At 49.2% G+C, this 69,616-nt stretch overlaps 2 protein-coding genes and 2 non-coding genes across 9 annotated transcripts in view; 3 read left to right on the top strand and 1 right to left on the bottom strand.

Annotated features, from left to right (window-relative positions):
- The first annotated feature begins 209 nt into the window (after positions 1 to 209).
- LOC138391132 (U7 small nuclear RNA) lies at positions 210 to 271 on the top strand. Its single transcript, XR_011234752.1, has one exon. It is a non-coding gene; the product is annotated as a U7 small nuclear RNA (small nuclear RNA).
- Positions 272 to 7,753: 7,482 nt separating this feature from the next.
- Positions 7,754 to 55,359, top strand: MROH7 (maestro heat like repeat family member 7). 4 transcript variants are annotated; one of them, XM_069477978.1, is made up of 24 exons: positions 7,754 to 7,781; positions 9,412 to 9,446; positions 10,306 to 11,587; positions 19,598 to 19,671; positions 22,291 to 22,389; positions 23,615 to 23,694; positions 23,977 to 24,106; positions 25,926 to 26,021; positions 26,530 to 26,634; positions 26,845 to 26,980; positions 30,108 to 30,220; positions 30,599 to 30,775; positions 31,178 to 31,332; positions 33,622 to 33,760; positions 36,585 to 36,769; positions 40,888 to 41,025; positions 43,971 to 44,085; positions 46,211 to 46,351; positions 47,726 to 47,905; positions 48,194 to 48,349; positions 48,656 to 48,778; positions 52,075 to 52,177; positions 54,298 to 54,360; positions 54,906 to 55,359. In XM_069477978.1, the coding sequence occupies exons 3-24, from the start codon at positions 10,381 to 10,383 to the stop codon at positions 55,148 to 55,150; spliced, it is 3,960 nt and encodes a 1,319-aa protein (XP_069334079.1). In that variant the 5' UTR covers positions 7,754 to 7,781; positions 9,412 to 9,446; positions 10,306 to 10,380; the 3' UTR covers positions 55,151 to 55,359. The 4 variants fall into 4 exon arrangements, with proteins under 4 accessions (XP_069334079.1, XP_069334078.1, XP_069334080.1 ...); XM_069477977.1 differs by lacking the exon at positions 7,754 to 7,781 and having other exon boundaries at positions 9,405 to 9,446; XM_069477979.1 differs by lacking the exon at positions 7,754 to 7,781 and having other exon boundaries at positions 9,405 to 9,446; positions 22,291 to 22,374.
- Positions 15,849 to 15,955, bottom strand: LOC138391056 (U6 spliceosomal RNA). Its single transcript, XR_011234697.1, has one exon. It is a non-coding gene; the product is annotated as a U6 spliceosomal RNA (small nuclear RNA).
- A 4,466-nt stretch (positions 55,360 to 59,825) lies between the features above and the next one.
- The window catches only part of TTC4 (tetratricopeptide repeat domain 4), a 21,228-nt gene continuing 11,437 nt past the window's right edge, over positions 59,826 to 69,616 (top strand). For 2 of the 3 annotated variants that reach the window (XM_069477981.1, XM_069477983.1), the window contains exons 1-5: positions 59,826 to 59,989; positions 60,598 to 60,715; positions 62,111 to 62,272; positions 65,630 to 65,707; positions 67,740 to 67,864. In XM_069477981.1, the coding sequence (XP_069334082.1) occupies positions 59,879 to 59,989; positions 60,598 to 60,715; positions 62,111 to 62,272; positions 65,630 to 65,707; positions 67,740 to 67,864 (594 nt within the window). In that variant the 5' untranslated portion in view covers positions 59,826 to 59,878. Of the gene's footprint in view, positions 59,990 to 60,016; positions 60,113 to 60,597; positions 60,716 to 62,110; positions 62,273 to 65,629; positions 65,708 to 67,739; positions 67,865 to 69,616 lie in introns of those variants that run through there. The other variant, XM_069477982.1, reaches the window with a different exon arrangement.

The raw sequence follows: 69,616 nt of genomic DNA on the forward strand, positions 1-69,616 counted from the left end.
AATAGCAGCTGGGTGGGGTAGGGAAAAGACCAAGGACACGGGTGTCCTCGTGGGCCTGGGCCAATATTTGCCCTCTCTGGGTGTCAGTTTCCTCATCACAAGCCACCTGATTTCAAAGCCCTTGTTACCCTGAGACAAAGAGAGGTATGAGGTCACATGGTGAGGGCTTTTATGGGGAGACTTGAGTGCCAGGCAAGGAACTCAGTCTTTACTGTCACAGCTCTTGTGGAATTTGTCTAGCAGGTTTTCCAGTCCTCACCGGAAGACCCCCCAAAATAATCTAAAAAAAACAAAACAAAAAGGAACTCAGTCTTCATTCGCAGTGAGGTCCTTTCCAGGTGGTTGTGGAGGGTCTGAAGATAGGTCCTTCCTTGAAGGGACACCACCCCTGCTTCTCCCCACTGTGTGGGCAGGAGCTGGGGCCCCATTGGCTGGGGGACTTCTGGGTCACGGTGACCTCACAAAGGCTACAGCCCCGCCCTGGGCTTGGGGGTGCCTAGGTAAGCTGAGGGCTGGCTCTGGGGAAGTCCCAGGGGTGGGGGCAGCCTCCACAAGGCAATTACCACCTTGACCCCCCCCCCATAAAAGTCTGCCCCTCTGGCTGTAATTCCACAGCTAGACTTCACACCTTTGGCTTAAAGTTGAATTTTCTGTTACCATGTGGATGCCCCAGGTGGAGGTAACACACTGAACTTTACATCAGCAGCTCAGGCTCACAGAGAAAGAATTTAAGCTCTCAGGTCCTGAGAGAGTGGTGGGCAGGAGTTGGGGGGAGGGGAGGGAAGAGGAGGGGCGAGGAAATACCATCGCCCTGGGGAAGAGAAGGCCAAGAACCCGGAAACCAGGCTTTGTCTTTTTCTCAGGTCCTGCCAGCCTGCCGGCACCCAGGAGGAGGAAGGGCTGGGGGATGAACATTAACTGAGGGCCTACTGTGGGCCAGGCACTGTGGTCATCACTTTCTGTGCATGATCCTATTTGGAGAGGGACGTTTAGAGTAGTGAGGTCACCTGTCCAGGTTCTCACAGCTGGTAGAGACAGAGCAGGTTTGGAATTAAAATCTGTCTGACTCCAAAGCCTTGGGTTTTGGCATTATAGCTGGACATCATGAGGGTTGCCTTGTTTTCATTGGGCTTTTTATTTAGGGTAGGGGACTATCAGTGATGGAGGGAATGAGGAATGAGAAACAGAAAGATGTGGTTCCACTGAGTGATTTGTGCCTTGGGAACCTCTATGGTATGTGAGGAAAATTGTGGGTTGAGAGAACCTGAGTTTGAATCCTGCCTCTACCACTTGCCTGGGACTTTACAAAATCACTTTAGACTCCTGAACGGTCTGAACTAATATGCCAGCAAATGAGGATAATGGTATCTATCTTGAAGTGTTGTCATTCATTCATCCCTTATTCCATGAATGTGTTCTGAACCTCTCCTGTATGCCAGGCACTGTGCTATGTGGTAGAGAAGTAGCAGTAACAAGACAGCCAGACATTCACCAAGCTCATTTTCTTGAGTTGAAACATGCAAGTAAATAGAGGGTCCTCTGATAGAGAGTGATCACATGAGGAGAGTGCCTCAACCACATTTGGGGATCCCAGGAAGACTTCCTAGAGGAAGGGACATCAAAGCTGATGTCTGAAATGTGACTAGATGTTAGCCAGAGGAAGCAACTGAAGTTTAGGTGAGTAGTCCTGGGGAAGATTACAGGAAGAGGAAAGAGTGTCTGCAAAGGCCCCACAGCAAGAGGAGGCCAACACATTTGAGCCACTGGGAGAAGTTGAGAGTGGTACAGGTATGGGGTGCAAGGTCAGGGAAGGGGATGGACGTAGCTGGTGAAAAGTTTTAATTAGTTAATTAATTAATTAATTGTTATTTATAAAAAATTACTTATTTTTAAATAATTTTAATCTTTTTTCTTCTTTTCCTCAGACATAAGGAAACAATATCTTTTTTTTTTTGTATTTTTTTTTTAATTTTTATTTATTTATTTATTTATTTTTGAGACAGAGTCTCACTTTGTTGCCCGGGCTAGAGTGAGTGCCATGGCGTCAGCCTAGCTCACAGCAACCTCAAACTCCTGGGCTCAAGCGATCCTACTGCCTCAGCCTCCCGAGTAGCTGGGACTACAGGCACGCGCCACCATGCCCGGCTAATTTTTTCTATATATATATTTTAGTTGTCCATATAATTTCTTTCTATTTTTAGTAGAGACAGGGTCTCACTCTTGCTCAGGCTGGTCTCGAACTCCTGACCTTGAGCGATCCACCCACCTCGGCCTCCCAGAGTGCTAGGATTACAGGCGTGAGCCACCGTGCCCGGCCAGGAAACAATATCTTTTTAAAAATATAAGCTCCACCTACACAACACAGTCTGAAAACCCATGAGAAGTCACAGAGAAAGTAGATAGAAAAAAATGAACAGAACCCTGAGGATCTGTGGAGAATAACAAAATATTTAACATTCCTTCATTTGAAAGAGGGGAATATCTTGGTTGGATTTGCATGCATTTTCCCATCATCTGAGAATGTCTTTATTTCTCCTTCATTCTTGATGGATAGTTTTGCCAAATAAAGAATGTGCAGTTGACAGTTCTTTTCTTTCAGCACTTGAAAAATGTGTGCCACTTCCTTTTGGCTTCCATGGTTTCAAATGAGAAATCTGCTGTAATTCAAATTGGTGTTTCCCTGTAGCTGATGCTCTCTAGTTGCTTTTAATTTTTTTTTTTTTTTTCCTGGCTAGTCTGACGGTAGTGGGTTAGCAGAACGTATTAACCTTAGTGTCACTAAAGTTGATAGACAACCTCCCACTGCTAAATTTGACTGGCTTAAAAAAAAAAGTAATTTTTTTTCCATTGTCTTTATTTTTCAGAAGTTTAATCATGATATGTTTTGGCATGGATTTCTTTAGGTTTATCCCATTTGGAGTTTGGTCAGTTTCCTGAATTCGTATGTTTATGTATTTCATTAAATTTGGGAAGTTTTCAACCATGGCTTCTTCAAATGCTTTTTTAGCATTCTTTCCCTATTCCTTCTGGAACTCTGATGACACGAATGTTAAATATTTTGTTATTCTCCCACAGATCCCTGGGGTTCTGTTCATTTTTTTCTATCTACTTTCACTTTAGATTAAGTAAATTTTATTGATCTGTTCTTGTGTACATCTTTGTCATCTCCACTCTACTATTCAGCCCATCCAGCAAGTTTTTAAAAATTCAGTTACTGGGAGGAGGGGGAAATGAGGAGTAGTTGCTCAGTGGGTATAAAGTTCCAGTTATGCAAGATGATTAAGTTCTGGAGCTCTGTACAATACAGTGCCTATAGTTAACATATGGTATTGTGCACTTTAAAATACATTAAGAGGATAGATCTCATGTTAAGTGTTCTTTTTTTTTTTTTTTCAAAATTTGAGACAGAGTCTTACTCTGTTGCCCAGGCTAGAGTGCCGTGGCGTCAGCCTAGCTCACAGCAACCTCAAACTCCTGGGCTCAAGCAATCCTCCTGCCTCAGCCTCCTGAGTAGCTGGGATTACAGGCATGCGCCACCATGCCTGGCTAATTTTTTCTATATATATTTTTAGATGTCCATATAATTTCTTTCTATTTTCAGTAGAGACAGGGTCTGGCTCTTGCTCAGGCTGGTCTCGAACTCCTGAGCTCAAACCATCCGCCCGCCTTGGCCTCCCAGAGTGCTAGGATTACAGGCGTGAGCCACCGCGCCTGGCCACGTTAAGTGTTCTTAACACACACACACACACACACACACACGCACACACACATCACAAAAGAACATGAGCAAATTTTTAGAAGTGATATGTTTAGTACCTTGGTTGTGGTGATGGTATCATGGGTGTACGCATATGTACAAACTCATCAAAATATACATTAAATGTGAATTTTTTTATATATCAATTATACCGCAATAAAGCTAAAAATTTCAGTTATATTTTAAATGACTTATATTTTAATTTCAGTTATTACCTTTTAAAATATCTTTGTTAAGATTTTCTATTTTTTCATTTTTTTCAAGTGGATTTGTAATTGCTTGTTGAAGCATTTTTATGATGACTACTGTAAAATCCTTGTCACAAATTCCAACATCTGATTCATCTCAGTATTGATAGTAGTTGCTTGTCTTTTCTCAAAGTAAGAGTCCTAGGTTTTTTTTTTTTTTTTTTTTTTTTGAGACAGAGTCTCACTCTGTTGCCCAGGCTAGAGTGAGTGCCGTGGCGTCAGCCTAGCTCACAGCAACCTCAAACTCCTGAGCTCAAGGGATCCTCCTGTCTCAGCCTCCCGAGTAGCTAGGACTACAGGCATGCACCACCATGCCCGGCTAATTTTTTCTATATATATTTTTAGCTGTCCATATAATTTCTTTCTATTTTTAGTAGAGATGGGGTCTCGCTCTTGCTCAGGCTGGTCTCGAACTCCTGAGCTCAAACGATCCGCCCACCTCGGCCTCCCAGAGTGCTAGGATTATAGGCGTGAGCCACCGCGCCCGGCCGAGTCCTAGTTTTTGATATGATGAGCAATTTTTATTGCATTCTTGATATTTTAGATATTATACTAAGATATTCTTGATCTTACTTAAATCTTCTATTTTAGCAGGTAGTCAGCCTGTTAAGGTTTAGTGTGAACTTTCTGGTCTACTTTTGTGGACTGTAGTTCCAATGAAAATTTTCAGAGCCCTTGTCTGCTTCATTTTTCTGGCATTACTGGGGTTCCTGTTCCTGCTAATACTGCCTACTGGGGCAGAAGGGGGTGGGGGCAGGAGCTGTGGGGTCTGATAAGATCTCTGATACTGGGTGGAGGGCCCAGAGATGCAGCGCTCTGCTGACATTGCCACTGCAGGTGGGTTGGCCTGCCACTGCCCCAGGTAAGAAGTAGGGATTGGGTTTACCTTTGGGGGTCCCTCTCTGTTGGCCTTCCCCTTTTCTGGTCCTTTGGCTGGAGAGAGCAAGCTTTTCGTCTTTCTGTTTTTGAATGTATGTTTATTGCTGTTGAACATCTGTGTTGCAGGCCTCCCTGGTGCCCAGTTTTGAATATTTGGGAGATAAAAAGAAAACCCCAGAGAACTCACCATAGTGTCATCCCTCAAGTCCTAAGATGCCTAGCCAGTCTTCTGCCTTCTTTCCAGATTTAGAGTTCTTTTATGATTGTCTCTGTTGAACTATTTCCGGAATATTTAGTTTTTTTTTTTTTAGAAGGGAGGAGGAGAGAAAAGTGAATGCACACCCTCTTTTTTATAGCATGCATTTAAAAAAATTATAGTACAAGACACATAGCATAATATTTACTATTAAGGACATGTAGCATGTTCATAAAGTTGTGAAACCATTGTTACTATGTAGTTCAGAACATTTTTGCTACTCCAAATGGAAATCCTGTAACCATTACGCCATCACTTCCTATTTCCACCTTCCTCCTGCCCCTGGAAACCTTTTTGTATTTGCTTTAATATCCTGTTTCCATAGATTTTACTATTATGGATATTTCATATAAATGGAGTCATATAATATGTGGTCTTTTGTGACTGGCTTCTTTTACTTAGCATAATATTTTCCAAGTTTTTCCACATTTAGCATGTATTGTTAATAGTACTTCATTCCTTTTTAAGGCTGAATAATCCATTGTAAGGTTATACCATATTTTGCTTATCCATTCATGTGTTGGTGGATATTTGGGTTGTTTCCACCTTTGGCTCTTGTGAATACTGCTGCAATGGACATTTATATACAATTTTTGTTGGAACACCAATTTTCAATTCTTTTGAGTATATACCTCAGAGTGGAGGTGCTGTGTCATATGTTAGTTCTATGTTTAACTTTTGAGGAACCACCACTTTTTTTTTCCAGAGGCTGAGAGAACCATTTTACATTCCCAACAACGTCTGAAGGTTCCAATTTCTATGCATCCTTATCAATACTTGTTATTTTCCATTAAAAAAAATTATAGCCTAGTGGGTGTGAAGTGATATCTCATTGTGGTTTTGATTTGCATTTCTCTAATGACTAATGACCTTGAGCATATTTTCATGTGTTTATCAGCCACTTGTATATTTTCTTTGGAGAAGTGTCTACTTGAGTTGTTTGCCTAGTTTTTAATTGGGTTGCCTTTTTGTTGTTGCATTGGAATTCTTCATATATTCTGGATACTAGAGCCTTTCAGATATATGATTGGCAAATATTTTCTCTCATTCTGTAGGCTATCTTTTCACTTTTTGATAGTGTCTTTTGTTGCACAAAACTTTTAAATTTTGATGATGTCCAATTTATCTATTTTTTTCTTTTTTGCTTATGTTTTTGGTATCATACCTAAGAAACCATCGCCAAATCCAAGGTCATGAAGATTTACTCCTGTGTTTTCTTCCAAGAGTTTTATAGTTTTACCTCTTACACATTGGTCTTTAATCCATTTTGAGTTCCTGTTCGTGTGTAAACTTCATTCTTTTGCATGTCAGTATCCAGCTGTGCCACTACCATTTGTTGAAGAGACTATTGAATGGAGTTCTCAACCTTGTCAAAAATCAACTGACTATATACGTCTGGGTTTAATTCTGGACTCTCAATTCTATTCTATTACTCTATATTATATGTCTGTCTTTATGCCAGTATCACACTGTTTCATGCAATTTTTTTCTTTTTTGAGACAGGGTCTCATTTTGTTGCCCTGGCTAGAGTGCAGTGGTGTTATCACAGCTCACTGCAACCTCAAACTCCCAGACTTAAGTGATCCTCTTGGCTCAGCCTCCCAAGTAGCTGGGACTACAGGTGTGCACTACCATGCCTGGCTAATTTTTCTATTTTTTTGTAGAGACTGAGTCTCGCTATGTTGTCAGGCTGGTCTTGAACTCCTGGCCTCAAGTGATCCTCCTGCCTTGGCCTCCCAAAATGCTAGGATTACAGGGGTGAGCCACCACGCCCAGCCTCATGCAATTTTAAAGGAAGATCTTTATGGCTTACTTCGAAAAATCTTTTTTGGGGAGCTGGGCTAGATACAAGGACCCATGTTGAGCCGGCAATTCCAAGATCCAACCCTGAGGCAACGGGAAGTGGACTAGGCTCTGGTGGTGGTGGTGGAGAGATGGGGAGAGATTTGAGAGCCGTTCGGAGGCCAGAATTAGAAGTACTTGGCCCAAATTGGGTGCACACTAGTCAAGGATAAACGCTGTTTCTGGCTTGGATGGTGGTGCCAGTTCCTTGCAATGGAAGAGAATAGAAGGGTCTCATTTGGGGGGAAATGGAGAGTTCTGTTTTGGATTCTCTGGGTCCGAGGTGCCCCAATGTCAGATGTTGTGTGTGTGTTTATGTGTGTGTGCACACTTACACAAGTGCCTAACACATTCTTGGCTCATACATCGGATAAATGTATTCTTAATGAGGAACTGGACGATCTATTGTCAATTCCACACTCTGAAGGCTTTAGCAACCCTTGTCCAGGGCCTGGAAGGGTTCATTGAGGTGAGGGAGAGAGGGTGGCAATCGGTCAATGATTCTCTCTGCCTTGGACTAGACTAGCTGTTTTATGGCCATGCTCCGCCCTCTTTTGGGGCTCCAAGACTTGGGGGCAAAGGCCACTAGGCAGTCTGTGGCTATCCGTTGTAAGCAGTGAGCTCTTTAGCTTCCTCGGGTCCCACCCAAGCCCCTCAGCAGCCACTGCTCCTCCCACGGCACAATGTCCATTTGGTGGAGGGAGACCCACGGGCTGCCCGGTATTGCCAGGCACTTCTGAACCCTTGACTGGCTGTCGTAGGATGGAGCAAGCGGACTGAGGTGGCAGGAGAACATGCGGTGATCCGATCTTTCCCCACGGAAGAGGGAGGGTCAGCCCGGGGTTGAGATCTGTGGCCTTCTGCCCCACAACCTGGTATTGTGCATCTGTTGGGCTGGGGGACAGAGATTATTACTTTCTTCCTCAGCCCAAACAAGTTAGGTCTTTCAAAACCCTACTCACCGCCTCGTAGGCTGCACCAACCCTTATTTTTCCAGGTTGAAAAGGCCTCCCTTTGGTAGCTGCGGCCTGTGCGCATGCGCGCGTGCGTGCGTGCGCATGCGTGTGCTCGTGCATGGGCGCCCGTGCACAGGTGGGAGGGATGATAAAGGGAAGATCCAGGGACCTCCTTAAGTGGAAAAAGGCAAAATTATGAACATAAAGTTAAGTACAGGGCTTTATAAAGGGACTGTGAAGTCAAGGAGCCCCCACATTTTAAATCCATTAGCTTCAGGGTAAAATGGCCTCTGGTGCTGACGGTAAGGACACTTCCTGCTTCTGAGGCCGCGCAAAGCTGTGCGGGAACCACTCGCTTGGGATGAAGTTGGCTCCCTGTGGGTGCTGAGCGCTTCAGTCCTCTGCCTGCAGTGCCTGGCAGTCGGTAATAAAACAGGTAGCCATAAATACCATTTAGGGAAGGCCTTCGGTGGGCCACGTGCTCTGTGCCAGGCACTGTAGCTACCCCCGCCCCCAGGCTTTATGAGGGGAAAAGTCTCTTGCCCAGGTTCACTCAGACTAGCAAGAGGATGAGCTGGGAATTGAACTCAGGACTATGTGACTCCAAATCTGTGGTCTCTTCAAAGCTCAGCTATTAATATAAAGGTACACAGCCAAATTTGTGGAGTAAATGATTTAGTGAATGAGTGAGCACATGAATGAATAATAAATGAACAAGTGATGAAATGAGTTAGTGAAAGGATCAAATGAAGAAGAGAGAAAAGTCAATAATGAAATAACGAACTCAAACAGGTACTGAACAGTCACTGTGTGCCAGGTGCTATGCTGGACGTTAGAAACCAGCAGAGAGCATGGCAGATGCAGTCTCTGCCATTTTGGGGCTTGTTGGCTAGTGCGGGAGCCAGATACTGTGTGCCAAGAAAGGGGAAGTGAATAAGGTGCCCTGAGAACTTATAGGTGGCCCTCGCCTGTCTAGGGGGCCCCGAAGGCTCTTAACATTTGAGCTGATCCCTGAAAGGTTGGAGCTGTAGGCACAAGCTGGGGAAGGGGAGTGGGGAAGGGGTGCCCAGCTTGTGGAAGGCCCACCCCCAACTGGGAGAGCCTGGTTCTCTGAAGTAAGTCAATGGAGTCGAGCAAGGGTGGAATGGAGGTGGGAAGGGGACAGATGGAGGGGCAAGAGGGTGAAAAGGGGACTGGGACCAGATACAGAAGGGCCTTTTAGGTTTGCTAACAACTGGGGACTCTGTCCTAAAGACACCAGGAAGCCATGGAGGGGTTTAGGCAGGGGGCTGGTGTAGAGACAATCTTGGCTGCCTGGAGGGCCAGTGGGGTGAGTGACCTTCTTCTCCTTGACCTTCACTTCTTCACGTATACAATGGGGCAATAATATTTAACTTCCAGGAGTAGGCTGCGCAGTAGGTGTTGAAAAGGCACTCTTCCCCTGACTTGGTTTCCTTCTGCATCTCCTCCCAGGGACCCACTCCTGCTTAAGAACACCATGCATGCAGGTGAGTTGTCCCTACAATTCCCAGAGGGAGAGTGGCCCGGGGTGGGGGTAGGAGAGGATTGGTGGTTTCATCCAGCAGTTCTGAGTTGTGGCAGGCCCTGCTTTGGATAACTGCCCCCTGCTCTCCTCCACGTAGACTGCCTCACCCAGAACATGCGAACTGTTAAGGGCTGTAGGCAGCTCTCCCAGTGTTGCTCTGAGAATCTAGTGCCATGGCCACTTGCAGAGTAGTTCTAGCAACTTAGAGGTTTGCCTCTGGCTTGGAGCAACCCGATTTCCCAAGGCTCAGGGGTCCTTGCTGCTGAACTTAGGTCACCAAGTCACATGTGGCCAGCTGTAAGTAGGGTAACCCATAAGACACTCTTTCTTCCCTTTTTCTACCTTACAGTGGAAGAAGTTTGCTATTTGTCTGTAGACTTCCAGCTGTGTACCTCTCACTGTGCTAGGAGCTGGGGACGCCCTGGGGACAAAGATATACACAGTCCTTGCCATCACAGAGCTTGTCTCTAGCAAGGGCTAGGCCACTAAATGGGTCATTGGAACAAAGTGTGATGAGCATTTTTCTAGAAGGAGTGGGATTGGCCAAGGATGATGGGAGGAGGTTCCCAAGCCAAGGCAATTGCCTTTGTTCAGGACCTTGGGCTGAGAGGGAGCAGGTTGTGGCCAAAGAAGGGAAACTCATGGGGTGTGGCTGGAACCGAGAGAGTAAGGAGGGAAGCAACAAGTGATGGGCTGGAAAGGGGGGCTGGGCATGGCCACCAAGGTCCTTGTAAGTCACAGCAAAGGGCTAAATATAGTGGGAACCCTAGAAAGGCTTTAACGGGTATGGCTTGGCCGCATGTGTCTTTTCTCTCTCCCAGGAGTACTGCGGGGAACACGACAGCTGGCTGTTGAAGAGAAGGGGGAAGTGGTGTTGAGAGACCTCCAGACTGGACATGGCCCTGAGTCCAGGGGCTAACCTTGTCCTTCCTGAAGACCCAGAAATAATGCCAAGTCTCAATGCCTCTGGGGCTCCAGTTTCAGGCCTTGGTACCATTCCTGAGCCCAACCCAGATATGACTCTTGTTCCTACGTTGAACCCACCCCTAAGTCCTGGCGTGGCTCTCATTCCAGATCTTAATCCAACTCTGAGTCCTGTCTCAGGGACCAGTAACACCCCCAGGCCTGATGACAGCAGGGCCACGGCTCCTGCCTCCCTCCAGGTCACCAGTTCTTGCTCTGGTGAAGCCTTAGACTGGGGTTTGAGTCACATCTTGAGGCCTGACACACAGGGGACTCTCTGTCCAGCCTCAAACCCCATTCTGAGCTCTGGCTCTACTGAGCCCGCCAGTCAGAGCTCAGAGAACCACCCTGGGTCAAATTCTGAACAGGCCTTCAAGTGCCTGCCAAGCAAGACTTTTGATTTGGGTCAGAGTAACTCCAATCCTTCCAGGCCTGAATTAAACCTGTTCATAAGGCCCCGTTCTAGAGAATCCCTGGTTCTGGGCAGCTGTATCTCCAGGCCAGGCTCAAAAGCACTGCTTATTCCAGCCTCAAACTCTTCTCTGGATCTTGACTCCAGTCAGCTGCTCAGTGCGGGCGCAAGAAACATCTCCAACCCGAACCTGAATGTAGCTCCAGATTCTTGTGGGACCCTAATCCCGGACACAAACAAGACCTTCCCTTTGGCTTCACATAACATCTCTGGGTCAGTTTCAAAAGGAGCCTTTGGTGCAACCTGGAGCACAAGTTCCAAGGGATCCGTCAATGTGGCTTCAAACAGATATCCCAGATCTGATTTGAACATGACTGTCACTCAAGCCTCGTGCGTGACCCTGATTCCCGGCTCCAGCGAGGGTATCAGCTTGCACGCCAACACCCCTGGACCCAACTCCACCATCTCTCCACCCTCGTGCGTGACCCTGCTCCTGGGCTCCAATGAGACTCTGAGCTTGGGCTCCAGCCTCATGTTCAGCGACACCTCCACTTTGACACTGAGCAGCCAGCAGGAGTATTCTGAGGACAACAGCATCCGCACTGTGCCCCTGGAGGGGACCCTGGAGAGTTGGGGCGAGATGGCCAGCCTCAAGGTGGGCCAGTTCTCGCTGGGGCTCCCCACCTCCAACACTGCCAAGGACATGGCCTTCCAGTGCATCCCTGTGGGTGAGTAAGGCCAGGGCCACCGCCCTGGAGAGGGCACTGATGTATTCTGACTCACAGGGCAGGGAGGGAGTGTGGAGGAGAGAGGAAAGGGATAGCAGGAAACAGATAACGTACAGTCTGTTCAATCTACAAGACATCTGGTTCTTGGTCTTTGCTGGCTGCGTGACTTGGGACAAGCTGCTTAATCTCCGTGAGCTTCAGTTTCCTTAACTGTAATATCACTATATAGTAATACTTCTACTCTGCCCAAATTATAAGTCTGTTAACTAACTATACCTTCCATTCAAAATGTATGCCTCCTTCTCCCTTGATAAATTTCAGACCTGGCTTCTCAAGCCAAAGTATGACCAGTGGTGCAGGCAGGCTCTAGGCTCAGCTCCCCTCTGTTAAGACTTTGTGGTCCCCACCTGGATGAAACCTTGGCATCCTGTTTGGGTGGAGCCTGTGCCTCAGGCCTGATGTGCAGGAGTTCTGCAAATTAATCCTCTGGCAGTTTCTGATACTGTCAATATCTTCTCCCAATCAATTTTTATTTGTTCATGTTCCAATACCACATAATATATTTTTTTTGAGACAGAGTCTCACTCTCTCACCCTGGGTAGAGTGCAGTGGCCTCATCACAGCTCACTGCAACCTCTACAAGTTTGAGGCACCGCGCCCAGCCACAATGCCATATTAATATTTTAAAAATTACCATGCATTCCAGGACTGGATGTATTTTTTCTTTTCTTTTCTTTTCTTTTCTTTTCTTTTGTTTTCTTTTCTTTTCTTTTCTTTTTTTTTTTTTTGAGACAGAGTCTCGCTCTGTTGCCTAGGCTAGAGTGCTGTGGAGTCAACCTAGCTCACAGCAACCTCAAACTCCTGAGCTCAAGTGATCCTCCTGCCTCAGCCTCCCAAGCAGCGAGGACTACAGGCATGTACCACCATGCCTAGCTAATTTTTTCTATGTTTAGTAGAGATGGGATCTTGCTCTGGCTCAGGCTGGTCTCAAACTCCTGACCTCAAGTGATCCTCCCACCTCGGCCTCCCAGAGTGCTAGGATTATAGGCGTGAGCCACCGCGCCTGGCCCAGGACTGTATGTATTGCCAAAAAAAAAAAAAAAAATTGCCATGGCTTTGTGAATATGTGTTCATATTGGCTAGGTTGAGAATCCCTCTTTAAAATTCTCCTTAAAATTGGCTTAGCTGTGAGTAGATCTTCATTCTCCCTTACACATTTTAGAATACATTTTTCTAGGTCCTCAAAAGAATCTTGGTGGCATTTTTATTAGAATGTTATTTAATTTACGCACCTATTCATGTTTTCTTTTATATAGGATATATGCTTTACTAGAATTTAAAAAATTCTTCATAGGGGTCTGTTGCATTCTTTGATGGGTTGGTCCTAGATACTTTATAGATTTTATTGCTATTGTGAGTCATATCTTATTTTCGAATACAATTCCTGTTTGGTATTGATGTTGCTGATGACGTAGAAGAACTTTGTTTTTCCAAGTTTATCTCTTTTTTAAACAACTTTGTGGAGATATAATTCACTGTATAAATACAATTCACCTTCTGAAGTATACAATTTAATAGCTTTATTGTATACACAGAGTTGTGCAACCATTGCCACAATCAATTTTAGAACATTTTTATAATCCCAAAAATAAACCCTATACCCCTTAGACATCACCCCAACCCATGCTCCCCAGCCCTAGCCAATCACTAATCTATAATACTTTCTCTCTCTATAGTTTGCCTATTTTGGACATTTTTTTAATAAATGGAATCATGTAATATGTGGTCTGTTGTGATTGGCTTCTTTCTCTTAGCAGAATGTGTTCAAGGTTCATTCACGTCGTAGCATGTATCAATCCTTCATCCCTTTTTTTGGCTGAATAATATTTCACTCCATGGACATACCACATTTTGTTTATGTCAGTTGATTGCCACTTGGGTTATTTCTGTCTTTTGGCTATTTTAAATAATTCTGTGAATGTTCCCGTACAAGTTTTTGTGTAGTTATGTTTTCATTTCTCTGTGGTATGAACCTAGGAGTGGAATTGCTGGGTCATATGGTAATTCTATGTTTAATTGTTTGAGGCACTGCCAGACTGTTTGCCCCCGCTGCGCCATTGTTCACGTCCACCAGCAGCTTGGGGACTGCAGTCCTAAAGGTCCTACCTCTTGATACTATTGCATTGGAAAGTAAATTTCAGCATGAATTTTGGAGTGGACACAAATATTCAAACCATGTCGGTGATTGAATTAATTTACCCTTTCACAAACAGTGTGAGAATTTCAGTGGTTCTACATTCTCATCAATATTTGGTACTGTCAGTTTAAAAAAGCTTAAGCCCAGTACAGTGGCACCTGCTTGTGGTCCCAGCTACTTGGGAGGCTGAGGTAGTAGGATCACTTGAGCCCAAGAGTTTGAGACCAGCCTGGGCAACATAGTAAGACCCTATTATTACTGAAAGTTCAGTACTTGTCCCTGAAGCTGAATCAGTGAGAACAAAGAATGAGGACGAGTGGTTTGAGGAAAAGGTAAGGGTTTATTAATTTGCCGGCAAATGAGGAGGATGGTGAATTAGCATCTCAAAGACCATCCTGTCTTCAAGCAGAAATACAGGGATTTTTAAAAGGGGTTTTCTGCAGTAGGGCTCAGGCCTGCTTGACCAGAGTCCCATGTTGCAACCTCAGGCTATTGTTGCTGAACTACAATCGGTGTTTTCAGTCTTGGACCATTATGACCTTATCTCCAGTGTCTATGACCTTGTGAGGACAATCCTTTTTTAAAATAATAGAGACAAACAGCAAAGAACATTTGCCTTCCCCTGTGATCAGTGGCCTCAGATGGAATGCAAGTTTTAATTCCCAAAAAGGGTGGGAGGTTTCAAAAAGACAACTCATAAAACATTTTGTTGCCCTTTTTCATAACTTTACCTCTGTTACACCATCTCCAATAAAAAACTAAAAAATAAAAATTTTAGTTATTCTGGAGGATGTCTAGTGATATAGCTCATTGTGATTTTAATTTGCATGTCTTGATGACTACTGATGTTAAGCATCTTTTTATATGATTATTAGCAATTTGTATATCTTTTTTTATAGTGTCTGTTCTTGTTAATTTTTAAAAATTGGGGTGGTCTCTTTTTCTTATTGACTTGTGGGAGTTCTTTATGTCATCCAGATGTGATTTCTTTGTTAGTGAAGGAAATTAGAAATATTTTACCCCAAAATATGGCATTTTGACATACTGGATTGACTAAAAAATCATCAAGTCTTTCTGACTCACCCCCCCACAAACTGTTGAAATTAATTTCTTTCTTTCTTTCTTTCTTTCTTTCTTTCTTTATTTTTTTGAGACAAGGTCTTGCTTGTTCCAAGGTCCGGGCCAGAGTGCAGTGGTATCATCATAGCTCACTGCAACCTCAAACTCCTGGGCTCAAACAATCCTCCTGCCTCAGCCTCCCAAGTAGCAGGGACTATAGGCTCACACCACCAAGCCCAGCTAATTTTTCTATTTTTTGTAGAGACAGGGTCTCGCTTTTGCTCAGGCTAGTCTCAAACTCCTGAACTCAAGGAATCCTCCCACCCTGGCCTCCCAAAGTGCTAGGATTACAAGTGGGAGCCACTACCTGCTGAAGTTTTTTTTTTTTTTTATCTGTCTGAGATCCAGAATCACCTAGGAAAACAAGTGTTCTTTTCGTAAGCTCCCTGTAAGACCAGGAATGTGACCACACCCGAACAGACTCTTTAAGAAGATAATGTCCCCTCTCTCAGGGTCATTTAAATTCCAAAGAGAACTATGTACCAGTTAATCTTCCTTCTGTATCTATTCAACCTCCCTAGTAACCCATGATTGCCCCAAAGAGAAGTATAAACTTCTGAACCCCACTGGGGAGTTGAGTCTTCATTATCAGGGGTCCTGTGTGTACACATTAAAATAAACCTGTAAGTTTTTCCTCCTGTTAACAAATCTGCCTCATGTCAGTGGTTTTTCAGCAAATGTTAGCGGGGCAAGAGCCTTTGCTCTCGACATCAGATGTATGTACTTTGTTCTTTCCAAGTCTGTGGCTTGATGGAGGCTTTTGATAAACAGAAGTTGTTAATTTTAAAGGAACTCAATTTGTCCTTTTTTTTTTGGCTATTGCTTTTTTTCCTACTGCTTAAGAAATCTTTGCAGTGATTTTGAAAAATAGTTCCTTGTACTTTCTTCTAAAAGCTTTATTGTTTTGTCTTTCATATGAAGTTTATGATGCATCTTGTATTTTTTTAAAGTATGGAGCACTTCACAAATTTGCATGTCATCCTTGTGCAGGGCCCATGCTAATCTTACCTGTATTGTTCCAATTTTAGTATATGTGCTGTCGAAGTGAGCATATCTTGTATTAATTTTGGAAAACAGTGTGAGAGAGGGGCTTAAGATTCATATTTTTCCCCTATATAGATGTCTAATTGGTCCAGACCATTTATAGAAAAGACCATGCTTTCCCCACTGAACTGCAGTGTCAACTTTGTAAATCAAGTGACTATATATGTGTAGGTTTATGTCTGAACTCTTTCTGTTCCTTTAGTTATTTGTCTACAGATGCCTTAATTACTGAGTTTTGGAGTAATCCTCTTTTTTTTTTTTTTTTTTAAGGGAGGGGGTCTTGCTGTGTTGCCCAGGCTGGTCTTAAACTCCTGGGCTCAAGCGATCCTCTGGCCTCCACCTCTCCAAGTGCTGAGGTTACAGGCATGAGCCACTGTGCCCAACTATAGTAACACTTGACATTTAGTAGTGTAAGTCCTCCAACTTTGTTCGTCCTCAAGATTGTCTATTCTAGGTGCTTTCCTTTTCCACATAGATTCTAGAAACAGCTTGTCAGTTTCCACAAACTAAAATTAAATGAAAACCTGCTGGGATTTCCATTGGGATATTATTGAATCTACAGATCAATTTGGGTGAGCAGGCCGGGTGCGGTGGCTCACACCTGTAATCCTAGCACTCTGGGAGGCCGAGGCAGGAGGATCTCTTGAGGTCAGGAGTTTGAGATCAGCCTGAGTGAGAGTGAGACCCCATCTCTACTAAAAATAGAAAAATTAGCTGGGTATGGTGGCACACTTCTATAGTCTCAGCTACTCAGGAGGATTGCTTGAGCCCAGGAGTTTGAGGTTGCTGTGAGCTAGGCTGACGCCACGGCACTCTAACCTGGGTGACAGAGCGAGACTCTGTCTCAAAAAAAAAACTGGGTAAGTTTTTTGTCTTTAAAATACTGTGTTTTCCAAGTCATTGTCCACTTACACTTGTGATTGTGGATGATTTGGGTATCTATGTACTATCTTATGTTTGTGTCCTCTGTTCTGCTTGTTTGGTTTCTTTTTCTCCCTGTTTTTGGTTTTCGGGGGTTTTTTTTTTTTTCCTCTCCCTTTCTTTCCTTTTTTCTCTACTTGTGTGGAAGTTATATACCGTATTAAGTCTTTTAGTGGTTCTCCAGAAGCTATAATGTGCATATTTAACTAATCAAAGTCCAAATTAATCAATGAAAATAGCCTCTTCCCAGACAGTTTAAAACTTAGGGACACTTTAATCCTCTTTGACCTCCTTCCCCCAATTTATATGCTATTGTGGTAATGTATTTTAATTCTGTCTTTTTTTCCAACCTCATAAACATTTTATATAGTCAATGGTCATATAGTTACCCAAATATTAACCTCTTTCCTTCACTTCATTGTTTATTGCATCTCAAACCTTCCAATTAGGATTAACTTCCTTTTGCCTGACGCACATCCGTTAGTGAATTCTGCTGATGGCAAACTCTTTTCAATTTTTGTCTGAAAACGCCCCTATTTCTCCTGCATTCTTTTTTAAATTTTAAAACAATAAGGCTGGGTGAGGTGGCTCATGCCTGTAATCCCAGCACTTTGGGAGGCTGAAGCAAGAGGATTGTTTGAGCCAGGAGTTTGAGACCAGCCTAGGTAACATAGGGAGACCCTGTCTCTAAAAAAAAAAAAAAAAAATTTAGGCAAGTGTGGTGGTGTGTGCCTGTAGTCCCAGCTGGGGTGGGAAGATCACTTCAGCCCAGGAGTTCAAGGCTGCAGTGAACTATGACTATGCCACTGCACTGCAGCCTGAGCAACAAAGCAAGATCCCATACGTAAAATAAATAAATAAAAACTTACAGTAATGTGCATCATTATCTAGATCTTACCGTAGTCTTTGTTGTATTTCTCCTCACCTGGCACATTGCATATTTTTTAGTTATTATTTTCTGTCTTTCCAATTCTGTTAGAATGTGAGTTCCATAAAAGTAAGAATTTTGTTCATTTTTATTAACTGCACCTAGAACAGTGCTGGTCATATAGTAGGTACTTCATAAATATTTTTTAAATGATTAAAATAACTTACAGAGAAGTTGAAAATATAGTATTGATTTTTTTCCCTCAATTGTTTGAGAATAAGTTACCAAATGATACCCCATAACCCCTGAATTTCGGAGTGTATTTTCTTACAAAAAAGGACAAAATATAACCATGATAACCATGAAATTAATACTGGTACACAGCTGACATCCAACCCTCAGGCCCCATTCAAAGGTCACCAATTTTCCTAGTTCACTATAGCAAACTAGGTCAAAATCACTCATTGTACTTTTCTGTGTAGTCTGTTCTGTCTCCTGCCGTCTTCAGCCTTTCCTCGGCTTCCATGTCCTTGATGCATTTAAACATTATGGGCCGTGGCCAGGTGCGGTGGCTCACGCCTGTAATCCTAGCACTCTGGGAGGCTGAGGAGGGGTGGGGAGTGCTTGAGGTCAGGACTTCAAGACTAGCCTGAGCAAGAGCAAGACCGTTTCTAAAAAAAAAAAAAAAATTATTTAAAAAATAAAATAAAGAACATAATGGGCCAGCCGTTTTTGTAGGATGTGGCTGAGTTTGGGTCCGAGGTTGCCTCGTGATGAGATTCAGGTCACTGCGTCCTATCTGGAGGCTGCTGACTCTGGTTTGCTCCACACTGATGACGTCCACTTCCACCACTTGAGTAGGATGGTGCTGCCAAGCTTCCCCACTCTGAAGCCACCATTTACCCCTGTGTCATAATATCTTGTGGCAGAGTACCTTGGAACTAAGTAATTATGCCATTCCTCATCAGACTTTCCATTTATTCATCTATTTATTTATATTAGTATGGGCTCATGGTTTCTTAGTTTACTCTCCTTTGGTGTTCCCCTCCACCCCCTTAAATAAAGGGCTTCAATGGCCCTGTTCAGCCAGTTTTCCATCCCCGGGCCAATCACTGTGGTGGGGCGTGGGACACTCGTTAGCTAAGCTTGGGTTCCAGGTCCACCCCTATTTGAAGAGGGGGTGGTGGGTTGGTACTGCAGAATTCTGCCTCACCGAGCTGCATGGGAAGGGTAGCCTACAGGAAAGATGGGGCTCTTTCACCAAAAGAAAGGTGCAGAGATTTGGGGGTGATGAAACAGCAGATAACCGCTGTAATGAATAGGTGTTTAGTTATAAATTGCAAGAACTGGCAAAAGAAGAGAACAGGATGGCGGCACAAGAGCACCATGGGGGGGCGGGGGAGGGGGTGGGGGAGGCCCCTGTGAGCAGGGTAGGGGAGCAGAGGCCGGAGCAGGGGAGCCCAGCTGGGCAAGGGCAAGGAGGTATGGCAGGGAGCGCCAGGTAGAGGAAACCACCTGTGCGTAGCCCCTGAGGGGAAGCTTGCCCAAGGTTGGAAGGAGGCCAGCATGGCCAGAGTGTCATGAGCGAGGGGACAGCAGTGGGACATAAGGCTGAGCATTGAAGGTCCTGGGCCCCAGCAAGCATGCCAGCTTCATGCTCAAGGATAAATGGGGCACCACTGAAGGGTTTTAGGGAGGGGAGGTGACATGGGCTGATTTACACTTTTAAAAGCTCAGTGTGGCTGCTGGGGGTGGCGGGTAAGGATTGGAGGGCTCAGAGGGGGAGGGGAGATGGGACTATGGCACCCCAGGTACACCATATCTTCACCCACTTCTCTCCTATTGAAACTGTGACATGCAGGAGCCTCCAGTGAAGTGACCTCACGCCTGGTGAACATGCCAGAGAGGAGAGAGGACAGCAACAAAATGGCTCCGGTATGTCTCCTGCCCAACCCCCCACTGACTGTCCTGGACACCCCTGCTCCGCCCGCCCTGCAGCCCAGCGCCTCGGCAGTCCTTGTCTCTGCCCGGCTCTTCCTTTCACAGCACTTGTCACCATCTATCCACCACGAGCTTCACTTACTCATCTGGTTTCCTGTTGGTCCCCCCGGCCCCGTGAGAACACATCCTCCATTAACTGGGGGTTTTGGTTTGTTATTCACAGCTGTATCCTCAGCATCTAGGCAGTGCCTGGCCAGTAGTAGATGCTCAAAGAAGTTTTTTATCCAACTGAATTGTAGGAGGGGCTCTGAAAGGGGCAGAAGGGCTAGAAATGGCCTTTTCCAGGACACAGTTAGGCCTGACCCAGGGCCAGGCGGCAGGCTCGGGAGGCCAGGGAAGGCCAGTGCAGCAGGTGGAGGACGGCATCTGCGGGATTCAGTGAGGGCCAGCGGGGGCAGCCCGGACAAGGCAGCGGACATGAGTGTGACACGCGGAGCGTGGGCAAGCCTGGTTGGGGGCAGGGTCTGGGGGCAGGGGCTCCACCTCGGCCAGGACAGCCTGCCCCCAGCTGTGTCAGAGACAAGCCCCAGGTCCTGGGCAGTGCAGGGTGCGGTATGGGGAGAGGGTGACAGGACTATGAAGAGGCCCAGCACTTTGGGACCTTTGTCCTCATCCCATGGCTTTCTTCTAGTTGTCCACTGTGCTCTTGGCACACTGGCCGTTTTCTGTCTCTCACACATAAAAAACTCATTCCTGCCTCAGCCTTTGGCACTTGCTTCCTCTGCCAGGAAGGTTCTTCTCGACGATAACATGGGCACGATGAAGTTGAAGTGAGGCCTGTGTTAGGTAATATATGCACAGCACTGAGCATGGCGCCTGCACAAAGAAGGTTTTTTATTGCTGTTGTAGAGGCCAAGCAAAAACTTCCCCTTCGCCTGCTAAAAAATCAACTCACAAAAGGCAGATTAATTAAAGAAAAGGCACACAAACTTATTAATAGGTACACAGAGAGAAACACAGAGTGGCTACCCACCCCTCAGCAGGGCTCAGAAGCTTGAATACCATCTTGAGGTCACAGACAGGGTGGGGCTTGGATCCTGGCAAAGCAGGTTGAGGGAGGGGGGAGAAGAAGAATTCTGTTTAGGGGCAACAAAGGATTGCTAGGGAGAATGCATGGATCTTGGAACAGATATTATTTTGTAAATAGTTTTCTTTGACAGTGAAAGGGTCCGTCCAGGTGTGGTTACTTTCTTGGTCTTACAGGGAGGGGAAGAAAAAACAGTTGTTCTCCTTGGTAGGCCTGGATCTTAGACAGATAAAGGAGCTTGACTTCATCCTGCGCTTTGGGAGAGACAGTGGTTATGGTGGGGTCTGAGAGACCTTGAGGCTTCTTCCGTTCAGCACATTAAGGCACCATATTTTGGGGTGTTGGTTTCTGAGCCCCAGCACTGTCATTCAGCAAATGTTATTGAGCCCCTACTCTGTGCTAGGCACTGTTTCAGGCTCTGGGGATACTTAGTGACCTTATATTCTAGTTTGGGGAGACAGACAGTTCTCCACATGGCCAGCTCTTGTCATTTAAGGCTCAGTCCAAATGTTAACTCCTCTGAGAGGCCCTCTCTGACCATTTGGTCTAAATTAGCCATCCATCCACCATCACTCTTGCAGTTTAAGCTACCAATTGCTGTTTAACAAACCAGCCTGAACATAGTGGTTTAAAAGTTCACTCTGGCTGCTGGGGGAGTAAGGATCAGAAGGGCCCAGTTTCTCATGATTCTGAGTTTGACTGGGCTTAGCTGGGTGGCTCTTCTGCTCCACATGGTATAGACAGAGATTTCTCAGGGGCAGGGGGACTGGAACATTCAAGATGACCCTTTATCTTCCAAGACCTCTCTCCACGTGGTCTCTCATCATTCCATAGCTAGCACAGTGGCTGGGTTCCAGGGGGGAAACTGGAGCTGCCAGTTCCCTTAAGGACTAAGCGGGAACGGGCATAGCATCCCTTCCACAGCATTCTGTTTGTCAAAGCAAGTTGTCAGACGAGCCAATATCCAAGGAGAATCTGTCCTTTTGATAGGAAGAGTAGAAACCTGTGGCCATCTCCATCCCACCACATTCTCCATCAGGTCAACTTGTTTTTCCTTCTTTATTATATGAAGTTAATTTACTCATTTTGTAGTTTATTTTTTATTTTATTTTATTTTTTTTTGCCTTCTTCTGCCTAAGATAATGGGAACCGAGATATTAACGGGACATTGGTAACTGTGTTCCTTCCCTCAGGCAGCAGAATGCTTCCATCCGACTTGTGTGTACTAGTGGGCCCTCAGGTTGAGGTGTTGAGGCCCTTTCTGCTCCCTTAGCTGACTGGACAGGCAGTCCCTCATATCGGGTCCTCCTCCAAACGCTGGCCTTCAGGATTGTCCGCGCCCCACCCCCCAATTTTCCCCAGTCTTTCCCCTATCCCGGATTCCCCTGGTGGGAACTTCGCATTTCTCTTGAGCGTATGCTGGCTTGCCTGCAGGTGTCGGGTGGCCTGCAGGTGTGGGCGGCCCCCGAGGGCCAGGTTCAGCGGGGCTCTCACCCTGAGCTTTTGCCCTCCACTACTGCCCTAAGGTCGGGAGCATCATCGCCCTCCAGAGGAGCCAGGACCTGCTGGAAGTAGAAGGGGAGAAGAAGACCACGATGAAGAAGATGATGGTGCGGGATCCACATGTGGGTCTGTGGCAGTGGGGTGGGAGGGGGCAGAATTCCTGAGTCCACTCACTGATGAGATGGGGGTGGGGAGTTGAGGTGGGAAGAGGGCAGGATGAGGAGCCGGTGTGCCTGGACTTGAGTCTGAGCTTCACCTCTAACTGCCCTCCACCTACCCCGAGGGAGTTCGGGCAACTTATTTCCCTTCTAGCCTCACTCTTCTTATCTCACAAATGGGTATGATAATACCTGTGCTTTGGTTTGTTGGGAGGACCCAACCCAATGGTTAGTCTACGTAAGGCCATGAGCACCTAGCAGCAGTTATTGTCACTCAATGCATTCTTTCCCAGAAATTCCTCCTGGTGGGCAGTATCAGAGGGTTTCCTTATGATTTTGCTAAATACCATTACCTCTCAGTTACCCACCACCGGAATGGATTGGGCAGGGATAACCACTGAAGTTTCTAAAATTATATTTGGCTTTGCATCCCTTAAAGAAACAAACAACAAAAAAAATCCTTCATCCACTGGGCATTGTACTAGATCAAAAGTGAGAAGTAGGCCAGGCATGGTGGCTCACGCCTGTAATCCTAGCACTCTGGGAGGCCGAGGTGGGAGGATCACTTGAGCTCAGGAGTTCGAGACCAGCCTAAGCCCTGAGCAAGAACGAGACCCCCTTTCTACTAAAAGTACAAAAATTTAGCCAGGTACGGTAGCATGCACCTGTAGTTCCAGCTACTTGGGAGGCTGAGACAGGAAGATTGCTTCAGCCCAGGCATTTGGGGTTACAGTGAACTATGACGATGCCACTGCACTCTAGCTGAGGTGACAGAGCGAAACTCTGTCTCAAAAAAAAAAAAAGTGAGAAGCAATTAGAAGAACATTTTAAAGAATTTAACCAGGCAGCTTTCAAGGGCCACACAGGTGTTTTTTGTTTTGGGCCGGTTGCATGGTTCAGATATGCCTCCTGCCATGAGGTTGCTGTGGAAACAATTCTTGTGGAGCCCTGCGTATGGGCTGCAGCTGGTTAGGGTGTGGGGTGTTTTTGGTGGCCTTGAACCTAGGGCTCAGGATGGGGTTTGAGCAGTGAGCGGGCTCTCCGGCCCCTGGAGGCCAGGTGGGACGTGGCGCTGATGAGGGAGCTCTGCCTAGGCCGAGGCCTGCTCCCTGCGAGGAGGGGTGGCCTCGGCCCTGGTGGTCTGCCGTGGCCCTGCCCCTGATTGGCCCCTCTGTGGTCCTCTGTCCAGAGGCAGATCCAGGAGGAGCCGCTGGATTCCCTCTCAAGCTCTGTCCGCCGGCGGGCCATGGAGACCCTGACCCAGCTGAGGTGTCTATGGTCCTCTCTCTGCTCCCCAACCCTGCAGCCCCTCTCCCCGTCTCCCTCTGCCCCCACCTCTCTCTCCTGCTCCCAGGCCTTCTCCCCACCCTTGCGCAGTCCCAACTGGGGACATCTGACCCCCACACCCCTTCCCGGCCCCCACCTCATCTCGTCCTTCTGAGGATCTGAATGTCAGGCCCATGAGCCTGAGCCAGGCGCCCCATCCCAGCCCTGCGTCCTTAGCCGCACGCCGCCCCCCACTCATGCCTCTGCCTCCCGCCTCTCCTGCAGTCACATGCAGCCCACGCTGGGCCTGCGGGAGAGGTCAGAGCTGGTGAGCACGTGCGTGCGGAGTGTGTTCTCCCTGCCCTCTGTGCAGGCCATGCAGGAGAAAGACGAGGCCAAGGCCGAGGTCATCCAGGTGAGGTGGGGGCCCCGCTGGGGGTCCTCAGGACAGATGTTCTGGGGGCAGATACGAATCTTCACCTTTCTGCTCATTAGTTGCATGGCCTTGGACAATGTAAGTCACCTCTCCTGGCCTGAGTAGGCACTCAGTAAATATTTGGTGAATGAAGGAATCTTTGGAATAAAGGCCCCCCTCTCTGGAGGGTCCTGCCCACTTGTGGACCCTGCTCTATGAGAGGGATGTGGGCCGATGTTGGCATGCAGAGGCCTCGGCCAGGATTGGGAGGGGACCGGCAGTGGCCTGAGGCACAACGAAGACAGACTGGAGGGAACTGGAGCCCAGGCCGGGAGAAGGGGAGCCTCAAGGGCCTCTTCACACCTCTGCAGGTGTTCCTGGGAGGGGCAGAGGTGACCCTTAGTGCAGGATGAGGGGAGAGCCAGGGTCAGTGCAGAAGGTTTAGGTGGAGGGGTTTCAGCTCAGGGCGAGGCACATTCATTTATCCTTTCATTCAGCAAACATTAACCGAGTACCTACTCCATGCCGATGTCAGTACAGGAGCCTTACAGCAGGGGCATGGGTGGGGGAGATGGATGCTATCGAAGAATCATACAATTAATGCAAAATCACACCAGTGGTAAATGCTGCAAGCAAGAAGTACTCGTGCTATAAAGAGCCTGGAATGGGGGGATATGGCCTAGGTGGGGGTCAGGTCGTGATTCTGGAGCTGAGAGGTTAAAGAAGAGCTAATTAGCTGAGGGGGGTGGCAGAAGGAAAAGCATTCCAGGCAGGGGGAGCAGCCTGAGCACAGGCCTGTGGACAGAGACAGCATGGTGACTGCAAGGATGACAAGGAGGCACATGGCTGCAGCCAGGTGGCAAGGCAAGAGTCCTGGGAAGTGAGGCTGGAGGGTGGGAGGGGGTCAGACCATGCCACATGGGCGGCATGAGTGTTTGGGTCCAGAGGTGGTGCCGGGAGAGAAGAGCCAGAGGAAAGGCGGGGCATCGCTGCTTGGTGGGAAGAGCAGGCAGCCCTCGTGTACTACCAGGCCTGGCCGGCAGAGGGCAGTGCTGCACAGTAATCAGCAGCTGGCAGGAAGGAGGAGGCAGTTGGTGAGTGAGGCTTGCTTGGTGGTTGTGGTGTAACCCCAAGGACCACTGGCTCCAGGGTGTGTGCAGATTCAGGAAGCCCGGACAATGAAGACCTGGGAGGAAGACTTGGGGAGCTGGCAGGAGGAGGGGAGGCAAGGGAGAGAGGGTCTTCCCAGAGTAGCTCAAAGCCCCTGCTCAGCCTTGAATATGTTTAATGCCCGCACCTGGAAGACAATTCTAGGACTTAAGGAACAGGAGTAGCAATTCAAAAAAGAATCAGAGTACTTCCCCAGAGATAATAAAAGTAAGAGCGACCCTCTTGTTTATCTAGCTCTTATAGTTCTAGAGCATTTTTCCATCCATCCCCTCATTTGCCCCTCATGGCTTGAAACTTCAGTGTTATGTGACCTTGGACAAGTGTTCTCTCTTTTGTAAAATGAGGAAAAACAATCTGAGGGCATAGCGATTAGGTTGTGCAAGTCACCAGGTACTCATCTGGCGTGTGGTGGATTCTGAGTAAATGCTGGGTCTCTGCCTCCTCCCCCTTTAAGGCAGGAAGTACAGGGATAATAATTACCAATTTGTCCATAAGAAAACTGTAGCCGATGGAGGGGAAGTACCACCAAGTTAGTCTCAGAGGTGGGACCAGAAAGCAGCGCTTCCCCACCCGACCCACAGCAGGGGTTCACGGGGGCTGGTGTCTGCTCCGGAGGTCCCCTGGTGACTTGCTCCTCCTCTGTGCACAGACGCTTTACCACCAGACCCTGGATGCCCTGCAGACACTGCTCAAGGCCCTCTTTCTTGAGGACCCCACTCCTGCTGGGCTGAAGAGCATCCTGGAGGTGTGGAGGCGGCGGGTGGGGCGGGAGAGAGGGGAAGGGTGGAGGGGAAGAGACATTGGCTCAGGAGCAGTAGACGCTGGACCCAGGAGTGATTTGACTTCAGGATGTCATCATGTGCCAGGGTTCTGCCTCCCTGTCCCTCTTGCAGGCCCTGTCCCAGCCTCCTGCCTCTTCCCTCTCTCGCTCTCCCCTGCTCTATACAGAGCTGCCCCATGTGGCTATAGCTGCCCCTATATCTTTGCTCTCTGCATTCTTGTCACTGTGTCTCTCTTCTAGCCTTTCATCTCTCTCCTTATTGACTTCCTTCTTCCCTCTAGTCTGTCAGTCCTAATCTCAGCTCCTGGACCCCGTCTCTCCCTAAGCCCCAAGAAGAGGAGGAGGGCTGTGGTGCATGGCCTTTATGCCCTCTCTGGAAGCTTCCTGCTGGTTGGTGAAGGCTCGCTTGCCCACCTGGCAGCAGGGGCTGGCATCTAACCTGGAGTGCTGAGTCTTGCCCTTGTCCCTGCAGCCCCTGGGGCCCTGGATGAACTCTGGGAAGGCCCACGAGCGAGCGCGGGCTGTGAACAGCAATGTTTCTGTGTTGAACCACACGCTTCTGACTCTGCCTTTCCTTGTGAGTGGCCCCTGGGAGGGGTGGACACTCTCAGGGAGACTCTGCCCAGCTCTGAAGGAGCCTGTGCATCTGTTGAGGGATTCCTAGGTGGCCCTTGCTATCCTCAGAGGGCTCTGTTATCAGGGCCAGACCACCCAGCTCTGTCCACCGTTTACTGTATAGCGTTATTAACCCTGTAAGACTCAGTCCCTAAGATTATGACACAAACAGATGTCCTCGGGGTTCCCGGCACTGGGGCTCCTGCTGGGGAGGCTCATCCTCCGCGTCGGGGATCCTGATGAGGAGATCGGCCGGGAGGCTCTGGACGGCATCATCATCCTCTACACTATCCTGGAGCTGCAGAAACGTAAGCCCGCGGGCGTGCCTCTGAAGCAAGGCTTCTGAGCAGCTGCTCAGCCTAGAAATCAGGCGGAGCCTTGGCCACAAGGCACGGGTGCGAGGTGGGGGAAACGTCACGGGGTCGGATGGGGACCGTGGAAACGGCTGTGAAGCCTAAGTCCCCACAGGGGGTACCAACAAACCTATTTTGACTTAAGCAATCCTTCTTCTACTGGAGATTCTCCTCATCCTTCCAAGCTTAACTTGTGACTGTCATTTTCACATTCCCATAAACCTAGTCGTGATAGCCCTGATGTCTTGTTCCCCCCTAGACTATAATCCCATGAGGGCAGCAGGTCTGTGTGTGGGCACTGCTGCATTCCCAGGGTCTAGCCTGGGGCTGGCACATGGTGGGTGCTCAGTGACTATCTGTTGAATTAATGAACAAGCAACAGGTCCTACCTTGGAATCTGGAGCAGCTAAAGCCTGTAGGTGGGAGAACATTCCTAGATTCAGCTTCAGCGGGCCAGTGATGTGGTGTGGGCTGACACAGTATCCAGCTGGCACTGTACCTAGAGGGGCGCAGTATCAGCTGTCACTTGCCTCCTTCCTTTCTCCATAGTCCCAACTCTGCCCCAAACCCGGGGAGCCTGGGATGTGCTTTAAACCCCCCTGGCTCTGGAGGCAGAGTGATCTGGGTGTAAGACCTGGCTATAGCCCTTCTTAGCAGTGTGACCTCAGGTGAGTGCTTTGCTTGTGTAGGCCTGGATTTCCTCATCTATAAAAAGGGTACACTTAGATGCAATTCACAAGCTTCCTGAAAGATTAAATGAGACATTTTATAAGAGTATATGTAAAGAGACCAGCTCAGTGCCACACATTATAGGCACTTGTCAAATAGAGTTTCCTTTTCCTCGTCCCTCCATGCTTTTGGGATCTGTGGTGTCCACATTCTTCTCGATCTCTGGCATTTGGGACTAAGATTTGGTCTCTGGGAGATTTCCCCCGCTGCTCGTGGCCACTCACGCCCCCTGAGTGATGGGAGAAGGTGGTATAAGCCATGTTAATGATCAGCGTTAGGGGCAGGAATAGTATAGAACAAATTAGGGTGGCCAGATTTAGCAAATAAAAAATATACAGCACCCAGTCAAATTCAAATTTCAGATAAACAATGAATACTTTTTAATATAATTGAGATATATACTTTCACTAAAAATTATTTGTTTATCTAAAATTTGGCTGGGCGCGGTGACTCACACCTGTAATCGTAGCACTCTGGGAGGCCTGGATGGGAGGAATGCTTGAGGTCAGGAGTTTGAGACCCACCTGAGCAAGAGGAAGACCCTGTCTCTCCTAAAAATAGAAAAATTAGCCGGACGTGGTGGCGCACACCTGCAGTCAGTCCCAGCTACTCAGGAAGCTAAGGCAGGTGAGTCACTTGAGCCCAGAGTTTGAGGTTGCCGTGAGCTGGGCTGATACCACGGCACTCTAGCCCGGATGACAAAGACTCCATCTCAAAAAAATAAAAAGTAAATAAGTAAAATAAAATTTGAATTTAATTGGGTATCCTGCATCTTGCCTGGTGACCCGAGGCTGAACCCGCAGTCTCAGATTCCAGTCTCAAGGAGCCAAGCGGTTTGTGCGGGCCCCGCAACTGCGGGAAGCAGCAGAGCTAGGGTGCAAACCCGGGTCTGCCTGACTGCAGGTCTCAAGCTCCTCCTTTCACAGCAGCACACACGCTCGGTCCGTGGGATCACTCTGCCTCATTGACCCCCCTCTCGAGCCCATGTCTTGCGTATCTTGAGGAGATCCAGGTAGGACCCAGGCCAGGCCCCAGGAAGGGCTCAGGAAGTGTGCCTGAAGTGCGTTTCCTTCAACAGAAAGCACGGAGCCACTATGCGCCAGGCCCCATTCTAGGCTGGGGGGACCTGGCAGTGGAGAAAAGAGATTAGGTAAATAATCCTCCCTTGGTGAGACTCCCTTCTTGTTGTCAGGAGGCAGACGATGAACAAAAACAAACGAGTGATACGTATAGCAAGTCAGATGATGATAGTACTTAGGAAAATAAGTAGGAGAGGATTGGGACTGCCAGGGTAGGAGGATTGCAATTTAAAAGAGGTATTGCCACACACCCACCAGAATGGCCAAAGTGAAACAGACAGACAGTGCCACGTGCTGGCGCGAGCTGGCGTGGAGCAGCGGGAGTGCTCATGCACGGCTGGTGGGGGCATAACTGGCTCTGCATCGTGGAATCCGCTTGGTGGTATCTCCTGAAGCTGAACCGCTCTGACCCTATGACCCAGCAATTCCCTTCCTGGGTAAAAACCTAGCAACTGTGTGGTTATAATCACCAAAAGACGTGCCAGAATGTTCATAGCAGCATGATGCTTTTTGAGACAGAGTCACTCCCTTACTCTAAGTAGAGTGCCGTGGCGTCAGCCTAGCTCACGGCAACCTCAAACTCCTGGGCTCAAGTGATCTTCCTGCCTCAGCCTCCCGAGTAGCTGGGACTACAGGCGCACACCACGACGCCCAGCTAATTTTTCTATTTTTAGTAGAGACGGGATCTTGCTCTTGCTCAGGCTGGTCTCAAACTCCTGAGCTCAAGGAATCCTGCCTCAGACTCCTAAAGTGCTAGGATTACAGGCGTGAGCCACGGCGCCCGGCCGGCACGATGCGTAATAGCTGGCAACAACCCAAATGTCCATGAAAAGTAAACAAATCATTGTATATTCATACCATGGAAAATTACACAGCGTTGAGAATGAATGAGAGAACTAATGCTATGTGCAGCTGTGTGGGTGACCCTCATCCACCTCATGTTAAAGGCACCAGATACAAAGGGTAACACAGTGTATGTGTCCATTTATATAAAGCTCAAAAGCAAGGAAATCTCTCCAGGGGGTTAGAAATCAGAATAGTGGCTACCCGGGGTTGGGGAGCAGTGGTGCCTGAAAGGGGCACATGGAGGGGTTCCTGGGGTGCTGATCAGGCTCCGCTTCTTGATCTGGTGCTGGCTACATGGGTATGTTCACCATGTGAACATTTATCAAGCTGGTTACTTATGATTTGGCTACTTCCTACATCTACGTTTAACAAAAAGTTTTCTAAAAATAGGGTGGTCAGGCCTCCCTGGGAATGTTCTCTCCTTGCAGGAGCCAGAGATCAGGAAGAGACCAACAAGAAGGAGCTGTATGAGAGCAACAAGCGTTTCCTGGGGCCCTACAACCCCGTCAGCCCGTGCCAGAACATCCTGCGCGTCATTGCGGTGACTGCTGCCCCGCAGCCCAGGGCCTTCCAGGGACGGGGAGGGGACGAGGGGCAGTGCCATCTACCCCCCAAAGCCTTCTCCTCCTCCCTTCTAGCTTTCCAAGCTGGCTCAAGGCCCCTTTGCAGGAAGGTTCCCCGCTCACACCAGCCCATCCTGAGTGCCCCTCCTCCTCTGGTTTGTGCCAGAGTGCTGGCCATGACTTCCTTCTCGCTGATGCATGTCACCCAGTTCTGGGTGTAGGGACCGTGTTGCCCCAACTTGGCCCCCCTGCCAACCTCTGCATGTGGGAGTCAGGCAGTGTGTGTGCCTCTGTGTGAGGCTCCCGCTGGCTCCTGGTGGCCCGTCGGTGTCATGGTCTCTGCCCCTTTGTTTCAGGAATTTGGAGACTTCCTGGGGCCCCAGCAGGTAAAAGACCTGCTGCTGGCAGCCCTGGAAGGGCTGAAAGGCGGCTCAGAGGCTCCAGGAAAGGATTCCAGGGAGATGATACAGCTGGCCTCGGAGGTCACTCTCAGCTCGGTGCTAGAGTGGTACCGCCACAGGGCACTGGAGGTGGTAAGGCCTCTTGGGGGGCAGGGCTGAGCTGTCACTGGGGCCCGGGGCGCCCCCCAGGGCTGTTCATCACTGGGTACAGCTTGCCAGAACCCCCCAAGCCCTGGGGCAGGGCAGAGGTGGTGGTGGCTGAGTTCTAGGTGTGCCCACCTTGCGGGCTTCCTATCTTGCCACCCCTGAGAGAGCTCACCTGACCTGGTGGGGGGTGGGGGTGGGGAGTGGCAAAGAGAAGCTGACTCCCTCCCAGGGAGGAGCAGGCAATCTGCTGGCCTCTCCCTCTCTCCCCTTTGCTCTCCTGCACTCCCTCCCTTCCTCTCCCCTGTGCTCCAATCTTCCCGCTCCCCCATGCCTCCCTTGGCTTCACTGGGCCATCACCTGCTCACGGCTGCCCCGGCTGTGTCCCAGATCCCCGAGATCTTGCAGGGCATCTACATACAGCTGAGCCACATCCAGGAGCCACGGGCCCGAGAGGTGGCCCTGCTGCCCATCTCCTTCCTGGCCAGCTCCTTCATGACCGAGGTCGTGGTGGCCCTGCTCATGTGCCCCCTCCCGCTGGACAGGTACCGAGTGAGGGGGGTTCCCAGCCACTACACCTCAGAGGGTTGAAGCTCAGGTCCCATCCTGAGCTGGGACCCCACCCCCACTTCTGCCCAGAGAAGCTCTTGCCCTCCCAGATGGCCCCTCTTCCGTGACCTGTGTGATCTGTGGCACTTATGATGACCACTAAGCACTTTCTGAGCACTGCTGGGTGTCAGTGCTGAGCAACAATGTATTCTCTCATTCTCACAAAAGTCCATTCTACAGATGAGGAAACTGAGGCTCAGTGAAAGTTTCTTGCTCAAAGTACTGACTGAGTAAGCAACAGAACAAGGACCTAAACTCAGGTCTGACTGACTCCAAGCCCAGAGCTCTTTAGTGATGCCATATAAAGGGGGCCTGAGTATCAGTCCTGTCTCTGCCTCCGGCTGCTGTGTGGTCTTGGGTAGCCCCCTTGCCCTCTCTGGGCTTTGGTTTTCCCTCATAGGCAGAAGGAGGAAATGAGCCGGGCAATGCCACCCCAGATAAGTGGTGGTGACACAGTAACACAGCTAGCCGTGCTGAGTGCCTGCTCGGGCCTGGCCCGTGCAGAAGGATGCTCCCCGCTCACTGCCTGCAGGGAGCTGGTGGTCTGATGGGCAGAGGGGACTGTGGCCAGATGGTGAGCCCGTGGGCAAGAGAGGTCAGTCTGGCTGGCCTCAGCCTCCCAGCCCAGGAAATGCTCCCACGCCTGCTTTGAATGCATGAAACAAGGCAGTGGGCGATGCACACCTTAGGAGGGTTGTCTGAGTGAACATGTGAAAGAATTGTGTAGAGCTGTGCAGAGCGGGTGTGCTCTAATAAGGACAGCTGGTGTCATCCATAGAAACTGACATCAGACGGGATGGTGAGGGCCCAGCTGACAACATCCCATCCTCCCAGCTGCAAGAATTAAGCCCTTTCTGTCTGCACTGCCCACCAGAGGGGTTTCTTCTTGGGTCCACTAAGCAGTCAGACTCATGAGACTGCCAGGGGCCACACTTGCCATCACAGTCACTCAGGATCCAGGACAGGGCGGTGTCCGGAGCTCCTCTTTGCAGGAGTCCTTGCTGCAGCCCCTGCTGCAGGCCAGACAGGCACGACGTTTAAGGAGATGCCCTCAGGTGTCGAGTTGGCACTCACATGAGCCCGAGAGTGAGGGCCTCCTTAAATCCTGCGCCCTGGGTGCTTCACTTTCCTTACCCTGATCTTGGCCCTGAGTCTAGGAGCTGGTCTCTTGGGCCTCCCAGGTAAAAGCTCAGGTGAGAGGAGAAGAGACCCACATGGTCAGGGCAGGAGCTGCCCTGACTTAAATGGCGCAGGGATCAGCATTTCTTGCAGTCTCTCTATCAGCTTCACTTCCAGGGTTCCCACAGGGACAAGCCCAGTTACAAGGGTCACTACAGCCTGGGAAGCTGAATGCTACAGCGTCCCCATCGGTTCTCATAGTTAATTTATAGTTCTTCCCAGTCCACATGCAATTTACCCATCAGGTCATTTTTCCCATAAGCAATGTTGCCTAGAAACATAGTTAACATACTGTCTTTATCAGGTTTCCAGGGGAACAGAGCTAGAAAGTGAATGGAAGGTCCAAAAGCTCCCAAAGAAAGGGGAAAGGTTTTGTTAACCCTTTAGCATACTGCCAGTGCTCTCAACGCCCCACGGTAGAAGTGGCTGCGGGCTGGCGTTTGGCCCAGCACGGCTGCTTTTCCCTGCCTGGTGTACTGTTTTCTAAGGGACAGGAGCGGTGGCCCCTGACAGTAGGTGCCAAGTGCGAGATCCTAGCCCCCAAGGGCTCAACTGTCTCAATTCTTGCTTCTTGGCTAGAGGAATGAGAACGGGATCTGGATACATCAGACCTGGCCACGTCAGCTCATTAGCTGTGTCATCTTGGACTGTTGATTTCACTTCTCTGGGCCTAGTTCTGCATCTGTAAAAAGGGAATAACACCGTCCACCTCGAGAGTCATTGTGAGAATTCGGTGATCTTAAATGTGTCGAATTCTTGTTCGCATCTGTATCCCAGAGATTTACCTAGTCCAGATGTACAGCAGATGCTCAGTTGATATTTGCGGAAGTAATGTATTGTATGTAAAGCACCTGGCAGGATACCTGGGAAAGAGGGTTTTAATCCCTGCTAGCCCCCTGCCTCTTGGGGAGTGTTTTTGGACTATTCCTTGCTGGCGTGCCCATGGATGCCACTGCATTGGCGTCTTACCTTCCCCCTCCGGCAAGCATCTGGGGTGGACCCCTCTGCCCTGGCCACCACCAATCCTCCCCGCCCCCGACCTCCAGCAACGGAGCAGAGATGTGGAGGGAGCTGATACTGCGTAAGCCCAGCTGTGATGTCCGAGACCTCCTGGACCTGCTCCTGACCAGCCTGAAGGAGAAGCCTGTCACCAAGAAAGGCCGGGCCTCCATTGTGCCCCTAGCGGTGAGGACCCAGCCCGCCCGCCCCCGTCACCATCCGTCCTGCCCTTCCTCCCATGCCCTGGGCTGCCCACAAGCTGTGGGGCCTCGGTGAGTCTCCGGCTCTGTGCCGCGCTGGACAGTGACAGCAGGGCTACCTGTGGCGAGTGCACAGCCTGGGACAGTGGAAACAGAGCGACTTGGACTCACGGAACTTAGTGTAAATCCTAGATTAACGGTTTGGCTGCGTTACTATGTTGTGACCCGGGCAAGTCCCTGCACCTGTGTGGGGCTCAGTCTCTGCATATGTAAATGGAAATAATAATACCTGCCTCATATGGCAGCTGTGACAGATGAATGAGATGACAGTATTCATTCAGGTGACACAAAATGTTTAAGTGCTTCTCGCTCCCAGACTCAGAGCTTGGCCCTGGGAAGGAAAAGGCAGCTTTGACTCGGGGAGCCGGCTCTGCGGGGGACCTGGATTTCTCTCTGCCTCTGTCACCCCCAGCCTGGTCCACACCAGCTGGATAACACACCTGCTCGCCTCCCTGTGTCCTCTTGCCCCTCCTATCTGTACTGCAGCCAAAACAATCTCTGAGACATGCACGGCTCCTCTTCTCGGCCTCCTCAATGGCCTCCCATTGCCCGCAGGGGTGACACAGTGCTCCTGCCTGTGCTGCGGGGCCCTGCTCCCCTTGCCGGCCTCACCACACTCACTCCATCATCTGCTTGCCTGCTGTGTTCCAGCCTCTCAGGTCTTTGTCAGAACTTCACACATCCGTGCTATCTTGTCACGGGGCCTTTGCACATGCTGTTGCCTCTACCTAAAATGCTTTCCACTAAGCTAACTTCTCTCCATCCCTCAGCTTTCAACTCAAGCGTCACCTCCTCAGGGAAGCCCTCCCTGATTTCCCTGACCAGGTCAAATCTGGGCATAGTATACTTTGCTTCACATAACTTTGTCTTGGAAGAGTTTACCCCAGTTATGGTTTGCCAGTAGTGTGGGGGATCGTTTGGTTCATCTGTGAGATGCATGCAGACTGTCCTGTTTTCGTTCACCATATCTCCAACATCTAGCGCACACCTGGCATACAGTAGGCACTCAAAAATTTTTGTTAGACTGATATATTTATTCAACAAATATTTATTGAGCACCTACTATGTGGGAGCATACTCACACGTTCTGGGGATTCGGCAACAAGGCATTCTGATGGAGGGAGGTAAATAAAGATACAGTGGCTGGAGGAATGAGTGGTGTGATGTTATCCCATGTGCAGAGGAGGATGCTGTTGCTTAGAGACATTCCACGTCTTACCCCAGGTCACACAGCGAGTGGCGGTGCCACGACTCAAACCCAGATCTTCTGCCTCCAAACCCTGTGCTGCCCTACTGTGCCTCTCTGTCTCTGTCCTCCAGCATAAGCCATTAGCACTCATGCCTCCCCCGACGTGGGCATTCATCCACTTCCTGAATCCTGCGTGTGAGTGTGTTCTTCGGTCGCTCGTTGGTGCTCCTTGTCCAGCATGCATAGTTTAGCATGGACGCAGCCTGGACTCATTTTTCTCTCATGTGCTGATGATCAGTTTCAGCAGGTCAGGGCCAAGAGCAGAGCCTATAGCACATCACCGGAGGCTTTTCTCCACACCACAGACTGTGTTCTTCGAATGCAATCACTAGGTTTGGGCTACGGGAAAGTACGAGGGCTTTGCGTCCAAGAGGCTTGTCTTAGCCCTGCCACTGCCTCACTACGTAACAATGGTCAATCACTTCCCCTCTCTCCCTTGGTATTTAGATCTGTAAAATGGGCAGTAGTAACTCCCGCTTTGTTTATCCCGCCTGCTGAGAAGAGGGAGATGGTGTATGTGGAAGGGCTTCCTAAGCTGTAAAGTACGAGTTAACTGCTCTTTGTTCTTCTCATCCAGCCCACGTTAGGGCACTTACCTCCAAGGGAAGGTGCCAGGGTTCCTTTCACTTTGCAGTCAAAGGCTTTCCTCCTGGCCAGCTGCGTGCGGTCTTAGTGGCACAGCTTGTGACCGTTTATTTATAAAGCATTCTCCCTCCACGCTCTCAATCTCTGCACTCCTGTGGGGCTGGCTGGGCCAGGATCAGTAACCCCACTTTTCAGAGGAGGAATTGGAGGCCCAAAGAGAGACCAGGGAGTGGTGGAGCCAGATGAGTCACCGGGTCCTGTGAGCCCCCTCACCCCCCATCGCCCACTTGCTGGTTAGAGACAGAGGACTTGGTGGGCCAAGTGTGAGGGCCAGGGCCAGAGCTGGATGGGCAGGCGGAGACGGTGCCCCAGGACACCCAGCCCCTTGGGGCAGAGCTGGGACTTGAGCCAGGCTCCTGCTTAAGGCTGGCCACATGGGGAGGGGAGTGGTTTAATGGCCCAGGGTGAAGAGGCCAGCCTGGTGCCCCCTCCCGTTCCGTGTGCCTACGCTGTGAATGAGGAAGACGCAGAACACGTGATGGTTGGCATCTGAAAGCCTGGATTCAAGGTCCAGTGTTGCCCCCAAGGGGCAGGGTGACTTTGGGCAAGTGGCTTCACCCCTCTCGGTCTGTCTCTTCACTTGCAAAATGAGATCAAGACTCTTTCCCTCTCAGGAGGTGGGAAGGGATCCTTCCGCTTGATTCTTCCCGGATTGCGTAAACCTCAGTGTGCTGGGCCAAACCCACAGGGCGGACTGTTGTCATTGTTCTGGGGCAGGGCCTCCCCAGGGAGCCAGGGGCCTGGGGTGGGGAGTGAGGATCTGGGCCAGAGAACAGCAAAGGAGCAGTCCGGGGGCCCATCCCGAGTGCTGGGGGAGACGGGCGGGACATCTCACAGTCTGCCCTCTGCCCCCCAGGCAGCCAGCGGCCTGTGCGAGCTCCTGTCCGTCAACAGCTGCGTGGGCCGTGTGAGGCGCATCTACCCGCAGCTGCTCCTGGCCCTGCTCATTCAGGTCCATTACCACATCGGCCTCAACCTGCCTGGCCGCGTGGCTCCTTGCAAGGACGCCAAGAAGGACGAAGAGCCCTTCGTACCTGTGCGGTATGTTCTGTCCCTCTTGGCCCTGCCGTCCCTGGCAGGGAGGGGTGGGGGGATCCAGCAAGGGCCCTTCCAATAGTCTTTATGGCGATCAATCAGCAGGAATTAGCTTTGGGACTAGAGGAGAAAGGCACACTTTTATCAGAGCCAACAATTTGCCCAGCAGCTGCTTTGGAGCCTCTGCTCTGTGTGTCAGGCTCTGCGTAGCACTGGACCACAGGAAAGAATCAGCCCTCCCCCAGGATCTCACTATTTAATTTTTCTCCCTCCCTCCCTAGAGACATTATTTGTATTAGGTGTGTATCCAAGGCCCAGCCATTTTTTAAAATTGTTAATTATTAACATGGAATCTGCTTTCCTGCCCTGCTCTGTTACCTTCCCCAAAGACAGCCAGACCCTGCCACGCCCTTCCAGAGGTGGCCACAAACATGCAAGGATAAGCACATTTGCTCATATTCTCTATTTTCACTCCAATGGAAGCAGACCTCACACACTCTTTTTTTTGCTTTTATCACATACTCTATCTTGGAGATCGTTACGTAGACAGCTGTCTCATTATTTTTAACAGCCGGGTAGTATCCCTGTGTATAGAATTCTGGTGTTCCATAATTTATTTAACCATGCTCTTCCTGATTTAGGTTCATCCCAGCCCTTTGCAATTACAAACAATGCTGCAGTGAGTTTGTTTATATGTCTTTGTGCACACATGTGATTTATGTATAGGATGAGTTCTTGCAAGTAGGATTGGTATAGCAAAGGGCTTCTGCATTTAAATGTTAAGGTGGCACAGGACTATGTGGTGGGAAAGTACTTGACCGCTGAGTGATGGAAGGTAAAAGGGAGTGGCTCCTACAGCGTCCAGTTTGCCAGACTGCCTCCTGCAGAGGGCACTGCCACCAGTAGTGTGTGAGAGCATCTATTTCCCCACATCCTTGCCAACACAATGTATTATAAAACATTTTTGTCTTTGCCAGCCTGGGAGTTGAAAAATGGAATTTTCTTGTAGTTTTAGTTTGCATTTCTCTTACCATACAGTTGAAGTTTAAGTGCCATTTGTGTTTCCATTTCTGTGGGCAACTTGTTCTTGTCCTTTGCCCAATTTTATATACAACTGCCAGGGATTTTGCTTATTAATTTGCAAGAGCTCTTTATATATTAAGGAAATGGACTCTGTCATTTGTATTCCAGTTTGTTGCTTAACAGGTAATTATTTTATGGTGTTTTGCCATTAGAAACTTTTAATTTTTACGTAATCAAATTTATCAGTCTTTTTCTTTGACTCCTATTGTATGTTATACTCAGAAAAGTGCATTCAGAGAGGCAGAGGGCAAGCAGTTATGTAGTTGGGCTTGAAGTCAGAAGGTCTTGGACCCACATCCCAGGTCCATACCTTGGCCTTTTGTACTCGGGGTAAACTGATTTAACCTTTTGGTGGTTGGTTTCCTTACCTGGGAAGTGGGTGATTCCTGCCCCATAGGGGTGTCGTGAGGACCAGAGAGGATAGCATCCCAGCACGACACCACATGCCAACAGTGCCGCCCAGCCCGGTTCCCTCATGCTTGTGGGTTCTGCCCTGAGAGCATCACCTGTGACCCAGAAAGCGGATGGGCTCTAGGGACAACACAAGAGGAAAGGAAAGCAGTGCTGGGGGAGGAGAAATAGCAAAGTGTACATAGTGGGAAAGTTCTCGACTGTGGAGTGATGAAGGGCGTGGCCTGCCAACGAGGAGAGCCTGGCCCGGCTGAGGGCCACGAGGAGGGCCTGGAGGAGAGCCTGGGTGTCCGCCCTCACCTCCACATCAGAAGCAGCCTGAGAGGCAGGCAAATGCCAAACCGAAGGAGACTGGAAAAGCCACGACGTGGTGCCTGGGCGTAGTGGGCTGAATGGTGGCCCCCAAAATATGTGTCCACCCAGAATCTATGACTATGACTCTATTTGGAAAAAGGATCTTTGCAGATGTAAATAGGATCTCCAGATGAGACCATCCTGGGTTAACCAGATGGGCCCTGAATCCAATGCCTAGTGGCCGCATAAGAAGAGGAGAAGTGCAGACACGGGGGGCGGGGGGCAGGCTGATGAGACACAGGCAGAGGGTGAGTGACATGGCCACAAGCCAACCAGCACCAGGAGACTCGGGAAGCTGGAAGAGGCAAGGAAGTGTCCTCCTCTAGGACCTTCAGAGGGACCGTGGCCCACTGACACTTTGATTTCTGACATCTGTGAGAGAACCCATTTCTGTGAGAGAATCCATTTCTGTTGTCCTAAGCCGCCTGGTTTGTGGTAAGTTGCTCCAGCAGCCACTGGAAATGAATGCCCAGGGACGTGGTGTGGAGGGACTGTCGGTGCTCCAGGCCCCAGCGATGGACGGAAGAGCTCGTCGAGGCCCTCAGTGCACCCAGTGGTCACGTCCTCCCACGAGGCGATGAGTGCAGCAGTTAGCTCTGTGGACACCAGCGCTGTCCCGCGGGCTAGGATTGGGAGGGGTGCGGGAGATCCTGCTGAAATGACAGGCAGACGTGGCCTGAGAGCTGTCCTGTGAAGTCCGGGTTCTGTGCCCGGCAGCTCCGCGTCAGACGTCATTGGCTCCCTGGGCCCAGGGCGGGGACAGAATGAGCACCTCAAGACATCCCTTGCTCCTCTTTGCTGAGAAAACCCTCCAGGAGGTTGAGACTTGCAGAGTGGGTGTTTGGGGACCCAAAGAGCCACCCCACCATGCCCAGTCTTCTTCCCGAGAGCGCTGTTTGGGCCTGTCACAGGTATATTTTTGAGAGTGGGGTGGGGTCGTTTTTGTTAAAATGTAGAGCCTGACGGAGACGTGAAGTAAAAGGACAGACAGGACAAACTACAAATGACGTGGTTCTGTGCTGAGAAGCTTCAACCTAAATATATTGATGTATTCATTCCGGTTGCACAGACGAGAGCTGGGAGGGTCTGGCCAGGCTGTGGCTCTCTGGAACCTCGTACAAGTCGTTCCCTTCTGAGCTCCCGAGCTTGATGCTGTCCCCAACCCAGTTCATGAAAAGGTGACCAAAAAAATGACCTTGGAGAAAGGGACGCGCAGGGAGGAGAGGGTGGTCAGGTGTAACTGTGAGCTGCAGTGGGACTGTCAGTGACCACACGCGTTTCAGAGAATCCGCACAAAGGCTGGATGCATGATTCCGGACGCTCTGGCCTCGGGAGAAGCTTTAATGCGCACACTGGATCAGTATTATTACAAAAGCAAAAACATGACAAGGAAGAGCGATTTCCTGAGGATCACCCGATTTCTGAAACGCTTTGTTTTCACTCCTGAGAACCACCCACTCTCAGTACCACCTGAGTATGTCCGTAAAGTGCTTCATGAACTCTTTTGGGAAGTGTTCAGGTTGTTGGAAAACTTTGTTTCCATGTAAACTCTGTTCTACGTATTGTCGGTTTTTTTTTTTTTTGGAGACAGAGTCTCACTTTGTTGCCCAGGCTAGAGTGAGTGCCGTGGCATCAGCCTAGCTCACAGCAACCTCAAACTCCTGGGCTCAAGCAATCCTCCTGCCTCAGCCTCCCGAGTAGCTGGGACTACAGGCATGTGCCACCATGCCCGGCTAATTTTTTCTATATATATTTTTAGTTGGCCAGATAATTTCTTCCTATATTTAGTAGAGACGGGGTCTCACTCTTGCTCAGGCTGGTCTCGAACTCCTGAGCTCAAACGATCCAGCCGCCTCGGCCTCCCAGAGTGCTAGGATTACAGGCGTGAGCCACCGGGCCCGGCCTATTGTCGGTTTTAATTTAGCAAAAGTTTGTATCTACGTAAAACCATGAAACTCTCTCTGATGTACAGACATAGCTATTTGCATCTGTGAGCGCCTGGTGTGGCGCCGGCATGCAGTAGGGTGTCAGTAAACTGCAGAACCCCATCAGAAACAGAAGCCTTCTGCGGAAGGCGAATTTTGCTTCTGTTTCCTCTCTTGTCCTCAAAGCTAATTATTATAATATTTGTGAAAAGCCACCCTTTGCGGATACGCTGAATAGCGCTATCTTAACAATTAACTTGGCGGAGAGGACCTTGTTGGGCCAGGTGGCAGCTGGCCGTGGGAGAGGCCTGCCCGGGTGGCCATGGGGTTTCAGCTGCCTTGTCTCTGCAGCTGGGTGGTGAAGGTGGTGAAAACCCTGCTGCTGAAGATGGGCTGCTCTTACGAGGCCACCTTTGTGGAGAACCAGGATGGCTGGGAGCTCATGGGACAGGCGGAGAACCACCACCGAGGAGTGTCCCTGCTGGCAAGGTGAGGCCCTGGGACGCCGGGGGTGGGGGGTAGGGACCTCAGGATCTTCCTACAGACTTGGGTTTGCACTTCCCTCTGGGCAAGCCCCTTTGCTCAGCCTGTCACCTCTTCCTTACACTGGGAGGTGTTGTCTTCCTCGGCAGGTCGCCAACACAGATGCAAAAGCTGGTGCTCACTCTTCAGGGTGACTTTGATTGTGACAGTTCCCGGCAATAGTGTGGCACTTAGGTTATTTACAAAGCACCTTCCCTTACTGCCCTATGGATGCGGTTCCCACGCTAACACAGAAGCAGCAGTGTAACCGCTCTCTTGGGAGTGTGGCGTTGGGGACTGTGCACCTGCATCTGAACCCCATGGGGCTTGCTACCTCCCAGCAGAGTGAGCCGGGGCAAGTTACTTCCCCTCTGTGTCCTTCCTCCCTCAGTGGCATGGGAATAATAGTAAGACCCAGCTCTGAGGGCGGGGGTAAGGGTTCAATAAAGTGCTTGGAGCCGCCCTTGGCACATGGTAAGAGCTCAACACGGTGAGCTGTTACTGTCATTACAGTCACCGGGGGGGTGGGCAGGGATTATTAATATGAGTACATATTTTGCACAGGAGCATGCTGAAGTCCAAAGAGGAACCCGAGGTCACACAGGCAGGAAGTGGCAGAGCTGGGAAATGACCTGCTGACCCAGCCCAGAGCTCTTCCCTTGACCACACACAGCCTCCCCTGGGGTGGGGGGGGGGGGCACCTAGAGATCACGGATGTGACTTTTGCAGGAGAGCCTGCTTCTTAGCCCCAGACCCTGAGTGCTAGGATGGCACCCTCCCCAGGGTTCTTAGGATACAACTGCATTTCTTTCTTTCCTTCTTTCCTTCCTTCCTTCCTCCCTTTCTTTCTTTCTATTTTTAATTTAATCATACATCATATATATTTAATTTAATTGTATATTTATATATAAATATATTTATATATTATTAAATATAATATATATTTAGAGACAGGGTCTCGCTCTGTTGCCTGTGCTGAAGTGCAGTGACCCCATCATGGCTCACTGTAACCTTGAGCTCCTGGGCTCAACCTATCCTCTCTTCTCAGCCTCCCGAGTAGCTGGGACTACAGGGATGCAGGACCATGCCCCACTAATTTTTATTTTTTGGAGAGACAGGGTCTCCCTATGTTGCCTAGGCTGGTCTCAAACTCCTGGCCTCAAGCAATCCTCCCACCTCAGCCTCTCAAAATGTTGGGATGACAGGCATGAGCCCCTGCGCCTGGCCCCTGACCACATTTACTGAGCACTTACTATGCTCTAGGCACCATGCCAAGAGGTGTTATAAGGATGATCCCGGCCAGACGCGGTGGCTCACGCCTGTAATCCTAGCACTCTGGGAGGCCGAGGCGGGCGGATCGCTCAAGGTCAGGAGTTCGAGACCAGCCTGAGCAAGAGCGAGACCCCGTCTCTACTGAAAATAGAAAGAAATTATATGAACAACTAAAATATATATAGAAAAAATTAGCCGGGCATGGTGGCGCGTGCCTGTAGTCCCAGCTACTCAGGAGGCTGAGGCAGGAGGATCGCTTGAGCCCAGGAGTTTGAGGTTGCTGTGAGCTAGGCTGATGCCATGGCACTCACTCTAGCCCGGGCAACAAAGTGAGACTCTTTTTTTTTTTTTTTTTTTTTTTTTGTTGAGACAGAGTCTCACTTTGTTGCCCAGGCTAGAGTGAGTGCCGTGGCGTCAGCTTAGCTCACAGCAACCTCAAACTCCTGGGCTTAAGCGATCCTACTGCCTCAGCCTCCCGAGTAGCTGGGACTACAGGCATGCGCCACTATGCCCGGCTAATTTTTTCTATATAGATTTTTAGGTGTCCATATAATGTCTTTCTATTTTTAGTAGAGACGGGGTCTCGCTCAGGCTGGTCTCGAACTCCTGACCTTGAGCAATCCACCCGCCTCGGCCTCCCAGAGTGCTAGGATTACAGGCGTGAGCCACCGCGCCCGGCCCAAAGTGAGACTCTGTCTCAAAAAAAAAAAAAAAAAAAGGATGATCCCATTTAATCCTCACTATGACCAATGAAACAGCACTATTGTTATCCCAGTGTTATACACAAGGAAACTGAGGCCCAGAGAAGTTAAGTGGCTTGCCTCAAGTCACACAGCTAGTGCTGGGGCCAGGATTTGAACCCAGGCTGTCTCATTCCAGACTCCGTGCACCCCTGCCACACTTTGCTGGATTCACTGATTCATGAGGCATAGTGCAGTGGTCCTCAGATGTGCATTAGAATCACCTACAGGGCCTGCACCCCTTCCCCTGCCCCCCGCCCCAGAGTTCCTGCTTCAGTGGGTCTGGGACGGTGCACTTCTAACAGGTTCCCAGGTGATGCTGACATGGCTGGAGGGGTGGAGATGGACACTTTGAGAACCACTGGCTTGGCGGAATGAGCAAGGCAGCTGGAATGGGGAGCTCTTGGTTGGGGCTCCATCTCTGCCATTGTCCAGCTCTCTGACCTTGGGCAGGGCACCCTTGGAGCCTCTGTTTCCTCATCTATGAAATGGGGCTCATAACAGTAATCTGCCTTGAAGGTGATGGTGAGATCGAATGAGGTGACACATGAAAGTGTCCGGCTACTGCCTGGTGCACTGTGAGTGGCCCTCACATCCTCTCCTTCCTATCTCTTCCTCCCGACGTGGTCCTGTGCAATCGGAGGTCCTCAGCTTGACTCTCATACTGACTTGCTCTGTGCCCTCAGGCATGTTGCTTTCCCATTCTGGGACTCAGTTTCCCCATCTGTAACGAAGCAGTTAAAATGGATGGCTTCTAAAACCCCCTCAGGTGGGAAATCCTGGGAATGCAGGAACCCAGGTGACCCTGGCTTGCCCAGGATTTCCAGGGTCAGGGCCAAGCCCCCAGCCTGCAGATGGCTTGGGGCTGGTGAGTCTGAGGGGTCCCCTCCCCTCTCGCAGGGCCATGGTGCACTACTCCTGCCAGGAGCTGTGCCGCATCCTCTACCTTCTCATCCCGCTGCTGGAGCGCGGCGACGAGAAGCACAAGATCACCGCCACCGCCTTCTTCGTGGAGGTACCCGCGGGCACCCGGGCGCGGGCTGGGGGCTCTTCATGCCTCTGTTCACATCCCCGGTCATTTCTTCTGTGCAAACAGTCCCTTCCGATTTACAAGGCCTTTCCCTGAGCGTGATTTCTCTTGACTACAAAGCTTCATAGGCCTTCTTTCCTTCTCTCCGCCTCTCTCCACCCCCCACCACGCTCCACTCTTCCGGGGCTCTGCGAGCGCCCCGAGTGTCCTGGGCAGCCACCAGCTTTTGATGAGCACCTCCGCGGGTCAGCCTCCAGAGATACAAATATGCATTAATACGCATTTGACTCCACCCTGCCCTCAAGGATTTCTTGGTGTAGCAGGGGAGACAAATTATAACACAGGGGGTACCATAGAGAGACCTGTGCTGTGGTGGGAAGTGCAGGCTGTGGCGGGAGAACAGGAGACTTGAGGAGTGAGGCACCAGGGAGAGCTTCCTGGAGGGAGAGACACCTAAGCTGAATGTGAGGGAGCAGGTGCTGGGGAGAGTCGAGTCAGGAGAGGTTGCTGGAGACAGACCAGAAGGGGGCGGCTCAGCAGTAATGCCAGCTGGTGTTTACTGAGCACCTACTGTCTTCCAGGCATGTTCTAAGAGCTTTACACATACTGATTCATTTCATCCTCCCACTAATCCTAGGACAGGGACTCTAGGTTTAACTTGTCCTCAGAGCTCCCCGAGGGCCCTGAGCAGTGGCCCTCCCTCTCTGAAACAAGAGTCTTCACCCAAGTTCAGTCTTCTCCCACCTGCCCAGAAGCGGTGCCCATCCTGGCCAGAGTCAGCCCCACTACGATGGCTGTGGCATTTTGATGTAGCTCAGATGTCCCTCCCTGGCTCCCTGCAGCTCTCTATGTGGTGATTGTGTGTGTCTTTGCTTCTGCCAAGGGCAAGAGAACTCCTCAAGGGAGCTGTGTGACCTTGGCCAAGTTACCCAACCTGTTTGTGCCTCAGTGTCTTCACCTGTAATATGGGAGGAATGAATTGCCCACTTCAGAGTTTTGATGAGGATGGAGTGAATTCCCACAAAGCACTTAGAACAGTACCTGGCACACAGGGCGTGCTCTCTGGGAGCCAGTTGTGCTGCTGGTGTGACTCTCACTACTCCCTTCTGTGTCCTGAGTGCCTAGCCCAGAGCCTGGTGCAGAGCGGGCCTGAGTCTGGGTGGTGCGGATGGGGGGAGCCCCTCCTTCCCTGCCCCCTCCTCCAGCTCTGCCTCTCCCCAGCTCTTTCCTCCTGTCGGAGAGACACATGGGCTCAGTGGTGGCAGTTAGGCAAGGGTGTGGAGGGGACACATGTTTAGGAGGATGATGCAGCAGGAATTGAAGACCTCCTGGCTGCTGGAGGCCAGGAGGGCAGGAGGGAGAGGAAGGAGGTGAGCGTGATGCCCAGTCTTGGCCTGGACAGTGGGGGGCTGGTGGTACGAACCCTGTGACGGGGAACACAGAGGGACAGGCACTCTTAAGGAGGAAAGGAGACAAATTTCATGTTGGACCTGAACTCAATCAAGTGTGCCCTAAGCACACACCCCACACCAGCGTTCACGTTCCTTGGGTGACAGGGACCCGAGGAGAAATAGCTCAGATTTTGTCCTCAAGAAAGCTCCCAGTTAGACAGGGGTGGCAGGGCACCCCCGGGCTCAGAGAAGGAGGCGGTCAGCCTAGGCTAGGCCGGGGCAATGTCAAGCATAGCTTCAAGGGGCTGCCAGGTGATGGGGTCCGAGTGGAGGTGGGTGTCTCGGCAGAAGGGCGTCCTGCTAGCACAGAGGGGACGAGGGAGCTGGGGTAGTTCAGGGGACTCTGGGCAGCTTGGCTAGAAGCTGGCCGGCTAGTGGTAAGATTGTGGGCTGGAGGGTGGGCCCTTGGCTGGGAATGAGGCCCTAGAAGCGAGCAGGGGCCAGATGGGAAGGGCCACGGGGAGCTACAGGGGCTCAGAGCTGGCACGTGACCTGCTCAGCTTTGCCAGGAGGTGCCGATGGACATCACACTGTTGGTTTTCCAAGTCTGAACTCTGGGCAGAGGCTGAGCCTGGTTACTCAACGTGCACTCCCAGCGCGTGGGACAGCAGGGCTGCCTGCCCCCTCGCCCGGGCAGTGATTACCGTTTGCTCCCTCAGCTCCTCCAGATGGAGCAGGTGCGCCGGATCCCCGAGGAGTACTCTCTGGGGCGGATGGTGGAAGGCCTGGACCACCGCGACCCCATCATGAAGGTGCTATCCATCCGAGGCCTGGGCATCCTGGCCCGCAGGACCGAGAAGGTGAGTGGAGGACAGAGGAAAGCCTGGCCCAGCCGGCCCTGGGCTGGAGGAAGGACGCAGCTTGGCTGTCACAGGCTCTCAGGTGCTGGCAGCTGGAATCAGGAACCAGTTCTGTCCCAGCCTCAGTTGCCCTATCTGTGAAATGGGTATCCCTTAATATTCTCTCTATGTTTTATTCTTTGTGGATAGTTTCTAATCCACGTTTTTCTTGATGACCTTAAAGGCGGTGTGCATAGGAGGGGCAGAGGGTGGCAGTGATTATTCCGATTTTATAGATTAGGAAACTGAGGCCCAGATTGTTGATGCATCATTAGCATTTTATTTTTTAAATTTTTATTTTATTTTATTTTATTATTATTATTATTTTTTGAGACAGAGTCTCATTCTGTTGCCCGGGCTAGAGTGAGTGCCGTGGCGTCAGCCTAGCTCACAGCAACCTCAAACTCCTGGGCTCAAGCGATCCTACTGCCTCAGCCTCCCGAGTAGCTGGGACTACAGGCATGCATCACCATGCCCGGCTAATTTTTTCTATATATATATGTTTTAGTTGGCCAGATAATTTCTTTCTATTTTTAGTAGAGACGGGGTCTCGCTCTTGCTCAGGCTGGTCTCGAATTCCTGACCTCGAGCGATCCACTCATCTTGGCCTCCCAGAGTGCTAGGATTACAGGCGAGAGCCACCGTGCCCGGCCTATTTTATTTTTTTTAATACAGAGTCTCGCCCTGTTCCCTGGGCTAGAGTGCCTTGGGGTCAGCCTAGCTCACAGCAACCTCAGACTTCTGGGCTCAAGGGATCCTCCTGCCTCAGCCTCCTGAGTAGCTGGGACTACAGGTGCTTGCCAGCATGGCTGGCTAATTTTTGTTTCTATTTTTAGTTGCTTTGCTAATTTTTTCTATTTTTAATAGAGACTCTTGCTCAGGCTGGTCTTGAACTCCTGACCTCAAGTGATGCTCCTGTCTTGGCCTATCAGAGTGCTAGGATTACAGGCATGAGCCACCCATGCCTGGTCCTTCATTAGCATTTTAAAAAGGGCTTTCTTTTCTCTACCAGGCACTGTTGCAGCTCATGATATACCTGGGATGGAGGGCAGGATGTAGACTCAGAAAGCTAACTAACAACGCAGGGTTGTCATGCCAAGCAAAGGGGTAGACAGCAAAGGGCCTCAGGGCTCTAGGGCAGGAAGGAGCCAATGAAGCCAAAGAGGGCTTCAGAGAGCAGCGAGAGCTCGGCTGAGGGCATCCAGGCAGGGGGATGGATAAGCAGAGGCCTGGGAGTGGGGATTGGCACCAGGTTCATTTCAGTGAATCAGAGGCGGGGCTTCCAACTTGCTAGCCCGGGGTGGAGCCCCCATCCCAAATGCTCCTGCCCCGCAGCTGGCCAAGGTGCAGACCCTCCTGCCGTCCATGGTGAAGGGCCTGCAGGGCCTGGACGGGATGCTGGTGGTGGAAGCACTCCACAATCTCAAGACCATCTTCAAGGGGCAGGACCGGAAGTTGGTGGACAGCTCGGTCTACGTGGAGATTCTGCAGGTCCTGCTGCCGCACTTCAGTGACGTGAGGAATCCACAGAGTGTCGGGGGAAGGGACCCCATCTCCCCACAGAGGGTTATCTTATTGCAACTGGTCCACAAAGAGAGGGCATATTACTTTTACTGGTCCCAGCAGAGGCGGGATTTTTCTACTTGCCACTAAGGCTGCTTTTAGGTTAGAGGGGCCCTGGCTGGGAAGGGTGGAGAAAGCCCCAGACCTAGGCTGGAGTGAGGGGAGTGCTGGCCCCACATCTAACCCCACTGGGTGGGCTCCTGGAGGAGGGAGCCCCCCTGAGCCTCTGGTTTTCCCCAGTCACGAGAGGACGTGCGCTCCTCCTCCATCAGCCTGTACAGGAAGGTGGTCCAGAAGCTTCGGTCCCCACGCACCAAGGCCATGGAGGAGCAGCTAGTCAGCACCCTGGTGCCACTGCTGCTGACCATGCAGGAGGGCAATGCCAAGGTGGGCCAGGTACGTGTGGCACTGGACCCTCTGCCCTCCCCTCCCCTCGGGCGCTGCAGCTGCGCCTGCCTTCACAGGAAGCACGCCAGATTGGCAATCAGCCCTCAGGGGCAGTTACCCATGTCTGGCCACGCCTGTTTTCCAAAGTCACCATGTCCCGACTCCTCCTTAAAACAGCCAATGTCACTTGTATGCTTTCAATATACAGCAATTTTTCAAAATCCAGTTTTCACACAGTTTTTTTTTTTTTCTGGAATATGTTCTAGCTGTCCTGGAATTCCACAGCTCTGATATTGTCTTCCTATTGGTCCCCAGATATGTGTGAAGACCCTGTTCCAATGTTCTTGCTTCATGGCTTGGGAGTTGCCGAAAAGAGCTTATAGCCGGAAGCCCTGGGACAGCCAGCAGCAGACAGTGGCCAAAATTTGCAAGTTCCTTGTGAGTGCTCCTAGAGACCACAGTGGTTCCCTGCACGTGCGTTGGAGGTGGGGAGTTCCGTCCCTCTCTCTTCCTTCCTTTTACACCAGCATCCTGCCTGACAGTTTCCATGACTGCCTGCAAGCTGTTGGCTCCGATGTTCATCTCCATCTCTGACTTCTCTGCCCACCTCTACTGTTCCCTGTGGCTTACTGGACACTTTCCCTGATGAGCCACAGGCTCTTTGGGTTCAGCATGTCTCTTTTGAACTTACGGCCTTCCTTTTCAGTTCTCCGTCCCTCTAGATCCCCAAAGCAGAAACCTAGAATCGTCCAGCACTTCTCATCTCCCTCACTCTCCATATCTGATCACTATTAAATATCCCAAATATCTGAGTCTGCTTTTCCCGCCACAGCCCCACTGTCATTGCCCTTAATTCAGTTCACGGATTTCCCTCAGATAAGCCATCGGTCCAGCCACCCAGGTGGTCTCCAGCCTTTAATCTCACCCCTTCCAACCCATTCCCCACCCAGGCCACCAGAGTGGTCTTGTTAAAACACGAGTCTGTCTACATTATGTTCCTGCCTAAAGGGCTCCATTGGCTCCCTTTTCTATAACGTCAGTCCCCAGGGTGAACTCCCTGTGACATCAGCCTCCCGAGATGTGCCCCACGGGGGAGAAAGTTCCAAAACAAGTAAGTTTGGGAAATACTGCACTGTCATTTTCCTCTTGGAGATTTGCAATGACATCAGCACATTACAGGCTCTGAGACGTTCTGTGCTGAGGAAATGTGTTCGTGGTTGCTTACTTCATGGTTTCCCAAACTTCTTTGGCCACAGAACCCCCTTTCTATTTTTTTTTTTTTTTTTTTGAGACAGAGTGTCGCTTTGTTGCCCAGGCTAGAGTGAGTGCCGTGGCGTCAGCCTAGCTCACAGCAACCTCAAACGCCTGGGCTTAAGCAATCCTACTGCCTCAGCCTCCCGAGTAGCTGGGACTACAGGCATGCGCCACCATGCCCGGCTAATTTTTTTTTTTCTATATATATTTTAGTTGGCCAGATAATTTCTTTCTATTTTTAGTAGAGACGAGGTCTCGCTCATTGCTCAGGCTGGTCTCGAACTCCTGACCTTGAGCGATCCACCCGCCTCGGCCTCCCAGAGTGCTAGGATTACAGGCGTGAGCCACCGCGCCCGGCCAGAACCCCCTTTCTAGGTGATACCTGTGAACACGGTGAGGCAGGACTGAGCCACACACACTGGGAAGCGCCCCACTGCAGGGTGCAGCCCAGCCCTCTGCACGGCGTTTGGGAAGCTTTGCCATCTGGTCCCAATCTATTAATATAGTACCTTCCCACTGCCATGGGCAGGATGAGATCGTCTTGCAGGAGGTCTATAGGGGAGCACCCCTGTCCTCGACTCCTGTGGAAGGGAGGGGTGGGAGCAGGAGTGGCAGGGGGGAAGTCGAGCCGCAGTGTACCTTCAGCAGAGGTCTCTGCCAAATGGGGCTGGGGTCAGGTCTTTACTCCCCTGCGTTCATCTGTCACTGGGTGTCCGCCACCCTAGGAAGGGACTCCACCTTGGGCCAGAGCTGGGGGAATAAATCCTTCTGTGTGAACGGAGATGTGGGTGGGGTGTCCGGCACCCCCCACACCAATCTAACATAAATACACAGAGCAGCAGATTGTCACAGGATTGACACTGTTAGCAGTAACGCTCAAAGCCTCTGCAGTCCAGGTCTAATATTGTTATCATCACTTTACAGAGAGGAACAGAGGTCTGGAGTCAGTGTTTGGGCAGTGGCTGATTCAGATGCCTCCAGTGGCCAGTGACTGGGCAGATAATCATGAGTGACATGGAAACACTAGGCCTGAGCAATCGGGAGAGCCCAGGCCCTGCTGAAGGCCGGAGTGGAGAACTCCAGCTCAACATGCGGGCCCCTTGTGACAGGTCCTCTGCTTTCCCAAGAAAAGCTAGAATCCTACATTTTTATAAGACTGATTAGCAATCAATTTAGCTTCTTTAGAACACCATGCTGGTCACTGATCTGCAGGTTACTGAGGCTTGTGGCTGTCAGCCTGTGACCTCTGTATTAGACCCCTCTGGTTTCTCGGTTTCTTCTTTGCTCTCTAGGATGTCAAAAGCTCTGCTCATATGAAGGTTGACCTTAGCTTTAAGAAGGGGTCAGTGACCTATTCCTTCATTTGTTCACTCATTCATCTAACATTTTTGGGCACCTGCTCCAAGCCAGGCCCTGTCCAGGGTGCTGGGGACTCCGAGTAAAGCTGCCCCTTCTCCTAGGGGAGCTGTAGATACAGCGGTGGAGACAGGTATAAATAATCACAACACAATGTCATGGACGCCACGACAAAGGATATGCAAGATGCTGCAGAAACATCGAGGGTGGTGGGATGAGCTCTGCCCGAGGGCCGTGGAAGGCTTCGGGGAGGAAGTGCCATCTGAGCTGAGGCTCAAGGGACTAGAGGGAGTGTATCAGTGAAGAAGAGAGGGAAGGGCACCTGAAATAGGAGCAATCCCTTGTTCAAGGCACAGATCTGGGATAGCTGGGCCGTGTCCTGGGACTGGCGCATGGTGTGCATGGCGGGTGGCGGCAGTGGTGGGAGTTGAGACTGGGGAGGAAGGTTAGACCCAGACATGATCATGATGGCTTTGCATGCCAGGCCTGGGAGCCCAGCCCTTGCCATCGCAGGGGTTGCTAACAGGGGAGCGATCATATCAGATTTCTCTTACCTCCCTCAGCAGCCCCTTCACTGGACGGCTGCCTCCCAGTGGCTACTTACCACACCCATCCTGACTACCACTGTCAGACTATTTTGCCCAAAATGCTGCTTTCTCACTGCCCTATGAAGAATGGGCGCTGGCTTCCTATTTTCCAGTGCACGAGTAAGCCCCGTTCCTGCCTGGCTTTTAAGAGCTTTTAAGACCCCCTAACTCTCCAGTTTTTCCCCATTGCTCTACAATTTGAATCCTTCACCCTGGTTAGACCTGTATCCTTACCAACATGTCCCTCGCACGTCCATTCCCATCTCCAGCTAGACCTGCGTTTTAGGACTCTCCCTCCAGCTACAGCAGGGGGATGGATTGGAAGCAGAGACACCCAGGCAGGAAGACCGTTGAAGTGGCTGTTGCTGTCAGCTAAAAGAATTTGGGGCCTGGCCTCTGGGGGACTCAGGAGGAGGGTCGGTTAGCAGAGATGTTTAGGAGGCAGGGCCAGGGTCACCATTCCTAGCTTCAAGAGGGATGAATGGGTAATTAGTCCCTTTGAGGGCCTAGCACTTTGGGGGTTTCTCTTTGTCCCAGGTGAACACCTACCGAGACCATGCCTTCACATTCCTCAGCCAGAGCCTGGAGTACGCCAAGAAGCCACGGGCCTCCCTCCGGAAGTCCTCGGTCATGTTCATAGGTAACCTGCCCTAGCACAACTAGTCTTGCTGCCGGGGCTCTGCCTGCTCTCCATTTTGCTTCCTCCCAGGCTGCCAGCCCTTCCAGCACCTGGGTGGATGCCTCCCCTTGGGTGCAAGACGTGGCCAGCAGACAGCCAGGGTGCAAATTGGAATGTCCTTCCCCACTCTAAGATCATGGCTTAGGAAGTGGGCCACAGGCTGGATTCAGCCTGAAGTCTTTGCAGGGCACGACCTTGGCAACCATACGCAGCAGAACTGCTGCTCCCCACTGGAGTACAGCCTGAGCTCAAGCCCAGCAGGAGCCTGGGCAAATCCCCTGTCGACCGTGGCAGGAGGGGCCATGCAACACAGTAGAAGGAGTCACGTAGGATCTCAGCTCCATGATCTTATCTGTGTGTGATCCCAACTGAGTCATTTATTCCCACTGAGTCTCAGTTTCCTCATCTGTAAGATGGGAACCAACTTCTGTTTCACAGACTGGATGAGAATGTTTTTTGAAAGGTGAGGCCTGGCATGTGAAGGTCCCCAACGTTAGTCACCTGCATTCTATTCCCCACAATTCCAACCTCTGCCTTTCTGGAAAAAAACACATAGCAGATTCCCCACTGCCCAGAATCCCCCCACAGGAGCCTTCTGACGGCATGCTGGGCACGTCTCCTCCCAGCCACTCACCCCGCCCCAAATGACCACATACCTTCCCCAAGGACCAGGAAACCTTGTAAAGAGGCTTGGAGATGATACCATTTGTAAGGTGACGGTTCTTTTAGTACCTTTCCCCGACTCATCTGCTGTTTTTCATCCATCCAGTAACCCACCCGCCCATCCAGTGGTTTGATCCTCTACTCTGTGTCAGGCATGATGCTTTGGCTGGAAAAACAAAGAACCCTTCAGGAGGGGGTGGGGTGGAGGCTGTGGCTGTTGGCATGGTCCATGTTGGGACACAGGAGCACCTCCCAGGACTGGGGGCACCATCAGAATGTGGGGAGCAGCTTCTCACATGGAGTGACATCTATTCCCTACATGTTGACTTCCTTAAATCTTGCTCCAAATCGATCACCTCTAAAATCATTAGTGTTTAGCACCCGGGAATCTTCTCTGTGCCGGGGTCTGTGCTGGGGAAACGAAGCTGAGTGGAGCCTGGATCTGCCTGTAGACAGGTCCCAGCACAGTGCAGTGACTCCCAGCCCCTTTGGGGTTATGAGCCTTCTGTGAGAATTCTGAAGATGGTGGTGAACACTTTCCCTAGGGTTCAAAAATGCAGACAATTTTGCATGTGACTTTAGGGTCCTCAGAGGCTGCCCCTCCCCCTCGTCCCCCAGTGGATCTAAGGTGAAGAAACTTCTGGTCTGGCAGGACATGAAGATTCATAAATCACAAGTAAAATACAACACAGTATATACAGAGAAAAGCTCTCAGATGCTCTGGGAACCCAGAGAAACACCTAACCTAGCTTGGGGGCAGGGGCAGGAAGGACTTCCTGAGGGAGCCACTTGTTAAATTGACTATTCAAGGACAGAAAGGAATTAGCCAGGTAAAGGAGTGAGGAAAAGGCCTTTTGAGAGGTCTAGCCTATTCAAGGACCTGCAGGTACCACGTGAGCCTGGCACGGGCGGGGAGCAGGGGAGGACCGAGTAATGTTGCCGAGGAGTCACTGGGAACAGATTCTTGACCCAGCACAGCTGAGTCTCGGCCTCTCCAGGGGCCCCACTGCAGCCGTGCCTGACAGGTGCAAGGTGCTCCGGGTCCTGCATGTTATTGCTGCTCAAACTCCCTGCAGAGGTGGGCAGCAGAGGCAGCACTTCCCTGTGTCACAGATGAGGGAACTAAGGCCAAGCCTGGGCAAGAGGCTAGCCCAGGGCTGCACTGGCAGAGTCAGCTGTAGCCCAGATCCTGCCCCCATCTTGGGGACATCTCTGCCCACTGGACCAGCCATCTCTCCCAGGGCCCCTTTTGGGGAATCTGCCCCAGAGGCCAAATGAAGTTCTCCCTTTGTGTCCTCATTTATGGGGCTGGAGGACGGTGGGGACAGCTTCTCTGAGAAGGTCTGGTCCCAGAGTGGGATGTAGTGGGGTCAGAGTCAGGAGAAGGATGCACTCTCAACTCTTGGATTATGCTCAAGGGTCCCTGGTCCCCTGCATGGAGAGCATAATGACAGAGGATCGTCTGAATGAAGTGAAAGCTGGTAAGTTATGCGCTGGGCTGGTGAGATTTCAGGGGTTATGAAGAATGAGTAGGATCACAGGGGTAACAGGGACAGGGAAGGGGTGTGTCCAAGGCAAGGCTTTTCAGCTCGGTTCAGTTGTGCTCGTCTTTATCCAGGGTGAACAGTGTTAGGAACCGTGGGGTTAGCAAGAGACAGAACTCACAGCCCCACCTGGGAGGAACTTACAAGCTCATTAAGAAAATGAGACCAAAATTTAGTTCAGGGCAAGTAGTTCAGACTCTTAAGTGGGTGGTGGAGGGGGGGGAGGTTCATTTTGTAACTGGGGAGCTGAAGGAAGCATTAAAGGAGGCTGAGGGAGTCCAAGAAAGCTTCCTGGAGGAGGCAGTTTTGATTCGGGCTTTGAAAGATGTGAACAACTGGAAGGGCTGGGAGGAAGGGAGGTGAGGGGATTCTGAGAAGAGGGTGCCTAAAGCAAGGCATGGAGGTGGGAAGGAAGGGTGAGATTTGAGACCCACACGGGGACCTGGTCTTAACACGTGGCCTCTCCCTGCCCCATGACCCAGCTCTGGAAAACTTGAGACATGACCCAGAAGCATCAGTGTGCATCTACGCAGCCCAGGCCCAGGACCACATCCTGGCCAGCTGCTGGCGGAACTCCTGGCCGCTGCCACACGGGGACCCATGGGTGTGCGACCCGGCCGCCACACACCGCTGGAGCCCCAGCTGTGAGCACCTGCCCACTTCCCACCAGCGGCGTTCCTGGATCATGCAGGCACTGGGCTCCTGGAAGATGTCCTCGAAGCAGTGATGTCCCCGAGCCCCCAGCCATCCTCAGGGTGGCTAAGCCCCAGCCACACTCACCATAAATGCCATGTGGCTCACCTCTCCACCCTGAGCTTTTCCTCATGGGACGTGCCCTGGGCTCTGGAGCAGCCGTCACTCTGTACAACAAGCTGTGAGAGGAGCATGGACTTCATTTGTTGACTCAGTGAACATTTACTGATACACACAGGCTGTTTTGTCCACGTTGAATAAATGGGGAAACTGAGGCTCAGAGAGGTGAAATGGCTTGCCCAAGGCCACACAGTAAGTCTGCTGGACGTTTCAGTTTCCCTTCCCCACATTACAAGAACAAAAGGAAATGATGATTTGGGTGGCCCTTCAGGGAAGGAAAGGAGAGGGAAAGAAGAGACACCCTTCCCAACCCCCCTGCCCACAACATCATGCATATCCTGAACACTGACTGATCTCTGGGTCCCACCCTTGGGACTTTGCTCAGTTATTGGCCACCACTGATACTAGCAATAGTTACTGAGCACCTAATTCAGACCAGGCCTGCTCTGGGTGCCAGGGATACACACATGAATGAGACCCAGTCCCAGACCCTGAGCAGTTCACAGTTGGATGCAGTGGTTCTCAACCAGCGGTGATTTTGACCCCCAGGGAATACTTAACATGTCTGCAGACATTTCTGGTTGTTGCAACTTGGGGGAGGGCATGTTATTATCATTTAACAGGTAGAGCCCAGTGGTACTGCTCAACACCCTACAATACAGAGGACAGCCCCCACAACAAAGAATTATCCATCCTAAATTGTCAAAAGTGCCAAGGTTGAGGAACTTCGGCCTAATGGAAGTATCAGAAGCATATAAAGACACCAACAGCACAGCAGGCCAGCATGTGGGCTGTGGAGTCCAGAGGAAGTACATGAAGTACATGGCCAGCTGGGGTTTGGGGTGTCAGAGGAGGCTTCCTAGAGAAGAGACCCCCCTCAGGGGATTTGGAAAGATGACCACATGGTGAGAATGGAAGGGAACAGGGCACAGGGGATCAAGGACCAACTGCAGATATGTTGTCGTGCAATGGAGCCTAGAGGTGGGAAGGGTGCTAAGCAGGGGAGAGATGTAGGCAGATGTCTGCTTTAGAAAACTCCCTCTTCGTGGGGATACAGGAACCCCCAGGCACGGCTGTTGGGACAGTAGATTGGTGCAGCTATTCTGGACAGGAATCTGTCACTACTCCATCATATTAACTTTATGCATACCCATGAGCCAGCAGTTCCACTCACGGGCACGCATCTTGGGGGAATGTTCCGCGGATCCGTACAGAGAGATAGATGAGGAAGTCTATTGCTGTTCTTTGCAGGGTTGGGAAGAGGAGGCAGGCTGGGCTTCCATCCCTGGGGAGAGAATGTTGCTGTGGAGCCCCGTGCAATGGTTAGAGATGGGGGTACATGCAGCACCACACTTAGGACCCAAAACCCATTGCTGAGTGAAAAAAGTATATAGAGTATGCACAAAAGCATCCACATTTTGCAAGAACACTTACAAACTGAAAAGACACATTAAAACACACTAGAATGATTGAGTAGGGTGGGGGGTGAGGAGGGCTCTGGGGTACAGAAGGGAAGAAATGGAAAGAGAAGCAGAAGAAAGCTCACTCTGCAGTGGGGCGAAAGGGCTGGGTGGTGGGTGTGCAGGAGCACAGACAGGGAGACCTGGCCAGACGTGCTGAGGGAATGGTGGCCAGGCTGCGCAGTGTAGAATGGAGACCTGCGGGACAGTGAGGAAGGGGAATTTCAGAACCTTGTGGTTGACAGGTTGGAGGAGGGAGAGGGAGGTGTTGGGGATGGCACCCGGGTTGCTGGGTGGATGACTGAGCTAATGGGCCCCACATTGAGTGGTGAGCCCAGGACCAGGAGCAGGTCTGGGGTGCAGGGGAGGAGTTCAGTCTGGACATGGTGAGCTTGAGGGACTGTGCAACAGCTAGTGGAGACAGACATGTGGTTGGCTGCTGCGATGGTCTGAATGTTTGCATCCCCTAAAATTCATTTGTTGAAATCCTAACCCCCAGGGTGATGGTGTGGGAGGTGGGGCCTTTGAGAGGTGATTAGGGATTAGGGAATAGGTTCAGTGCTCCTATAAGAGAGCTCCCTCACCCCTTTCACCATGTGAGGACACAGTGAAAAGACGGCATCTATGACCAGGAAGCAGACCTCCCAGACACTGAATCTGCCAGGCCCTGATCCTGGACGTCCCAGCCTCCACATTTCTGTGAGAAATAAATGTGTGTTGTTTATGAACCACAAAGTCTACGGTGTTCCGTGCAGCAGCCTGATGGACTGAGACAGCTGCATGGGACGGAACTCAGGAGAGCGGTCTGAGAGGGAGACAGATTTAGGATTCATCTGCATACAGTGGGTGGGGTGCGACTCCCCTGGGAGAGTGTGTAGAGTGGGAAGAGACACAAGCCTCAGAAGCACCTACTTTAAGATCCTGCTGGGGATGAAGAACCCATGAAATTGACCATACAATCCAAAAAGTGGTAAACGGAGGCCTTGGGGATTCTGGGCCTGAGTGAGATCAGGAAATACGGGTGTTCCATTTGCACAACCCTTCCCATTGCCAAGAATGCTCACAAATACTGCCTCCTTTGAGTCTCACAGAAGCCCTGTGGATTGTGAGGAAAGCAGACTGGTTTTCTTGCCCATATTCTACAGATAAGGACACAGCTTAAAGAGGGATGGCCTTGCCCAAAGGCACACAAGGGATCTCATGGAAATGTGGGTCCCAAAGGTCTCCCGACTCCCATGGCCAAGCCCTTTCCACCCAGAGACACTGCTGCTTTCATTGGCCAGAGGCCAGGTCTGGGGTGGCCCTGACAAATGGCAACTGCTGTATTCCAGGTCTGGGTGCCTTGGAGCACTGCAGAGGCTGATTGGCTCAGTTATTGGCCAAGGTCCCTAAGTAATCTTGAGTTGCAGGGTTCACAGAGCACTGAGCAAGTCAGTTCTTTGTTGTTACCCCCAAAATGGGTTTGTACTTCACAATGTTCTTAAAGGATTCAAATGGAAAACAATGGAAGCAGAAAGACTCTGTAGGCTGTGTACTCAAGAAGGGGAAAGATGATGAACAGGAGAATAAGGGTCAGGGAGCAGGGTTGGAAGAGGAAGTGGGGAAATGGAGGTTGGAATTTGGAGGAAAGGGAGCACCTGGACTGGGAGGTCTGCTGGGAGTGGGAGAATCAGAAGGGAAAAGACAGAGTCCTGGCACTCGAAGGCTCAAGGTCCCTCAGGCATCATTCTTAGCTCTGTAGTCTTCCTCATCCCCATATCAAAAAATGACCAAGCTGCCAGCTCCAGTGCTGGGCTCCAGCTCTCTTCTCCCTTGGTGTCTCACCAGCAGCCCCCCTGAGCCCCATCAATCCTTCACCTGGCATTCCAGGCAGGCCTTCCTAAGACAAACATGCTCCTAACCTCTCTCCCCTTAGGTCATTTCAGTGGCTCCTGTCCTCAGCAAGATAAAGGCCAATGGGGCAGGCAGGCCTTCTGGCTCCCCGACACCTTGCTGGCCACACCTCTTAACTCTTACAGTACCCAGCACAACAGGCTGGTGCACACCTCCATGCCTCTGCACATGGGCTCCCCTGCCTAAAATGCCCAGCTTCCCTCCAGGCCTCTGTCCATCTGCAGAGACCCTCCTCAGCTCTGCATCACCTTCTATGTGGAATCTTTCTGAATCCCGCCCCTCTGTGCCTCCACTGAGCAGACCTGTGACCCAACTCAGGTTTAGATCAGTCTGCTTCCTGTCTGCTCTTTGTTCTAGACCAGGCTAGGAGCTCCCCAAGGCTGTAGCACTGGTGCGGGGTCCTGCAGCATTTTGCTGGGGAATAGGGTGGCTGCAGGAAGCCACAGTTGCTGGGTGACCGAGCCTGCTGCACCTGGACTGGAGACCCTGTTTCCAGCGCAGCCACGGGGGTTACTGAGGTGGCTACGTTCAGAAATAGGGGTCACATCAGTCACTTGTTTCCTCAAAACTCTCCAAAAGGCCCATCCCATTCTGAGGAAAAGCCAAGTCCTCACAACCACAGCCCCTTTATCCCTCCCACCTTGTCATCTATTCGCCCCCTTCCTCTCACCTGGCCAGCCACACTGGCGTCCTTGCTGTCCCACGGCATGGCCCTGCTTCCGCCTCTGGGCTTCTGCCTGTTCCCCGTCTGGGGAAGAGCACTCCCTCCCAGGCCTCTTGCGTTTGTGTTTGGAAGCCTGCCCACCCTGTTTAAAACTGTCCCCACAGCTCTTGCTACGACCTTACAAACTCTTGTAATTCATCTGTTCAGTGTCTCTCTCCCACCACCTTAGCAACTCCTAAAGAGCCGGGATTTTATCTGCTTTGTCCACCATCGTATACACGGAGACTAGACCAGGCCAGGAACACAGAAGGAGCTTAGTATGTGTTGACGAGCTAACAAATGAGGGAACGAAGTGTGGGTTTTGTGGGGTTTGGGTTTATCCACTACCCCAAAAGCATTTGGGGCGGGCGGGGCTGAGGCTCCGCCAAAGGCCGTCTGGGGCGGGTGGGCGGGGCGGCGCTTGTCCGGGGGAGGGTGGGGCCGGCTGGCCACGCCCCCAGACCGGCGGAACCCGAGGCGCGCGGCCGGGAGCAGCACGGAAGATTGAGGGAAGGACGCCCGCGCCGCCGGAAAGAGCCGCTCTCTTCACTGCGCCGGGACCCGAACAGGAGGGCCGGGGTCAGCTATGGAGCAGTCTGAGCCGGACGTTGCTTCGGACGACGCCATGGACTCGTTCCTGGAAAAGTTCCGGAGCCAGCCTTACAGCGGAGGCTTCCACGAGAATCAGTGGGAGGAGGTGGGCGGTCCCGGGGGCTCAGCACGTGTGTGGGGGCGTCGTCCGGACTGCTGAGGTTGCCCGGCTTGAGGCGCCTCTCTCACCCTCAGATCTCTGGCGCTGCCAGCGGATGAGTGGTTTCTAGTTGAGTATTAAAAATTGGCCTCGAGGTTTTGAGGGGCTTCTTAAGCTATCGCAACATTTAAGAGTCTAGGTTTTAGAGTTGTACCTGTGGCTCTACCACTTTCTGGCTCTGATGTGGATCACTTCTCTGAGCCCGTTTCCTCGTCTGTAAAATTACCCTAACTATAGAATCAATCTTGTAGGCAAACGAGTGGCAAACGTGGCAAACATGAAATAAGATGGTGGGTAAAATGCCAGGAATGTAAGGGCGCTTGATTAATGGTAATTACCACTGCTCTTGTAGCATGTGAGAACTTGAAGGAATCATTAGAGATCGTTATCCTACACTCTCATTTTACAGAAGAGCAACAGGCCAGGATGGGTACAGCCAATCATGATAATTTGCAAGTCATGATGAGTAAAAAAACTTTGATAATGAGCCGTGGAATTGGATCTGCTCAGTAGAAAATCTTATTCATGTAGTTCATTCTCTTAATAATCTCCAGGAATTTGAAAAGGTTCCCCTATTTATGAAGAAAACACCATCAGAAATTGATCCCAAGGAGAATCCTGACTTGGCGTGCCTCCAGTCAATTATTTTTGATGAGGAGCGATCTCCAGAAGGTATCTTCCCTAACATTTTCGTATCACAGTTGAATTGAGATAAAGCGTGAGTCTGAAAGGTTCTGATTGATACAAGAAGTAGTTAGCCTGAGCTAACTTGTCACTATTCATTCCATACATACTTCTTTGAATACCTACTAAATGCTAGGCATTGGGAATACAGGGGTGAATAAGACATTTCCTGCCTTCAAAGGTCAGGCTCCAGTGAAAAGCCAAATTGCCCCAAAGAATAAAGACAATGTGTGATAAGTGCCAACATGTAGCTGTGTACTATAGCTGTAGTGTGTGCTGTTGGAATTCTTAAGGGGCAGGAGTGAGCTCATAACAGATTGGACATTGAGCTGAATCTTAACAATTTTGGAGGCTCTTACTAGAGTGATGAGGGAAATTTGCACTCCAGAGAATGAAACAACGTAAGCAAAAGCAGAAGTGTAATTCTGCTCCCTGTTCTTCAGTAATTAAAACAAAAAAAGTCCTTTCTTCAAGAGCTGGGATAGGTATACTTTTTTCCTTTATGCCTCTTATTTTTGTAAGCACTTAGTAATCTCCCTCATAAGGTATTTGGAATTAGCATGACTTTGTTTCTCCACGTTGATACCTATTTTTATCATAGCATTAATTTTTAGTTTTCTTTCCCTATTGGTTCCTTTCTTTGGTTTATCATATATAACATTATTGCATGATTTAGGATCTTTTTTTTTTGAGACAGAGTCTTGCTCTGTTGCCCGGACTGGAGTGCCGTGGTGTGAGCCTAGCTCACATTGACCTCAAACTCCTGGGTTTAGGCAATCCTCCTGCCTCAGCCTGCTGAGTAGCTGGGACTACAGGCACTTGCCACCTGCCTGGCTAATTTTTTTCTATTTTTAGTAGAGATGGGGTTTCGCTCTTGCTTAGGCTGATCTCAAACTCCTGAGCTCAAGCAATCCTCCCACCTTGGCCTCCCAGAGTGCTAGGATTACAGGCATGAGCCACCACACCTGGCCTTAGAATCTGTTTTTTTTTTTTTTTTGAGACAGAGTCTCTCTCTGTTGCCCAGGCTAGAGTGAGTGCCGTGGCGTCAGCCTAGCTCACAGCAACCTCAAACTCCTGAGCTCAAGCGATCCTCCTGTCTCAGCCTCCCGAGTAGCTGGGATTACAGGCATGCGCCACCATGCCCGGCTAATTTTTTCTATATATATTTTTAGCTGTCCATATAATTTCTTTCTATTTTTAGTAGAGGTGGGGTCTCGCTCTTGCTCAGGCTGGTCTCGAACTCCTGAGTTCAAACGATCCGCCCACCTCGGCCTCCCAGAGTGCTAGGATTACAGGCGTGAGCCACCGCGACCGGCCAGAATCTGTTTTTAATGAGCCTTTTAAAAAGTAGGAAATAGTGATTATTTCTCTTCTTCTTTTTAGAACAAGCCAAGACCTATAAAGATGAGGGCAATGATTACTTTAAAGAAAAAGACTATAAAAAAGCTGTGATTTCTTACACTGAAGGATTAAAGAAGAAATGTGCAGATCCTGATTTGAATGCTGTCCTTTATACCAACCGGGCAGCAGCACAGTACTATCTGGGTAATGTATTTCATCATTAAGTGCTTTCTAAAGAATTAACTTTTGATAAAAGCCAGTGTGATGGATTAGATAGTATCAGAGGGCTGTTTATCCCAGAATCCTAGACTAAGGATAGTTTACTCTAATTGAACTCTGATCTTTCAGGTAGACGTGGTAAAAAGGGAAACACGAAAGATTGTATAATTATTATCTTCTGAACCAAAAATGTGACTTAGTCATTCTTGTAAGGTATTTGATGTATGAGTCAGTAGAATCTGAGATTTTTGAGCCCAAATGCTTCTCTATCAAAAAATGTTTTTTTCTAGCCTATTATCCTCTTGTCAATAATGCTAGAAGGATTAAGGATATAGACATCTTTGGGTGAGAAAAACTGTATTAATCTAAGGGAGAATTTCTCAAAGAGTATTCTGCGGGACCCTTGAAGTAAAAAATATTTCTTGGATAAGGAAGTTTGGAAAATGCTGCTGCTTTGTTGGAGATTTGCAGAGGTAACGTACAACAAAGAATCTTACCCTGGCTTTCTCAAGTTTTATACGCTTCCTCTTCAGTTAACACTAACATTATGCAGGGCTGTTCCACAGATGTGAGTTTGGGAAGTGCTGATTATTTGAGTGTTATTACTGCTGGTGACATGTTAGACCTGTGTTTCTTATCACACAGTTTAGAGAGGACCTGAGAGTGACTTTGGCATTTTTGAAGGGCAGGTGTGCTGAAATTTTATAACATCATGCCTTGGTATGGTCCTGTGTGTTGAGTATTCAGTGGACCTTTTCAGTCTGGGAACTCATGTTTCCAGGAAGTTTTCTTGAATTGATATTTTTCTTTTTTCTTCTTTCTTCTTACTCTCTTTTCTCTTTTTGGAAATTCTGGCTGCTGGTGCTTTGGAAACCAAGTAGGGGAAAGGGCTAAGGGCTCAATATTTAGTATTTCCTTTACTGAATCACCAATATGCCTGGGGATCTCCATCCAGAGATGTACTGTTTTATTGTCTGCATAGAATAAACCTCCAGTCTGTGGGAAAGAAACGGGTCTCTGCCACAGCAGAGGGTTAGGGAATGTGGGAATCTGATTGCTTCTTAAGTAGAATTTCAAATCTCTTTAACCCCACACTCCCTCCCGCCCCTACTTCCACAGGTACCTGTTGCCATCCAATTCTGAGTCCTGAGTCCCGAGTCCTTCGTAGTTTTTGTAGGATACCTTAGTATCTTTTGGGCTTTCCCTCTGCTGGCTTAGAATTGTATTTTCTCAAGCCTGATATATCAGTTAGTTCTTGTCCCTTTGTTTTCCTTCTAGTTTTTAAAATATGTTCTGTGTTCTTCTCATCCTCTTTGTCTCTTTGGGTTTATGGCTTTTGGGTTGGGGGGCAGGATTTGAGTTAAATGTATGTGTTCAGTCTATCTCCTTTAACTGGAAGTTGGATCTCTTTTAATATACATTTTTTCCCCTTATAGTTGAGATCCTGCAGTTCTTCCAGTTTTACTTTAATTTTTATTTAATAGAGATAGGGTCTTTGTCTGTCACCAAGGCTGGAGTACAGTGGTACGATCACAGCTCACTGGAGCCTCAAACTCCTGGGCTCAAGCCATCCTCCAGCCTCAGCCTCCTGAGTAGCACCTAGAACTACAGGTGTATGCCAGCATGTCCGGCTAATTTCTTTTTTATTTTTTGTAGAGATGGGGGTCTTACTTGAGGCCCAGGCTGGTCTCAAACTCCTGGCCTCAAGCAATCTTCCCACCTTGGCCTCCCAAAGTGCTGGGATTATAGGATGAGCCACCACACCAGCCTCAATTAATCTTATAACAATTTTACCTTTCATTAAAAATTATTTCTGGATACTATTTTAATAGCTACATAAAGTTGCATTATATGGATGTAACACTGTTTACACTATTTGCTTTACTATTTTATTATGGAATATATATAGTCTGCTTTTAGATTTTTAAAATAATGCAAAAATGAACAAAGTTATAAAATTTTTCCAATAATTTTGATGATTCTTTAGTCCAAAGCAGTATTGGCAAAGTGCCTCACAGGCCATATCTGCCTCCCCACCCCACCACCCCACAGCTTGGCATGAATTGAAAATGTTTCTTATCTTACATTTTTAAAGGATTGTAAAGTAAAAAAACAAGAATGTGTGATAGAACACACATGGCCTGCAAAACCTAAAATACTTATCTGGGACTTTAGAGAAAAATTTTGCCAACCCCTAGGCTAGAGTTTTAGAAGGTAAATACTAAACCATTAAGTAATACTTATAGTATAAACCAGAAAGTGAAAGTCTCCCTCATGTCTTCCTAGTTTGGATAACTGGTGTGTGTGTGATTGCATACCTTTTTTTAAATGCACTGACAAATATATATCTGTATGTGTGTTTCTGTATATTTGGTTTGTTTGTTTTACAAAAATAGGCTCGTATTATACACATGGAATAACTTAAAACAATATAGCATAGACATCCCACCATATTTCTTACATGCAGATCTATCTCATTCTTTTTAATGACTACATGGTATTCAATAGTATGGATTTATTTTAATGTATTTAATCATTACTAAATTGAGGATATTTGGATTGTTTCCAGCTTTTCACAATTAAAAGTAATGCCACAGTTAACATGCTTTTGCATTTATCCTTGCACATTTATACAGATATTTAAGGATAATTTCCCAGAAGGAAATTATTGGCTCAAAGTGTATGTACAGGCTGGGTGTGGTGGCTCATGTCAGTAATCCTAGCACTTTGAGAGGCCAAGGCAGGAGGATCACTTGAGGTCAGGAGTTCAAGACCAGCCTGCGTGAGACTTCATCTCTATAAAAAATAGAAAATTAGCTGGGTGTGGTGGCTTACACCTATAGGCTGAGGCAGGAGCATCGCTTGAGCCCAGGAGTTTGAGGTTGCAGTGAGCTATGACGACACCACTGCACTCTAACCCTGGCAACAGAATGAGACTCTGTTTCAAAAAAAAAAAAAAAAAAAAAGTGTATGTACAAAGCTCATGCTAAGTTGCTCTCTGATTTACTCCATGTGCTCTTTTTCCATATCTTCACCATTACTAGACATTATCTGTCTTTAATTTTTAGCAGTTTCATGTTAATTTTAATTTCCTAATCATGAGTGGTATTGAACATCTTTTCATGTGCTTACTAGCCATTTATAGTTCCTGTATGGTTTGCCTTAATAAACATTTCTAAGGCTCCTGATGAACACAACTATTAATATATTTTTCTAAAAACAGTTGCTCTGATTTATATTTCTCTAGGATTATTCAAGGGTGTTTTTTTCAATACACACAAAATTTTGCAAACATTTGATCTCAAAACTTGTTCTCTCTTTTACTAAATGGTGTTTTGTTAGGCAATTTTCGTTCTGCTCTCAACGATGTGACAGCTGCCAGAAAGCTAAAACCCTGCCACCTCAAAGCAATAGTAAGAGGTAAGTCTTGTAGAACTACACTATGATTGTCATTATGGGAAAGCTACTACTCACTGCACCAAAAATTGACATTTAAAGCTTTGATATTAAGGTGCTGGGATACTAATAAAGTCACCTTATTTTTGAAATCTTGATATTAAGTTCTTATTCCTTATCAACAGCAACATGCCACTTTTAAAAGAATAACCCAAAGAATGATCTAACCATTTATGTTTTAAGAATTCGTAGAGAAATTGAAACTCCTCATTTTATTTTATTTTTTTTTGAGACAGAGTCTCACTCTGTTGCCCAGGCTAGAGTGAGTGCCGTGGCGTCAGCCTAGCTCACAGCAACCTCAAACTCCTGGGCTCAAGGGATCCTCCTGCCTCAGCCTCCCAAGTAGCTGGGACTACAGGCAGGCGCCACCATGCCCGGCTAATTTTTTCTATATATATTTTTAGCTGTCCATATAATTTCTTTCTATTTTTAGTAGAGGTGGGGTCTCGCTCTTGCTCAGGCTGGTCTCGAACTCCTGAGCTCAAACGATCCGCCCACCTCGGCCTCCCAGAGTGCTAGGATTACAGGCGTGAGCCACCGCGCCCGGCCGAAACTCCTCATTTTAAATTAATAATGAATAAAATTAATTAAAGCAGTTCCAAAAGCCACATTCTAATTTTTTTTTCCAAATTAGCTGATTGAAAGGTGAAATCTTTAAATGTCATGCTAATGTTAATTAAAAGATAAGTTGTGGGACCTTTGCTGATAACTCTGATGCTGAGATGTTCGCAGATTTTTTTCTCTTGTAGTCTGACCTTTCCATGTAATAATAGTGCTTTTATTACTTTTATACTTCACCTTCTCTTTGAGAATCTTGTAGGTGCTTTGCAAACTTTAATTTATTCATCACATATTAATCTTCCCTACATCCCCATGGACCTGCTTAAAATGCTTTATTGATGTTATGCCTCTTTAGATGTTCACGGTTAGGGGCAGTAAGTAGACCCACATCCCTCAGCTGTAGGGAAAGAAGTTACTGAACAAAGATTGGCAGATAAATTGAGTGTAGTCCTGTGGAATTAGCCTCAGACTGGAATTGTATAATCCTTGATTCAATTGTTAGTTTTACTTTACAATGTAATCTTGGTAAGACTCCCACTCTGAATATCATTTTACTCATCTCTGGAAGCTGGGGTTAGGTTCTATTGACATCTAAGCCCTTACTATTCTGATATTTTGCAATTCTGTGGAAAGCCTAAAGAGGATAACTGGAGAAAAATGAACATGAGTACATTTTTAAAATTAATTAATTAATTAAGTTTTAATTTAAGGACAGGGTCTCCCGCTGTTGCCCAGGCTGGATTGCAGTGGCATGATCATAGCTTACTGCAGCCGTGAACTCCTGGGCTTAGGCAATCTTCTTGCCTTAGCCTCCTAAGAAGCCGGGACTACAGGCATGAGCTACCACACCTGGCCTAAAAATATTCTTACTAGGAGGGAGAGGCAGCTTAAACTGGTAGCCATAAAGAGCAAAAGTAGGAAAGAGCTAATGTCTTTGGTCTTGCCACTACGTTGGTAAGTGGCTGAGGCAGATTCTTTCTGTCTCCATTTTAAAAATCATCTGAGTGTCTCCATTTTAAAAATCATCTGAGATGGGCTTTATTCTTCCTATTTACAGATGAGGAACCTGAAGCTCAGAGACACTTGGTCCTTTGTCTAAGGTCTGGCTGGTAAATGACATAGCCAGATTTCCATGCCAGATCTGTCTGATTCCATAGCTTGTCCTCTTTGCCACTGGGCTGTAGCCGTCCCTACTTTAAGAGTCCCTAATACCAGGGAGACATAGGATTTTTGAGCTGAATGGGGCCTAGGGGTCTTTCTGATCTAGCATACAAAAAATATTCTTCCTTGTCTGGGGACAGTAGTGTAAGGGGCATTATCTTCCGTGCTCTCATCAGGGTGCTGGCTGGTAGCTGGTGGGTGTGGGAGGTCCTGCTCAAGGTAAGTTCTTTCCATGCATGTTTTTCTTGGATCTTAAGGGTTCTGAGTTCTGCAGGTGCCTTATGCCATCTGGAACTGAAACACTTTGCTGAGGCTGTGAACTGGTGCGATGAGGGGCTGCAAATAGATGCCAAAGAGAAGAAGCTTCTGGAAGTGAGGGCTAAAGCAGACAAGCTGAAGGTTTGTGAAAGTCAGCAGCTAATTGGCATTTGCTAATTAGCATTAATTATCATTTCTCAGATTATGTCTCTCAGGTCATCCTAAATTTTTTCTTTAAAACTTTGTTTCTTCTCTGGGAGGCCGAGGCGGGTGGATTGTTTGAGTTCAGGAGTTCGAGACTGGCCTGAGCAAGAGCAAGACCCCATCTCTACTAAAAGTAGAAAGAAATTAGCTGGACAACTAAAAATATATAGAAAAAATTAGCCGGGCATGGTGGTGCATGCCTATAGTCCCAGCTACTCGGGAGGCTGAGGCAGAAGGATCGCTTGAGCCCAGGAGTTTGAGGTTGCCATAAGCTAGGCTGACACCACAGCACTCTAGCCTAAGTAACAGAGTGAGACTCTGTCTCAAAAAAAACAACTTTGTTTCTTGGCTGGGCATGGTAGCTCATGCCTGTAATCCTAGCACTCTGGGAGGCTGAGGCGGGAGGATCACTTCAGCTCAGGAGTTCAAAATCAGCCTGAGTAAGAGCAAGACCCCATCTCTACTAAAAATACAAAAATTAGCCAGGCATTATGATGTTTGCCTGTACTCCCAGCTACCTGGGAGGCTGAGGCAGGAGGATCAGTTGAGCCCAGGAGTTTGAGGTTGCAGTGAGCTAGGCTGACACCACAGCACTCTACTCAGGGCAACGGAGTGAGACTCTGTCTCAAAAAAAAAAAAACAAACAAAAAAACCCCCAACAAACCCTGGAGAAGGGAGAGAATCTGATTTCTAGAGTTGCCACATTCTTTATAGTATCTAGTTTTCAACAAAAAAACCACAAGACGTGCAAAGGAACAAGAAAATATGGCCCATACAAAAGCGGGTAGAGCAATAGAAACTGCCCTTGAGAAAGCCCAGACATGGGATGACTTACTAGGTAAAGACTTTAAACCAGCTAATTTAAATATGTAAGAATGAAAGGAAAGACCATCTAAAGAACTAAAAGAAGGTATAAGAACAAAGTCTCACCAAATAGAGAATATCAATAAAGAGAAATTATTAAAAAGAACCTAATAGAAGTTCTGTAGTTGAAAAATACAATAACTGAAATGAACAATTCACTAGAGGAGCTCAACAGCAGATCTGAGCAGGCAGAAAAAAGAATGAATAAACTTGAAGATAGATCAGTTGAGATAATCCAGTCTGAGGAACAGAATGAAAAAAGAATAAAGAAAGATGAATGAAGAGAGGCTTATAGGATGCTATTGTGCATACAAAGTAAGGCATAATGAAGGAGGAAAGGGGCAAAAGAATATTTGAAGAAATAATGACCAAAAACTCCCAAAGTTTGATGAAAAATGGTAATCTATACATGCAAGAAGTTTGACAGACTGCAAGTAGAATAAACTTAAAGCAGTCTACACCTAGATATATCATTAACTGTTCAAAGACAAAGAGAAAAAAATCTTAAAAGTAAGAGAAAAATGATTCTTCTTATATAAAAGATCCTCAGTAAAATTAACAGCTGATTTCTCATTGGAAACCATGAAGACCAAAAGTTAATGAAGTGACATATTTAAAATTCTGAAGAAAAAGACTTGTCAACCAAGAATTCTATACCCAGCAAACCTATCCTTCAAAAAATGAAAGAGAAGTAAAACTCTCTATTTGTAGATGATATGACTTTGCATATAGAAAATCTTGAGGGATCCTCTAAACAACTGTTGGAACTAGCAAACAAGTTCAGTAAGCTTGTAGGATACAGTATCAGTATAAAAAATCAATTGT

This window comes from Eulemur rufifrons, chromosome 8 (genome assembly GCF_041146395.1).
Source record: "Eulemur rufifrons isolate Redbay chromosome 8, OSU_ERuf_1, whole genome shotgun sequence".
Classification (NCBI taxonomy): Eukaryota; Metazoa; Chordata; class Mammalia; order Primates; family Lemuridae; genus Eulemur; species Eulemur rufifrons.

What these genes read in the sequence shown, in the direction of transcription:
- MROH7 (XM_069477978.1), top strand. Translation starts at nt 10,381, where the DNA reads ATGGCCCTGAGTCCAGGGGCTAACCTTGTCCTTCCTGAAGACCCAGAA. An exon ending in GAGACCCTGACCCAGCTGAG is followed by an intron (nt 23,695 to 23,976) that starts GTGTCTATGGTC and finishes CCTCTCCTGCAG; the next exon opens with TCACATGCAGCCCACGCTGG. An exon ending in GCCACAGGGCACTGGAGGTG is followed by an intron (nt 30,776 to 31,177) that starts GTAAGGCCTCTT and finishes GCTGTGTCCCAG; the next exon opens with ATCCCCGAGATCTTGCAGGG.